At 40.6% G+C, this 53463-nt stretch overlaps 3 protein-coding genes across 4 annotated transcripts; 2 read left to right on the top strand and 1 right to left on the bottom strand.

Annotated features, from left to right (window-relative positions):
• The first annotated feature begins 17435 nt into the window (after positions 1 to 17435).
• blvrb (biliverdin reductase B) lies at positions 17436 to 22436 on the top strand. Its single transcript, XM_083914670.1, has 5 exons — positions 17436 to 17558; positions 19250 to 19411; positions 20763 to 20852; positions 21127 to 21258; positions 21896 to 22436. The coding sequence occupies exons 1-5, from the start codon at positions 17474 to 17476 to the stop codon at positions 22048 to 22050; spliced, it is 624 nt and encodes a 207-aa protein (XP_083770796.1). The 5' UTR covers positions 17436 to 17473; the 3' UTR covers positions 22051 to 22436.
• A 1771-nt stretch (positions 22437 to 24207) lies between these two features.
• sertad3 (SERTA domain containing 3) lies at positions 24208 to 27774 on the top strand. Of its 2 annotated transcripts, none has more exons than XM_083914396.1 (2): positions 24208 to 24335; positions 26318 to 27774. In XM_083914396.1, the coding sequence occupies exon 2, from the start codon at positions 26325 to 26327 to the stop codon at positions 27387 to 27389; it is 1065 nt and encodes a 354-aa protein (XP_083770522.1). In that variant the 5' UTR covers positions 24208 to 24335; positions 26318 to 26324; the 3' UTR covers positions 27390 to 27774. The 2 variants fall into 2 exon arrangements, with proteins under 2 accessions (XP_083770522.1, XP_083770523.1); XM_083914397.1 differs by lacking the exon at positions 24208 to 24335 and adding an exon at positions 25063 to 25168.
• A 2313-nt stretch (positions 27775 to 30087) lies between these two features.
• Positions 30088 to 47220, bottom strand: kcnk6 (potassium channel, subfamily K, member 6). The gene is made up of 3 exons (XM_083914429.1): positions 46843 to 47220; positions 41188 to 41580; positions 30088 to 31573 (listed from the first exon to the last, which is right to left on the bottom strand). Exons 1-3 carry the CDS (start codon positions 47156 to 47158, stop codon positions 31323 to 31325), a joined length of 960 nt encoding a protein of 319 aa, XP_083770555.1. The 5' UTR covers positions 47159 to 47220; the 3' UTR covers positions 30088 to 31322.
• Between the last annotated feature and the right edge of the window lie 6243 nt (positions 47221 to 53463).

Genomic DNA, 53463 nt, shown 5'->3' with positions numbered 1-53463 from the left:
GTCTCTGTCTGCGTGTCTCCCCCTTTCTCTCACCCCATTTCCTGTCTGTCCTATCTAATAAAGGCTTAAATGCTGTTTGAGTTCACACTGAAAAGTTTTGGGATTATCTGGCTCTTAATTGACCCACTTACACCACAGTGACCAACATGCACATGTAGGCAAAAGCCTTCACACGTGCACTGTACAGACACACACACACTCATCATGCAAAGGAAAGAGAGAACAGTGGTAGGGACAGGCAGCTAACATTATTAAACTCACCAACTTAACAGACAACTCATCTGACACCTTCTAACCCTTATTTAGCCACACAGGTTGACTGAAACAAATTCACATTTAAGTTCCAAATGAATTGGTGTTGTCCTGCGATAGACTGGTGTCCCGTCCAGGGTGTACCCCGCCTCACGCACAAGGTCAGCTGGGATCGGCTCCAGTCCCCCGTGACCCCATTAGGGACAGGCGGTTGCAGATGATGGATGGATGGATAATTTAGTGTGTTCAAAATGCACAAACAACATGGTTCACAGTAAAAAAAAAAAAAATACTCTGGAGCACATAAATAAAACAGCTCCGCCCCATTCATGCACCTGTCCTTGGTATCAGAGCATTTTACAAAAGAGAGGTTTAAAAATAAAACTCTCTGATGATGGGAGACAGAGAGTAAAAACTATTTGGTTCATCTCTCCTGTCTCTGACAGCTGAAAACCAGAGGATAAAAATAACTTCTAAACCTTACCAATAAATCACACAGATCAGGTTGAGAGGTAAGAAATGAAAATGTTCAAAACATCAAAATGATTACGAAAAGAATTACATTTCAGCCAGATATTCAGCCATTTCTGTCGCATTCTTTTGAAGCGCTGAGAGAACTGATTGACATCAATAACACATTTCTAGCCTATCATCTTTGCAAAAAGCACTAGATACTCACCTGGGACTGTACTGTGAGGTAGTTTGGAGACGCTCCTTAAATAAGGGGCATCTCAGTCCTAACTTAACTCCTAAAACTCATCATCATTTGCTTTTTTCGCTAGTTTTTCGATTGCCAGACACAACATAAGCTACTTTACTGCTCAATATTTCCTACTGGCTTTTATTAATTCTATATTCTACAATTTCATAACCTTTTTTCCTTACTAAAAGTTGCTTTTTGGAAAAACCCTCAAAAGAGAACTTCTAGTCAGGAACCCCTACTGCTGAGGTAAGATGGTTTAAACAATATGCTTAAAGCACTGTACGCTTCTGTTTGAGGTATCTGAAAATTCAGAGCAGACATAAAAATCAGCAGACTTGATGTAAAGTTAAACTCCTTGTCCTCTTGTGTGAGAAAAAAAACCTGGCTGTTTATACAAACTGTGCTTTCAAAGGACACTTTCTCACTCTTAGGCAGATATTTTACAGATTTTTCTCAGACTATAGCCAAGAGGAGCTGTTATGTGTCTGTATAAGCATTTTACGCTTCCTTCCTTATCCTAAAGAATTAAAAGAATCCACATATTTATATTTTCTCTTTTGTCTAGTCATTGAATGTCATGTAAACAGCAGAAGGTCGCTAAAGTGTACAAAGCAGTGTATTTAGCCACATACAGGCATTGTTTTTTGGGGAAATATGTGAGTGTTTGATTCTTTTTTCCCCACTGTGAAAGCTCATCTGACAAAAGACACCGTTCTAATGATGGGGGAACATTTTAACACCCGTCTTTCAGGCCACAATGAGTTTATGCTGAATAAAGGATAGATAAATGATCTTTTATGTGAGCCATGGTGAATGCTACACTATCACACTCATTTTTACTTGCTCCTCCCCCATTTTCTTACACGTGATGGATGGAAAACGCATGCAATGGTTTCTCCCGGTAAAGAGCAGATATGCCTACAAGACACAAGATGTGCCATTTGGTGCTCTTCTCCAATGCTGCTTGGGGGATCTAAGGATTTTTATGATTATGATTATGTGACTAATTGATTAATTAGGTGAAAGACTAAAGATGACAAACGTGATTGAGGATGATGTGCAGGGTTTTCGAGTTTTCTGTTGTTTACTGCCTCTCCCTCCCGCTCCACTGCAACAAAAGTCTGAGATCACAGTTGTCACTATATCTAAACCACTGAGGAAAAAAGTAGCCATATCGAGCAAATGTCAGCATGCAAGACAGAGAGAGGAGGGGTTGTTGTGCACATGCACTTAGCTGTTCTCCCCGGAGAGAATCACAGCAAAACAGTACTGTGCTGTGTATCTGGTGATGAAGCGGATATAGAACTGCACAAGAACCCAGCAGAGGTGAAGGAAAGAAAGTGAATAAAAAATGCAATAAGAGCTGCAATTAATGATAATAACGATTAATTGCTTTGTCTATAAATTTTCAGAAAATAGTAAGAAATGTCTATCAAACTGTCCAAGAGCAGAGACTGAACTATAAAAATAACAGTCCTCAACCAAAAAGAAGTTTTACAAAGTTGGAAGCAGTGAATGTTTGGCTTATTTTCTGTACATTTTGCTACTTATACATCCTAAACATAATAAAGCCAAATTTTTTGTGCTATTTTTATAGTACACATAGTTACTTAAGTGATTAAACTATCGACTGACCTGCAGTAGATTAATGGGTACCAAGAACTGCGAAGGACGCACTGATTGTGAACCATTATCTTCCACATTTAGTCTCATTTAGTCTCTGTTTGGTACATTACCCTCTTCTGTGTTTGACTTCTTCCTGTATGAATGTAGGAATTTGGGTCATGTCTTCTTTGAAGATGAGGGACTGAGAGCAAAACCCGACAAATTCATCTTATACATTACCGAAGCATCGCGTTCAATTAAACTCCCTAAATAAATCCCTGTACATCTTTCTCCCATAGCCTCTGTGAGGCAAGATCAAGGGTTGGTTGCACACAGTCCCATAATAGACTGAACTGACTGATATCTACTTGTTCATATCTACAAAGCAAGAAGCTAGCAAAGGTCCATATACCCGAACACAACTGCCAGAGGCGGGGGTATGTGGATAATAAAACAAGGGAAGCAAATCAGAGAAAGCTGGAGTGATATTTTTAACCATTTTGCTCCTTAAATAAAATATTGCTGAAAATACATGAAAATATTGCTGTCTCGGCTGTCACCAGACTGTAAGATGACTGTATTTATATGAGGTAGAAAGAGAAAGAGGTCAACAGTCTAAGAATAGACAATAGAAAACATGTAATATTGTGAGACATGCTAACATCAATAAACTGGAATATGTTTTAAAAAAACATCATTGGATTACAGAGGAGAGACACAAGCAAGTCTACTGACAAAACAAAATACTATGCGTGTATGTCTGTGTGTGTTTATGTCCTCTGCTCTCCTTGCCGTGATCCTTGCCTAACATCAGCCACCTGGTGTCTTTCAATCAATCAAACTCACAGGACTGCTCTGATGTGTGTGTTTGTGTGTGTGTGTGTGTGTGTGTGTGTGTGTGTGTGTGTGGTTATCACCTTATTTCTAATAACCAGACTCAGCTGTTGAGGAATCAGCCAGCCCCAGGCAAGAGTGTCGACACTTTGTCTGACACACACACGTGCATGCACGTATGCACGCACGTACACACGCATGTAAGCACGCACGCACGCACGCACACACACACACACACACACACACACACAAGCACACACACACTCCTGGCTATCCATTTTCTGCTCTAAAAGTAACAGCAGCAGTGAAACGCTTCATCATTTGCCTCCAGAGACTGAACACAGCCTGTGGGAAAACTCAGATGGTGGAGATAAAAAGAAAGAAAGAATTGACCATATATTGTACTTAAAATGATTTAATCTGCGTTAGTCTTTATGAATGGAGAACCTGCATATATCAAGAATCAAAATCATCCACAGTAAATTGATTCTACAAACGAAGTTGGAAAAATCTGTCTCACATAAGCAGCAACATCAATCCCCAAATGTAGGAGCTGATGCCAAAGTACCTTAAAGGTGTATTCCAGCGATTTTTGTGTTCGAACTTAACATTGAGGGACTCCTAAGAGACAGATTAAATAAAATAAATGATCATAATCGAAGGAGCAGAGGCTGAAATGTCCCTACTTTTAGTCTTGTATGGGTCAAGGTCCAAAGATGCTGGATCCTACCATTTCCATAAATAGTAACTTTCACACTCTATCCCAGTTTGTGTCCCTTTCTGTTACAAGTTTCAAGTCTAAAGCCCAACCCAGATTATACCTAATGACATTATAAGGGTTATTTTTTTCAGACTTTCAGAGCCAAACACAACCACAAGCAACCACAAGCTGATCAGTATTCCCTTGTGACGAGTAAATTGAACTTCATGTGTAAAAGTGGTGGAATGCTGCTTTAAGTTGCATTTCCTCATTCATCATCTGACTGTTTTTACACAAATGCACTGTAAGTAAAAAAGACAGGAAACATACAGTATTTTCTCCTGACTACAAATAAGTGCTGCGTAATGCTGCTGCTCTTGAAGCAGCCAGTTTGGGAAGTTTATCAGTAATCAACACCTAAAACCACAGAGTTATGGGAGTAAATCTGCTGATGTATACTTTCATTTCCCCATACTGCTCTTAAATATACACTTAAGAACGTTATCCTCAGTGAATTTCATCTGTGAATATTGTTCATTTAAAATGACGGCAGTGCAGTGAAATGTGTATGTTTTACACTGCATTCGTTCAATCTGCTGATTATTATTGAAACTCTGACAATTTAAAGGAAAACCAAAAAGAGAACCTTAGCGCTAAACAACTTTGTCAAACACAAAACCTTTTCTTGATGCAGAAAAGTAGGTGAATCAAAATCACAAACACAGAATCAGGATAAAGGTTGTTTTGCGCTGTTTGGTGCTTTCCCAGAGTGCGATCTAGTTCTGATCCTGAGGTTTGTCCCCTCCCCCCTCCACAGGGTTACTGTGTTCATATGTTTCAGTCAGTCCAGGATAGAGACTCTACTGTTCCAACACTGAAGGATCAAACGTTTAAACAGCAGCACACTCTCTGATCCCTCCATGGAGCTGGAAGAAAGAGGAGGAATCACCTCTGCGTTTGTCTGTGTGTGTGTGTGTACGTGTGTGTGTGTGTGTGTGTGTGTGTCTGTGTGTGTGTGTGTGTGTGTGTGTGTGTCTGTGTGTGTGTTGACTCACAACAATGAAAATAACAATGTTTTTATGTACAGTACAAATTGTGAACACTCCAGTCTTGTAGGTCTTTACTGGAAAAAAGTATAATTTGGTGCAGAATAAGGGATGAGTAAAGCTGAACAGATAATCAATTATTGATCTACAAAATTAATCTGCTACAGTTTTGATAATTTTTTAAGCATACATTTTCTGGTTTCAGGTTCTTTAGTGTTAAGATTTACTGTCTTTCGTTGTAATTTTGGACTATTCATCAAACAAAACAAGCAATTTAAATAAGGCACCTGGTAAACAGTAATTGGCAAGATTAAATAATCAGCAGATTCATGAAAAATTATTAGTTGCGACCCTGAAACAGATGATGAGCAGGATGGTCAATGTGAAGAAATGAGTTGTCATGTCTCACTCACACTATCTCATCGGCAATTTTACTGTTTTAATTACAATAATGGACATCAGAGATGTCTTCTCATCTCTCACTTTTAGGACAGAATCTAGATAAGCTGAGGCATCTCTGTTTTTCTCCTGGTGGACCAGAACCATTACCTCTCTCTCTGTGGTTTATAGGGCAGCATCTAAAAAGGAATGTTCTAAATTCTGTGTTCATCTTGGTTTCCCCCCCAGGTGGTTTGTGTGTTTGTGTCAGTCTACTTCAGCTCCGTCATGGCTTTTTCGGATATTGTTCTCTTTACTTTGAGGTCTCAGAAGGACTCTACTTGTCTGTCTTAGTGACAAAGTTGTAAGCTGTGATACTGCAACTCAGCCTTTCTTACATTACTGCGTATTCTGATAAATGTTTCCATGTGGTAGTTTCAATAGTCTTACAGCATAATCACAAATACACAAATATAAAACAACAATCAAATCTTTACATTTGAGAGGCAAGGATCAGATAATGTTGCTTGATAAACGATTAATTGATGATCACAATCATCACTTAATTTGCTATTGATTTACTATTGAATCAATGACCTAGTAGTGTCAGCACTATTGTACTGTATGTGTGTGTGTGTGTGTGTGTGTGTGTGTGTGTGAGTGTGAGAGAGAAAGAGAGAGAGAGAGAGAGAGAGAGAGAGAGAGAGAGAGAGAGAGAGAGAGAGAGTCTTTATGCTTTCTCCTCTAAAACACTCAGTATTATTATTGCCCTCTCTCCCCAGCTATGCTGTCACCGTTGGTAACCACAATAAATCACCATTACACCAATGGTGTAATGAAAGAGTCAACCCTGCCCCCCTGCTCTCGCCTTTTACTATCCTTCACACTTTTTCAACTGTCCTCTCCCTCTATTCCCACTCGTCCCTGTGTCCTAACCTCCAGTCCTGTCCATCTGGCCTACACAACTTGTGTTTGGGCATTTAGCATTTGGCATGGTGCCTCCATACTACCGAAGAGTGACAATACTCTAATCTTTTCAGAACATGAGATGCCAAACATCAGGTGCCCTTGAAACAAGCACTTAACCCCCAAATGCTGCAGTGAGGCTGCTGAGCTAACACCAGTGTGTTCAATAGCCAAAGACTGTTAGTCCTCAGCATCTAAGAGTTTATTTATGAAACCGTTTAGTTAATATTTAAACAATAGGTTGGTTTTTAGAGGTCCCATCATGTCATGTCAAACATTTCCAAATAGATGCACACTATAAGAACTGAATATTCTAAGAACTTAAACTATAAGCCCATTTCAGATTTCAGAAACCTCTGAGATTTGTATAATATTTAAAATATGATGTGATCCAGTCATATGATCATATGAATTCAGATGTGTTATTGTACTTTCTGCTCTTGTACTAACCTCTGAAGAGTAAACAAACTACAAACTTTACACATAATAACGATAAAGTCACAGTGGTCTGCCCCCCTCCCCCCTGATCATATTGCTGAACTAATGGTCCAAGAATATTCTAATGTGCATCATGGAAATCTGACTGTTGATCTCTTTTGAATTAGAGGTTCAATTTTAGAGACGAGGAGAGAGAGGGAGAGATTGAGTAAGGGAGAGAGGCAGACGTAATCAAGAGAGATAAAGAATAAGATATAGAGTGAGAAAAATAGAATTATAGAAGAGAGATGTTACAGACTGACACGGAAAAGGCAAGGTGAAATAGAGAATTAGGGAAAACGAGAGAAATCGAAGGATCAACAGAGAGACGGTAGAGCATAGAAAGATGAAGAAAGAGAGAGAAGGAAAGAGAGACAGCTGCCAGTGTTAATCAGTGAACGGCAACAGCTCTGTGTCTCTCTGAGGCTTAATGGGGACCAGACCCTTTTTACCAAACACACACACACACACACACACACACACACACACACACACACACACACACACACACACACACACACACACACACACAGACACACACACACACACACACACACACACACACACACACACACACACACACACACACACACACACACAGACACACACACACAAACACCAGTCCTCATCAATATTGTCACATGCAGAACAAAACATCTGCAGGACATTTATGATGACCGTCTGCCTATCGACAATTGTGTGAAGCATGCTCAGCTTCTGGGATTTCTATTGATTTAGATAATGATCGTGTATCAATTAAATTCACTTTGGAGCGTCTGAGGAAGGTTAACAGAACCTCATTCTTTCCCATTACAACATAGCAATACTGATAATCATCAAATGTTATGATAGAAGTTTAGGAATAGATTCAATTTATACTTAGACATAGATATTCTGTAAAGATCCACTGTATTGTCAAACACACACAATACAAAATGTCTTGCCCTGCCCAATATTACTGTGCATGGGACCCTGTTGTCCTTATATTGTGTATCAGTATGACCGGCAGGGTTCCCACACATTTTCATAGACAACACTTCTAAACTTTTCCATGACTTTTCAAGCACCCATAATAACATTCCCGTGGCCATTTATAATATATCACACCGACATAACTGTATACTTCACTCCAAATGTTAATTTTTGTTTGAAAATTAAACTGACTTCCAATACTCAAAACTATAAGCACAGTTACTTACATCAGTCTGGTACAGGCTTACAAGAATCATGTAAAACGGAACTCATTGTACTCTCAGTGTATTCTGAATGCATTTGATTAGTAACTAATTTCTGGAAGTATGTAGCCTACATTATATTTGATGGCTCTGTTGTTATTAGTGTTGTGTTATTAGTCAGTCAGTCTACGGTGGCTAGGCTAACGATATCCATGTTAGCTAAGGCTAGCCCTAATAATAACTTTGGGGACATCGGCAAGCAAGGACGGGAATTGAGAACTGGTTCTACTTGAGAACCAGTAACAAATTATAATCAGAATCATATGCCTCTGATTTTATCAGTTCCTTTTATCAATGCCGGCATGTTTTTCTGACAGTTGAGCATTTCAAAACAATGAGGTCAAACTTAAGGAGGAGTCATAATTGAGAGGAAGAAACGCTCCAATGTGTGGATCATTTCACAAAGAAAGATGACAACAGTGCAGCCTGTAATGTCTGTAAAATGATCATTTCAAGTAAGGGTGGAAACACCAGCAGTATGCTGACACATCTTCCCACCCAACATGGGTTTAAATTCCACAGATGCCATGTATTTGAGACTCTATGCCACAGCTTACCGACCAACCAGCACGTCTGTTGGTAAATACCTTGTTATAATAACATAAGTGCCACACAGGCAAGCTTAGCAGATTTCTTCTTTGACCAAGAAAACCTAAATTAGAACAAATCCCGTACAAATATTCTCTCATTTCATCTATCCTGAGTTCAAACTATAAAACAGATTTATTCTGAAAACCTGTGTAGGCCTACTTTTTTCCAACACAACTATCCAGGAATCAAAAAGGACAATGATAAAGAATCAAACCGAGAAGCAACATCGATAATGGCATTGCTTCACTTGAATCTTACCAATTCCAATCCTCATCGGCAAGGATATATAAACATTACTTGATTGTCATTGTCATTGGCCTACCTAACTCTTGAGTCAAGTGGAGCCTGCCATTAGGAAACCAGGGGGTCTTTTCAATCTTGGCACTACTGAGAAGATTCTTGTTCAAAATCATAAAACACAACAATATTCTGTGCTTTCTACAAAACTTTCAAGGATTTTACTAATTCCATGACTTTTCCAGGCCTGGAAATTTTGAAATCTTCAATTATTTCTGAATTCCAGGTTTTCCATGACTGAGGGAACCCTGAACTGGTGATCAACCAATGTCACTAAAATCCATCATTTATGGCCATAGAAATGAAATTGGACAGAAAGGCCATTGATCTGTTTGCCGTAGCTGCACAACAAAATGCCGATTTTTGTTAGTTAGTAACAGAACATGTTAGGCCGTAGAATGTGCTTCCGGCCGCTGGTCGGGAAACGTTCTCCAGAGTGGCAGCAAGTGAGGAGATGAGAACGTTGGATCCACTCATTTTCTGTCACCAATGCAGCATGAAAATCACAGCAGATCCTGCAAGCCTGGAGCCATGCAGCGGACGGCTGGCTAGTTATCTAGCTTGCTAACTCCGCAATGCCCCGACACCCTCCGTTCACAGAAAACGAAGTTGTCACTTATCTGGTTATTACTGCAAAGCCTCACCTCAGTGGTCTGCTGCCATAAACAGACATTTATACAGAAGTTGTTCCAACGTTTTACATAAAAATGGCCGTCCCTCTGGTATTTTTCAGTGTTGATTTGAATTGCGATGTCCTTTCTATTGAATTTAATTTTTATGTTTATGGCCTATACATTAATCTCAAACAACAGGCCACAACAAGTAAATACTGTGCATCCTCAGTTACAAAACAATGTGTTGTAGGGTTCAGAGACATATTCATATTGAAATAAATGTATCCTTTGGGATTCTGTTACCAAACAGCCAGCTAGTTTCTGAGGGTTATGGTGAAGGGAATAGTACTTATTAATGGTGGGTATTTGTACGCTGTATGCAGTAATGTTGATGTGTTTGTGAAAAACCACCTAGCATGATGGAGCACACTGTTGTTTACAGTTTTGCTGTGCTTCTTTGTTCCTGTTCTTCTATTTACCTAACTTTTTTTTTCTTCGTTGTTTTTTATCAGAGCAATGGTAAAGTGTGTTCCTTCTTTGCAATTTTTTGCTAATCTGCCACCAAAAGAGCATCAAAGGATGTCAAAAAAAAGACAACGAAAAGAAAGGAAAGGGACAATTAAATAACATGTTGAATTTGACACATTTTGGAATATTTTTATTCAACCCAAACATAACCTAAGGACTTATCCCAAACTTATCTGGAATGAACTCACTTTGCCAAAATATCTTGTTCTTCCAGGGATAGAAGCTCTCGCTCTCTCTCTCTCTCTCTCTCTCTCTCTCTCTCTCTCTCTCTCTCTCTCTCTCTCTCTCTCTCTCTCACACACACACACAGGCTGGCTGCTTCAGCGTGACGTCACACAGTACGCACTTTACACACTGCACTGAGTCACTTCCACTCACTTCACCTCAGCAAAGTGAAACAATATCTGTGAGCAAAAGCTGCAGCCGACGCCCAGTTCTGAGTCGACAGGACCACAAATCTTAATCAAAGCAGTCACCTTGTGGTCTGATAAACAACAGAGCAGCAGCAGAGAGTTTCAGTGTCCCAGAGAGGCTGTCTATCACCCAGACATGACAGGGATGACAACAGGGATGTCATAAAGAACTCTATGCTGTAATAGAGCTCAACAGTATATTGTAATGTGATACCAATAATAATTTTTGATATGTTGCTAAGATCATTATCCTCTTAAATTAGTACAGGATGTAGTAACGAACTTTAAGCTTTTTTTATGGTATAAAAGGTGCTACATAAATAAAGTTTATTATATAATACAGCAGTAATCTGAGAGTACTTCTAACAATTTTGAGGGGTCAAAATGTTGTAAACAACTGACTTTTCTTTTTGTGCTATATAAATATTAGGGATACTAGACAAGATGTAATACCATAGGTGTAATAAATCCACCACATACTACAGAACCACAGACACACTGCAACCTCTTGGTGTATAACAGAAGTTGATTAGTAGCACAACAGGGCTTTAACTTCCACAGAGTACAACAAGGTCAAAAATACTATTCTATTGTACCAATAGGCTACTGTGAACCCCCAGAGGAATATCAGTGAGAGGATTAAACTGCCTCAATAAATGTCACTAATGTTACCAATGATGAAATGACTGAAATACTGTGACTGCCTTTAAATAGAACACGTAAGCCTGTCTTACTCTTTTTTCCCCTGTCAACCCCCTCCATCACTACCATCCAACACACACCTTGCACCAACAAACCAAAGCTAACCACTAACCCACAACTGCCTACACCTCAATATTAGCTCCCTAATGTAACTCTAGATGTTTACCACAAACAGCGACCATATCAAACAGCTGATGATAGTCTCAATGCATAACTGAGGTTGTAGTCACTTTTCACTGCAGATGTGCTCAAACACACCACATTAAGACTTGGCAGGCTATGGTGCATCCGTTCTTGTATTGCGAAAGCATGCTATGCTTTTGTTGGCCATGCCTCACTAAAGCATAAGAATAATCTGAATTAATTCACATCCTATAGAACAGCAAAATCCCCTCAGGATTCAGGAATAACTGATACCACAAGGGGCAGAAATGCCAAAGTAATGTCAGGTCACACAGTGAACCAGATACACACTATAACTTCCTGCAGTAATACACAGTATAGTAGGCCTGTTAGGCTACTGCAGAAATGACCGAGGTTATGTTGCTGTTGGCATTGGGACATAGTTTACATAAATGCCCCAGAACCCAACGTGACAATATATAATTAAAAGTTATGGGTTATAAATAAACCTCAAATGATCCGGTATAACATGTAACAACATAGCCCATACACTAGGCCGCTATTCAGCTTCCGAACCCCTTTATGCTTTCAAGTTAGACAACCGGCTCTGGCAGGCATCATAGACACCTTTCCAGGCGTGCACCATGAAACACATGTTGTTGAAAAAAGACACGAAACAGCGCGTCCCCCCTCCGGATCACTGCGGTACCCTGCACCCAAATGCAGGCCGGCGTCCCTGCAAAAAAAAGGGAAAAACACCGTGCACCTCGACTCCTTGTTCACACACAGGGGATGACAAAATAAAACGGCATGCCACGGAGAAAGGAAGCATCCTGTCGTGCTTCTTTCGACCTTACCTTCAGCTTCAGTGTCAGCTTTTCGGATTGGTTTCGTCCTCTTATACCAAGACGTCTTTGGGCTGAATCGGTGTGGAGAGCGGCTCATCAATGGAGGAAACTGACGCTCTGCTTTTATTCCAGCAGGGTCTTCCCTCGATAAGTCCTTATTACAGGAGGAAGCGGTTTGTCAGTTTGGCAATCGTGCTACAGAAGAAGTCTCTAACGTGGAAATGCAACGCCTTGGCGCATAAACAGGGCGCTGTGTGCGTGCATCGGTGACCGCCGGCCGGGAGCTGCTGTCGGTGCTGAGGATGCGAGCCGGTGGAGGGTGATGATGATATCCATAGAGGTCCCCGTTTCCACCTGACACAACCTCTCCTTCCTCCTCCTCCTCCTCCTCTTCCTCTCCGCTGGTGATGCCAGAGAGAAATATCAGCATTAGTGCGGCGAGCAGAGAGAGAGAGAGAGAGAGAGAGAGAGAGAGAGAGAGAGAGAGAGAGTGGGAGAGAGAGATGGAGAGAGAGAGAGAGGGAGAGAGAGCAGGGGGGAGAGAGAGAGAGAGAGAGAGAGAGCAGGGGGAGAGAGAGAGAGAGAGAGAGAGAGTGAGAGAGAGAAAGAAGGGGGGGAGAGATAGGGAGAGAGAGAGTATGGGGGGAGAGAGAGAGAGAGATAGAGGAGGGGGGAGAGATAGGGAGAGAGAGAGAGAGAGTAGGGGGGAGAGAGGGGGATAGAAAAGAGAGAGAGAGGGAGGGATAGAGAGGAGGGGGGAGAGAGGGGGAGTAGAAAAGAGAGAGAGAGGGAGGGATAGAGAGGAGGGAGGGATAGAGAGAGGGGGGTAGAAAAGAGAGAGAGGGAGGGAGAGAGAGGGGGCAGAGAGGGAGGGGGGAGGGAGAGAGACAGTTCACGTTGAGTTTTAGCAAGAAGCCACAAGAGGCCGTATTTTCGTTTTTTACGTAATTTATAAAAAGAAAAAAAAGACAAATCGTGGGCGGGGTTATAATCTCAAAGCCTGTTGTTGAATAAAAGATTACCTGTTTTAATCACTTTCCAATGTAACTGTGTTCTATTCATAATCATAAATATCAGAAACGTAATGCTAGCTTAGTTTGTCATGTACAAAGTGTTTATGTGCTGACCCACTACTGCTGTTACAAAATCATTTCCCAGTCTGGGATCATTCAAGTCATTCTATTCTATTCAAAACAACTATGCTAGTTAGCTTAAGCGTTAGCCTAGAACCGAAGTTTCAGCGGCTATTCTTGTTATGACAAAAGTTTAACATACCTCAGGCATTGTCATTAAAGTGGTGTATCGATTACCAGTTAGCTAATTAACTAGTTAATTAACTAATTAATAGTTCTGAGTCCTTAAAGTGAATCTTTTTCATGACCTAACAACCATGGTAACCTAAATCCAGACATTTTTAAGCTTCTGTTCCAGGAGAAGCAGTGGGCGGGGCTCCGACTGTCAAGCCAATCAAAAACTAGAAGGACCTCATTTCCATCAAAAGAACTTTTGATTATTAACAGAAACATTTTTATAGGCTACTATTCAAGACCTCTAACAATCAACAGAATAACATACAAAAAATAATTGATTCAACATTTTCCTTCTACAGTTATTTTATTCTGTTTTTGTTCCACAGTTTTCTTAACTTTGCCGTTTTGAAGGGCTAACATTGAGATGAAAAGTGGGACAGTGGGGGGAGGGGTCCACCCCCAGAGAAAGAAATCAAAACTTTAATACATTTTCTGCATTTTAACATACACTGACGCGAACAAGGTATAGAAAGCCAGAGCCATATTGAAATTATGTTGGTTTTAGGGTACAGGGCGCAAAACTAACTGTTAAAAGCGGTTGCCAGGCCGGCAAGCAGACATCAGCTTTTAGTTGCCAAAACTGAAGATATGGTTGCCATTTTTAGTCACTTTATAGCCTATTTCAACCCGTTCTCATCCCAACTCTTCACATGCAGCCTCTTTATCAGGACCATAGACTGTATAAAAAAATGGATGTAGCCTCTCCACGTCAGCCATACGTCCATCTGGCTGACGTATACTTACAAGGAGAAGTGAGGGTCAGCGGCTAACTGTTACTCAAGACCCAGCGCCCCAAATTATTCATAAACTTTAACCTCCAATAAAATAAAAACTAGCCTGGTACAAACAAATTCACCCTCCTCAGTGTTGTCATGGAGATATGACCTAAACATACAGACTAGACTTTTTTTTGTACTAGGTTATAAATACGTTTAATGATGCTGTGAAAACAGCCTGTTTAACATGGGGCTCAATGAGAAACTGCTCTATTGTGCAAACTACTCCTAGTGGCCACTCAAAGAACTGCCGTTTTTGGCACTTCCTTATTGGATCAACAAGGAAGTCGCTGTGGTGGGGCTTGGTTAGGACCCTTTCGAGTCAACACACTGGGCAGCTCTGCACATCCAACTAGGCTCCACTCCACTATGGTTGCTGTTTTAAACACGAGGGACACCTGGTTGATGTTGTGAATTCAAACAAAATCACTTGGGTTAGGAAAAGATCTTGAGTAACCATTTGTAACATAACTACAGTGATGCACAGGACACACAGGACATGAACAGGACACGCACCGGGTTTACTGTGGAAAGCTGGTGTGTTTTTAACAGATGCTACAGGATGCCATGTGCTTCAGTAATACCAAGGACCGTGACAAAACAGTGGTATCTGATGCCCTGGAAATGAGAACAAGCTGTATATTTTGAGTATTTGAGATATTATGGAGTTAAATGTCAGCTTTATAATGAAAATTAGACATGAAAGATCTCAAAATTTACAATCTCTTTATGTTCCTATGTTTTTCATTCAGATTCATCGGGTTCTTCGTCAGTTGAATCTATTTATACATTCGTTTGTGATGTTAATAAGTCAAACTTTCACACCAAAAACGACTGACCGTAAATGGCTTTGTCATCATCTTTAAAATAAATGCTGGTAAACACACCAACACACATCAGTGTTGGAATATTTAAATATCAGTAATGCAACAAACATTTATACTGGGGTGCATGTTTTGCTTTTTGCTGTCGATGTTTTTATGTTTAGAAGTAAGGCCAATAATTGGTTCCCAATTTCTCAAAATGGTTTGCCAATGGACATGGCAACTTATCATGCTCACTCTCTACCCTCATTATCAACCAATCAAAATCAACTAACCCTTTATACAGCACATGTGGATTTCCATGACATGATTGCCATGATTTGCTTTTTATTTTTCTGTTTTTTGGTGGAATGAAAATACATCTACTCAAGTAACTTCTGTACTTACTTTGGACGTCCTACTTTTTTATTTGAGTATTTCCATTATAAGCAACTTTATTCTTTACCACACCAAATCTAGTGTACTTTTAACCCAATGCGTTTGGCAGCTTTAGTTACTTTCCAGACAACAGTTTTCCTTCTCCCCCTGTCCATTGAAAACCATCCCCAGATGTGTTGATTTTGAATGTTTCTGATAAAGTGAGGGGTTGCTCTTCTGCCTCTTGGATCAGCTGGAAAATGCATCGTCACAAAATTGACATTTCAATTATGAGCTGGGAATCAACAGTTGTACAAGTCCAATTTTCTACATTAGAAACACAGAATCATTTTATTCGAAGAATAGTCTTTATTTGGTAAAAACAAAACAAAAACAACAACAATAAAGTGATGGATTCTGGTGAAAAACTGACAAACCTTCTGGCAAAAGAGAGACCGCAGCCCTGTTCCAGTGTAGAAAGGTAAGAAGAAGAGTTATGTGCAATTTCCTCTCAAAGTGAATCTGTTCTGGAAGCCCTGAAGAGGAAAAAGCAGGTGGGCCTGACATGTATTCACCATGCTATAAGCACAACTTGTGTATATCAAAGGATGGTTTTGACCTTTTCCCTACATTCGTCTCTCAAAAGACCTCTCCGGTCCTACCACTGCGTCATCTCATATCCTTGAACATTTAGCATTCATATTAATGTCTGGACAAATATTCCCAGTTATTCAAACCTTGCATAGCGAGTTTTTTTTTTTTTGCAGTAACTAAGTTTAAACACATTTAGTAGCTGAGCACATTTAGTAGCTCAGTCAATAGGTGACTGGGCTGGGAACTGGAGGGTTGCTGGTTCTAGTCCCTGTGTGGACCATGAATGGAGTGTGGACTGGTGGCTGGAGAGGTGCCAGTTCATCTCCTGGGCACTGCCGAGGTGCTGTTGAGCAAGGCACCGAACCCCCAATTGCTCGGGGCGCCGGTCACTGGCAGCCCCCTCGCTCTAACATCTCTCCATTGGTTGCATGTATATAGGTCCTGTTTGTGCTTGTGTGTGTATTCCGGGCCTGTGTGTGTAACATTAAAAATAATAGAGTGAAAATTGAATTTCCCTATTTGTGGGACTTATAAAGGAATTCTTCTTCTTCTTCTAAAGTGAAAAAGTGGAAACACGACTTAAATCTCATATTTTGATTAAAAATTAATTGCACACTTTTCAGGAAGACCTGGTGTGAGTTATACAAACCTTCAAAGACTTTAAAGGAATACCAAGACTGGTAGAAATCAACAAATAATCTACAGGGAGCAGTGTTAAAAGTAAGTATTCATTCGGCTATTTCCATTTTATGCTGCTTTTTTTCTACATCACTGCATTTAGGGAGCAAATATTCCCTTTTAGTCCATATGTATTTCACAACATCACTTAAGATTGACTACTTTCTAGTCCAGATTATTGCTAAAACCACCCACCAGTATAAAAAGTAGTTGAAATTAGTTCCACATTTACCAGATGCAACCTTAAAGTGATACAGCCATAACCCAGTGATAGAACAGGCTATACATGCATCTGAAAAGGGCCATTCTGCATGAGCATCCTACTTTTACTTTTGGCAGCCCACCTTGAGTAGGTCCTATGTTGATGCAAATAGACTGTAACTTGTTACAGAGTATTTTTTTTAAATAGTGATAGACGTGCAGCAGGAGTATCTGAGCAGCAGGGCTCCTTTAAGGCTCTGTGTGCTGGAGGAGGAGTCTGAGCTCCGGAAGCGCCTCTGTCACTCCACAGAGGCGTGTCTACATGTCAAATGGGACTTTTTAACTGAAATTATCTTCTGCATCGGACACAGTTTGAACGGAGAAGTTGTTGCTGTGTCGTGGAACTCGCTTAATACAAAAAATGTCAGACTCCATCAAAAACGTCGCGATATTTGGAGCCACGGGAATGACCGGGCTGGCGACCCTCCCACAAGCGGTGGCTGCAGGTGAGGAACAGGATATTGGATGTATATAACAGAGAGTGTATTCAATTGGTGCGTGCAACACAGGGAACAGAAGTAGCTAGTGTCTGTTATGGTCAAAGTCTCCACCACGAGTCAGACTTTTTTACATAGTATGACCCTGGATCAACTCATCTGCCCTGTGTGGAGGTCTAACAATCAATAAGGTGTTCAGCTGAGTCCACGGGGCTGGTTAATGACGTCACATCACGTGATTGATAACAGAAAGTATCCATGAAATAAAAAAAAGGTTTAGGCTTCACAGTATCAAGTTTTCCACATGATATGGTGAGCTGGGCAATCAATCAATATAATATCAATAACATGATATGAGACTGTGATAGTGCTTATTGTAAAGTTCTTACATAGCTTTACTTATGGTTTTTCATATTTTATGATTCATTCTCAAACTTTCCTGTGTGTAAATATCTTTTATAAACAGTATTATCATGAATCCATGTCACTACATTTGATCGAAACTATGGTGATATTTGATTTGGTCAAAATCCACCAGCCCTATTTCAATTAAATATTGAAGATCCTGATCTCATGTCAACCTAAATTTAGTAGTCTATGATTAAATAAATAGTATTCTTTCTTTCCGTATAACTTCACAGTGGAATAAGGCTTAAACAGCCCGTCCCTTCTTTAATTTGCTCCATTTCTGGTTGTGATTCTTCAAGGATGTACATAAAACAGTAGACATCCACTCGCACAAAACAGGTACACAAACACGTTACGATGTATGATAAATTTGATCAGCATTTTAATTTCCTTTCTCCCGCCTCACCATGGGGCAAAAATGTTGAGTCATGATTCGTTACAGGGCAGCGTTTTGCAGAGTCACTCCCAAGTAGGCTGTGACACATGAGCTGATAGCAGGAGCTGTTCACTATCTCGTCTGCACAGGGAGGGTGGGATCACCTCCATGTAGCTGGTGGAAATATCACTGGAGCTTCGAGAAAAGACTTTAAAATTCTAGCTTCAGTTTCAAGAATTGTTGTAATCATGTCGTCCTGTTGAAATCAGACTAACCAACCTATCAGGTGAAAGTGACAGTTAAAGTGTGAGGGGTTGCCAGGTTACCAGGCGAAATAGTCAGCTGTCAGTGTGTCACCCACATTAATCTCTTTATGATATACAATATATAATGTATATGTATTATATATTGTAGTCGCTAGATTAAAGTGATTCTCGTTTTATTGGGGGGCAGGAGCTCAGTCAATAGGTGACTCGGCTGGGAACCGTAGGGTCCACGGTTCGAGTCCCTGTGTGGACCATGAATGGAGTGGGGACTGGTGGCTGGAGTGGTGCCAGTTCAACCTCTAGGCACTGCCAAGGTGCTGTTGAGCAAGGCACCGAAACCCCAACTGATCGGGGCGCTGAGGCATTGGCAGCCCCCTCGTTTTGACATCTCTCCATTAATTGCATGTATATAGGTCCTGTTTGTGCATGTGTGTGTATTATGGGCCTGTGTGTGTGTAACCTGTATAATAATAACAGAGTGAAAACATTGAATTTTTTTTTAAATAAAAGGAATTCTTCTTCTTCTTATCACAAGATCCTGCAAGATAAAAAAAAAAAAAACAATGTGTAGGAATATCATGGTGATCTTGGTGTAAGTTTTTCTGCTTCATCCCTGTCGGTGTGTTTAATTTCTATATGTCCTCCACCAGGATACAATGTGACGGTGCTGGTGCGGGACCCTGCCAAGCTGCCTGCTGACCACAAGGCGTCAAGAGTGGTGGTAGGAGACGTGCTTAATAAAGAGGACGTGAAGAAGAGCATGGAAGGCCAGGACGCTGTTATCATCATCCTGGGCACCAGAAACAACCTCAGTAAGGCTCCACAGTTTGATACACAACCAAGCAAATATTATAAGAGAAGAACACTCAATGCAAAACTGACATTTGGTATTTTTCTGTCTGTCTCAAAAAGGTTTATCCCAGGTGTAGGCATGCACTAATAGTATTGCATTTATTGCATAGTATTAAGTTAAGTTGCTGTTCTTTTTGCTTGCTGGTATTCTTTTATTTTCATACACACTTTGGATTTGTCTGTGTAGTTTTGAATCTACTGTCCTTAAGTTGCTCTCACTGTTGTTGCTCTGGGCTCTAATCACATGTTTACACCTCTGAACCATTTGTCCTGCCTTGTTAAAGTTCATATTGCCTTACATAACTGACCATGTTCACCTTACACAAGGAGGATTGTGGTTTTTAATGGTGTAATAATGTATATTATCCACTAGAGGTCGCAATATGACTGTTACATCATATACCCCAATGTGACATAAGGTGTATCAAGGTGACACTGACATCTGAAACGCACAGTATATAAAAAGGTGGACTCTATTTTTCAAAAACACTATAAAAGGAAGTGTTTTAATTTACATTCAAAGTTCAGTAACAGAACTTTTCAGTTTTACATTACTGGTGCATTAAATAAGTTTTTCAATGTTGGTCTTCTAAATACAACACTTTTTAATCTTATGTCGTCATGTACGTACTGATGTATTTTTGCAGGCTGACCTGAATTAGCATCTCTCAGGTTGGCTCGACAAAACGTAAATGAAATTTTTCATTGGATTTCGGATTATTGCGGAAAATAAGCTCTGTTGTGAACAAAGGTTTATGATATTCCCGCATTTTGTCCATCAAGAAAATCTTTACAAATGAACACCACTTTTATGATTACTAAGGTGTAAATGCAATCGCCAGATTTCAAAATCTAATGTTAGACGATGAACAAACTACGCTACCAACTAGCTTCCATCTGATTTGACTTGTACACTGTGATAGCGTCTGTAGTCTCATTTAGCCACTTTTAGACACAACCGCCTTTAAAGACACGTGCTTGACTGACATATTCTATCTCGTAGAACAAAGGGTTAACATTTTTTAAGCCTGTGTTAACCACATACATTATTTATAGACATCCAAACCCCAAAACATAAAAAACCCGCTGACTTTGAGACGGGGGGAACCAGGAGTGCAAAAATACTAACTCACTTCAGGGTTTTGGGACTCATCCAGCAGTTCTCTATAGTCCTCTGAAATACAGGGTATCAAATAGTAATGTCACCCAGTTGAAAGGGCCAGGGTCTCAAACTCTACTCAAGAACAGGCTTTAACTATTTAGTTACTTTCCGCCTCAGTATCATTCTACAGTCTGATCTGTGCTCCTCAGGCCCGACCACCATGATGTCCGAAGGCACCAAGAACATCATTGAAGCCATGAAGGCTCGTGGGATCAGCAAAGTGGTCGGCTGCATGTCAGGTACAACTCACTCTTCATAACAATTCTAACAGAGTGGATGAGGTGGTCAAAGTCTGTGTTATGTTGCTGATCTGGGTTCAGAAAAAGTATCTTGAAATATATTTAGGTCTTCCTTGTTTAAGCCTCTGTGGGCTTCAGATGAGCAGTGCCTTAAGACAATTAAGTGAAGTGCATTTGACACTTAATTTGACGTGACATTTAATTGCCCTTTCTTTCTGGGAGCGATGATAATGATAATGGTAATTTTCTTCATCTTTATTCTTAACCCTCCCAGCCTTCCTGCTGTGGGATCGCTCCAAAGTCCCTCCCCGTCTCGTTCCTGTGACGGAGGACCATGACAGGATGTGCACCGTGCTGAAAACATCGGGGCTAGACTACGTGGCCGTCATGCCTCCTCACATTGCTGGTCAGTGGGAAATAGAAACTAAGAGATTTATCCAAACAGTGCTGCAGTTAACCAATCAAATGGCATTTATTTGGGAATAATGGATTGCAAGTTACACCTTTCTAAGATCTATACAACGTTTTGTTATTAAAACCTGGTGATGGTTATGTAGAATAAAAAACATTTGAGACTGTAAGACCCTCTGTCCGTTCAATATCTCAGAAACCCCTGGAGACGTTTTTGGCCAAAACTCAGGAATTCCTACTTATGGCAACATGTCATATAAAAGTCTAATGGGAAAAAAATATGGAAGTGATGACATTTCATATCCAACCTCATTGTCACATCCTAGTGTTTCTGTCCATTATTAAACGTCATAACTCAGGGACAGACGGGGAGACATGTGGTCAGATACTGAATTGGTGACCCTAATCTTGAAGCTGTGCTGATTGTGTATATCTTTATTATGAATGGACACTTTGGATGTACTGGTCGGTGGAGGCATACAACCAGCCGTGGCAAAAACTTTCTCATAGTCAAATTTCCTTTTTTACTTCCACGACACATAATAGCCGACTCTGCAACTGCAGATGAAGAGAGCGTTATTGTGTGTTGTAATATTGTATGTAAGTCCTTGTTTCTGTCTCGCTCCCTCCAGACGACCTTCCTCTGACAGAGAGTTACATGGTGGCGGAGAACATGCTCAAAGGAAGAGCCATCTCTAAACATGACCTGGGACACTTCTTCGTCAAGTGTCTGTCCACCTCTGAGTGGGACAGCAAGACTGTCGGGTTGTGGGGAGAGTATAAATAATCCTGAGCAACACACGGCTGATGCCCTCCACATGGCAATTCTTATTTACACCAAAACGCACTGAAGAGAAAGTATTTGACGTGGAGATAAATGAAGAAATAATGTCTGTGAAGATTCAAACTAACATTGTGTTGTTATGATAAACCCCTAATGCTTCCCTGTGTCACCTTTATCATCTTGACTGAGCAGCTTTTGCCCTGCATTGTTATTTTTTGATACTTATTTTAATAGTATAATCAACTGCACAGAGGCTTCATTTTATTCCAAATGTGTCCTGCAGCTTTAGCTGAAGCTGTTTACATCAGTTGTGTCTTTTCACATTAACAGTCTTGACGTACATACTGAATGTGTTGTTTCCTATCGCTGAACATTTCCTCATGTGATGCCCCCTGGCACTGAAGTGCAGTGGGTCTGTTTTTAAAAGCTGTTTAAAATAAAAGACTTTATTGTACAAAAGGCTGTGGAGTGACTGAGCAGAGCTGCAGGATATTTGTTGTGACAAAACAACAACAATTCTACATTTTATACTGTAATTCAATACTGTTCTATCCACTTTATGACATTACGCTTTTTAAAACAATAAGAGGACACGAGTAATAGATCAGAGATGGAGAGTGGACTCAGATATCCTACTCAAAGATGTCCGATTAAATGCAGCTCTGACACAGACAAGATGTGATCACTGTTATCCTGCAGGAAACATTTCACTGTGTACCTGTGGGCTATCTACTGTATATGGATTACCGTTTGCACAATTGCAGTAGGCATACATACTGAACAGTTGTGTTAAGTTTGAGTCTATAATGATGTGGGGTTTTTTCTTTCAGGATAAACGTTTCTTTTCGTGACTGGGTTGAATTTTTGAAAATACTTGCAGGACCACTCATCTAGTGTCTCCTATACTTCACCTCATGAGAGTCTATCCTTTCAAAAAGCCAACCAGTCAGTCAGATGAGTGGCATGTGTTGCTGTTGTGCAACTCCCGCTCACAAACTCTGTTAAGTGGCCCAAGGGCAGGTAGCACAATCCCGGAAACATGTAGATAATACTCTTCAAAGTAAAACACGTTTAAAAAAGGCTATACCACATGTGTGGGTGGGAAAACTTTTAAAGTATGCTGCTGGCATAAAAGTGCAGCAGTTAACCAATCAAATGACCTTTTTTGGGAATAATTGTTAGCTAGTTACACCTTTTTATGATCTACACAACGTTTTGTAAAAATATTTGAGACTGTAAGACCCTCTGTCCGTCCAATATCTCAGAAACCCCCTGAAGACGTTTTTGGCCAAAACTCAGGAATTCCTACTCTGATTATGGCAACATGTCATATAAAAGTCTAATGGGATAAAAAATATGGAAGTGATGACATATCATCATAAGTTACAAATACTGTATGTCATCGCCGCTGAAGGAGGAAAGTTTACCTGTGCCTTAAATCTGAGGTGGAGGTGGAAACTTGAAGCACAACTAAGGATGGTTTCACAGTTATGTAGAAGACACTTTAGGTCAAATGGTTAAACTTTTGAAGTAAGAAATTTTGAATATGCATAGATTCTGGCAATTTGAATGAGTGTGAAGTAGATGTAAGTAAAGCAACTGAACTTTTTGTGGAATAAAAAACAAAAGATAAGATAAGAGGGGAAATCCAGGTGTCAACACAAAGACAGAAATAAGGTACTAAGGTAAAAACAAGAAAAACAAAAAATAACAGTTATACAACTAGAATACGAACAGAAGTAAAAGCACAAATTATATAAGAGCAATTAAAGACAATGTTACAAGGTAAAGTGACAAGGATGTGGTTAATAGGCCTAACAGTGAATCAGAACTGATATTATAATGTAAACAGGGCGTGCCAGAATAATATCATGTGATTAAGTAATACTTGTCTGTATATCGCAACATTAGGCTATACAAATAAAAATATGCAAATGTGGCTATATTTAGCCTGTCATTACAGATATTTTAATATATTATATATCCAAGCCTATATTAGAGAGGCTCATGTGGACTTTTATTTTGAAAGAGTACAGGAAGCTGTTTGTTTGTTGCGCTAGCTTCTTGTTTGTCTCCGCCGTCCATACAGAGGCCGAGGAGGAGCCAGAGCTGTTTTTCAAAGTTGACTCACTGGTTCTTCGTGCGGCGTTAAGTGGACCAGTGGAATTTAAATCGAAACTGTGAACTTTGACGGGTGGTTTACTTCAATAAAAGCGCACTTTACTTCCGTAGAGGTTGTGTCTATTCATCCGCTGACCGTTCTCCTCCCTGACGACTGCTGCTCCCAGGTAAATGACTGTCAAATAAGAAAAAACTGCAACTTGTAGAGTTCAAATCGCCCTGTTGCCTACATGTGCAGCTTTTGATCCTGCTTTTGTTTTTGTCAGTGACACGTCTAATACGGTTTAACCCCCTCTGACTATATTGATCTATGATATTTAGCCTAGCCTAATATCCTCTCAGAAGTTTAGTATTTCCTTGCAGCACCTAAACATAAAAATTAAATAATTAGCATACATGCTGACTTGAACCCCCATTGGGTAATTATTTTCTTAGTGTTTTTTACACACACCGTACTTTGTGTTTAAAGGTAATATACGGATGGGAAACCCTCCGTCGGTGATGTCATCATTTAGGAATGACTGCTATGCAATTACATAATCAAAAGTGTGGGAATCCGGCCTGGGCGGAAATTAATCAACTGAGTGCATTTACAGGTTTACGTATTATATGCATTGGGATAGCATTATTATATTTTCCACATGTCTAGTTTAAAGTGCCATTTGTAACGTGAAATGATTCCTGTTGTAGTCCATATAACGAGCTTAAACTCCACTACCCACAATGCCTGTCGGTACATCCAGCCCCCAACTGTAAACCTTCACCCGTGAAACTCAAATCACGGGCGGGAGAAGACGGAGGCAGCCGGGCAGCGAAGTTGTAGCGTTTAGAAGTTGAAACCGAGCCTTTAAATTTGTTTTTTTATATCCGAATGAGTTGAGTAAACCAATAAAACGTTTTTTTGGGTCGAAGAGGAAGCGGTGTAACGAAAACCAACCGAGCCGGTATCGACTAACGTGAAGTTAAAGTTACCGAGGAGAGACGGGAAGTGATTCAACAGGTCTGTTTGCTTCAACATGGCTTATTTATTTGAAATGTGTGGAAAGTTTATCATCTGACTTACGTTAGGGGTTTAACTATCACTATTTTTCGTCTCGTTAACGTAGGGAATTCGGTTCATTTACGTTTCAATGTTTTTCCACCCTCGGTCGAGAAGTTGTCCGTTTCCCTCCTAAGTTGAAGCTAACGTTACAACCCCCACATTTAACTTGGCTCACTGTTCCCTGTTCACGGAGAACCTCGAAGAACACAGTACAACTTTACGTTTAGGTAACGCTAACGCTGATCAGATTCAGCTTTTCCACTCTAAGGTAAACTTAACTTTTAACTAAATACTATTATATGCCATATCATTCGAATCAACACAAAGCACTAACGTTCAGTTGAATCTTTGAACACTTTCAACACTTATTACTTATCGCTCCATCTCACTTATTTACTTTGTACTTGTTTTATTTCAATATGCCACTCAACTGCACAGTGTGTATTGTTGTATATTGTATACCTACGTTTAACCCCAACGTCCGTTGCACTCTGTCACATTTAGTTATTGTTTGATTTATTTGACGTTCGCTTTATTTTGATTTGATTTGTTAGCTTATTATCACTCTGATCCTTTCCCATCTTTGCATTGAAACTGTTGCACAATAATTTCCCTCGGGATAAATAAAGCTTCTTGAATTGAATCTTGAATCAATTAAAACACAATAAGGATTTCATCGTAGTTTTTTTTAAATACCTGATTCCCAGAGCCAGGTTCAGGTTTGACATGTTTACTGCTCCCCTCACCGTCTACCGTCTAAGTCTATGGCTGCAAATTGCATCATTTCTTTATTACTGATTACAGGGCTTTACATTAACGTTAGAACATGACAAATGTTTACCACCTTTCAATGCCCAAAGTGATTAAAAACGTATTTGTACCACATTCAACTTTCATTGATTAATTTTCTGTTGAGTAACTGCCTGATTATTTTATAATTCAGCACAGATGTTATTAAATGTAGGTGTTGCTTATCTCATCAGGCTTTAGTTGTTTTTTTCCATTTTTCTTCTCCATGAGTTTTTGAATTTCAAGACACTGAAAAACTGTAACAGCAGATGGATTTTAGCTGCGGTACAAGTTAACGGTTTGTGCCTTCCTCCGCAGTTCAAAGATGATCATGAAGGGCCAGAAGCGTAAACACCCACCGGAGGATTTGGAGGTTTCAGAATGGAGCAGCCCCGCCTGGGAGAGCCAGCGCCAGTTTGTGTTCTCAGTTTCCCTGAACAAGTATCAGAGAGGCCAGGAGCTACCTGAACCCAGCCTGAGGAGGTCCGTTCTGATAGCCAACACACTGAGGCAGGTCAGCGTGGAAGCTTCTACGGCGCCCTCTGTAGACATGGAGGTGTCAGAACCAATTTGTAGCTCTTCATCTGCGCTCCAGGAGAATATTTTTACTGGAGTCGCTGCAGCAAAACACCACTCCGCAGTGATGTTTTCTAACAACCACTCAGCTCTTGTCGGCTGCCCTCTAGTTTCTTTAAATTGCTTTTCAAGTTGTGCTACAAGTAGGTCTCCTGCAAACTGCCACTTAAGTACATCAGATGTCCCTTTGTCTGTAAAAGACGAAGATGAGGACTGGGGATCAATGTCCACAGATTCTGATTTCTCCCTTTCAGCTGCCATCTCCTCCATTCTCACTGCACTGGACTCTACCATTGATGGGAGCCCACAGGCAGCTCCACGTACACCTCTCAGGTCCTTGGAGAACCTGTCGGGGCCCTCTGATGGAGGCGTGGCATGGGTGAAACAGGGAGTCAGAGGTTATGGGGGAAGCTGGGAGCAGCAGGAAGAGTGTAGAGCACGGGAGAGCAGCATGGAGGCGATGAGGTCCAGCTACCTCAGTGAGCTCACCGTGGAGGATCTGTTCCAGGATATAGACACATCCCTGTTGGAGAGGGACATGGGTGTGCTTGGGCTCAGGGGCAGTGGCGGGGGATACCCGTCTGGGGATGACCTATTACGGTATCTGCCGCCTTTCTCGTCCTCCCCCTTGCACCCCTTCTCCCTTACTCTCAACCAGAATCTGAAGTGCCTGCCTTCCTTCTCCTCATTCAGCCCATTGTCTTCCTCGTCCTCTTCTTCACCTTCCTTTTCATCACCACCCTTCTCTAGTCCGAATCATGGGAGAGAAGGGCTTGAGCTGGAGCATCTGATGGAGATCCTGGTGGAGTCCTGATTGCCTCGCTGTCATCATTAGCTGAACAGCATTCACTAATTAAGTGGACACAAACTGACTTGTCAAGGCAAAGGGAAAGATTGTCTAAGACATTAAATATTCACTTTGTTGTTTTTATATATTGCTCAAACAATAGTGTACAATGGGCTTTAGAAAGTAGTAAGAAGGCTCTAGAAATGTAGAAATGGTTGATGTCTAAGACAGGAAATGCCCCATAGGTGGCATGAGGAGTAGTTTTGACGCATCTGGCAACTTTTTGTGCAACGAGAAGGGTTTGTATTTCCTGTCTCTAGTCACAGTGGAAACTATGTGGGCAGTAAGCCAGATAGGGCTGCTTTTTTTTCTTAATAACTAAGCAATGAGTCAGCGCATATTGAACTGCTGAAACGCCTTTTTCTACAGTTTCGAGTGTGACTCAGCTCATTTGATCTGGAGAAGGAAGGTGTGATAGGATTTATTCTGCAGGTGATCGCGCCTGCAGAGAAAATGACTCCAGTAGGGTTGCCCTTAAATGTGTCAAATGCATCACAGGCTCAATTAATCCTGCATTCACATTGAGCATGCCACTTTGGCGACACAGGATAAATCACTTTAAAAAAAGAACAAATGTAATTGTGAGTTCTGAGAGAATGTGGTGTTTGAGGAGAATGGTTGGAACACTAATGTTAGGTCAAACTTCTGTGAAGAAATCCCTTTAACCTCATATGTATCACGGGGCATGGTATCAGGTGCTAAGAGATCCGGTCAGGGTTTCAAACCGTAGGAGCAGGATAATGTGCTCGTCTTGTTACAAGCAAAAGATACATTTCAAGTGTCTTTAATTGTTGTTATTGTAACTGGAAGATTTTCCTTTTACAGATTTTCATCAGTGATATTTCAGTAATAAATTGGAGGTACATTAAGATTTTAGATGTATCCCGCATTAGCAGTAAGGACAGTTGAATTTGAACTCTTAATGCCCCTCAGCCAGCTGACTGTTAAGCCATGTCCCATCTGAAGGCGGAAAAGTGTGAAACAAAAATGTGTTTTGTTAGAAACATTTCAGAGTGCAGCTGTAGCTCAGGAAACGCAGGAACACGTGACTGTTCTGTAATGGCTACACACAAAGTCCATCTCAGAAAAAAAAGTATTTCATGTCTTTTAATAGATGCTGTTATTCAAAGAGCCTTTACAGTACTGTGATTGTATACAACACATCCACGTGGGCTTTAATTTGACTACAGAGCCCATGGTGTCACATGAAGTCACCGCCTCAACAATTTCTGTTGTACAGATCGTAAGACAGAAATCCAATCGATCCGTCCTGGTGGCTGTTTAGCATAATGTTGTTAGCCACATTTGGCTGATGGAGTCCAGATGGTGCTGACTTCCACCGTGTTAACAGTTGTTCACTCATCAGTAGGTGAGCTTCTGCTCGTTTCAGTGGGGTTTACATGTTTTATCTGGTTCACATCTGAATTCTTGCACTTTTGTTAATATGATATAAGATTTCTAAGTCATGTGAACATGTGCTTTGTCTTAAACATTGTAACATTACAGGAAAGACGAAATGATCCCCTTTGAACCCATAAAGTGTCGTCCTATTTCATGTTGTGTTAATATTATCTAAAAGAAAAACATGTAAGGAAAGGTGTTTTTACTGTACCCTAACAAGCATATTTGCTGCTCCAGCATTTAAACCAACACCGCTGAAACGTTGAGATAAATTGTTTGAGGAAGCACATGATGCCTGTATGTCAGGTTTTTGTACTTTTATCCTGTTTATGGATCAAAGTTGCTTTCTATGCAACGGTCCTTTGTGAATAGTGAGGCTGCAGTCTCAAACTATTTATAAATGTCATTTTGTTAACAAGATGAGTAATTTAATGTTATACCATATTTGACAATTCTCTAATGGTATATTAATGTAACTTCATGGCAGTTATTTTATTTACTTTTATTTTCTCTATAAATATTTCAATGGTTATGTTTGGCACATGTCTGTTTCACTATACTGATTTTTTTTTAAATAAAATTTGAAAATTAAATGTATTTTCATTGTTTGACATGGTTTTAATTTTGAGTTGAAAAGCATCATGACTGAATGTAGACTGACACAGCTTTAATAATACCAGATACAGATACCAGTGTGAACCAGCCCACACCTGCTTCAGAAACATACACATATATATTGATGTGAGGATGAGTTATCGATTACATAAATCTGAATGCAATAGCCGGACAATCTAGTCTCATTCCAGCCAGATGCCTAATATACTGACTGCACCTTTAATGCACTCAACAGATTACTGGAGGCAGCTTGGCTTTGTCACAACACTATTTAAATCAGAAACCAATCACTGAGTCATCTTTTTGTGTCACTGTGAAAGGCACACTTTAATGCTCTGACGCATGACACATTTGAGGTGGATATCCACCTCATAACACACTGTTTCTTGAAGGATTTGGAAATATACTCATATATAAACTCACACTGGTAAGTCCGTCACAATGCTCAAGCAGGGCCGCGTTCAATTTGCGGATGAATTTGTGTCAGAAACCATCTCACTGAGGACAAGGGTAACATGGTTATTGGGACAAACACGACAACAAAGATACAGGGAAAAGTTCTGTTTAATTTATGATTACACAATGTGAATACATGTTAAACTAATATTACTAAACTACAAACAACATAAACACCAAAATGAACAGAGAACTTATTTTACAGTATCAGGATATAATTAGCCTACTCATTCAACAACAACTTTGATGGTAAAAGAAACAGCTGAACATTAAAGTGCATTTCAAGTGTTCATGATCTAACACACAACATGTTGTGTTTGATGAGTAACATTTGGTTTTCAACTGAAATTAATCACTTCCTCAGTCACCACAATGAAACCCTTTATTTTCTGTCCTTTTCATCGTTTTCTTTTCCTCAATCCCTCTATTCCGACCCTTTGACCCTATTTATTACTGCTCTGGAGGTGTAGTAACATGCTGCGCTACGTACGTGTGGACACCTGGGGGCAGCACCATAAAGGAGGACAGTCCATGTCTTGAGCTGAACAGAGCTCTTCTGTCGTTTCTGACTTTTCAAGGCTGACCCAGGACACAGGGAAGGCATTCAAATCTGATTAAACACATTCCAGTTAACATCCCCAGTGTTTTAAATAATCAGCGTGGGTACACTTTTGACCTTTTATTTGAGCTTTGGCAGATTCACTTGTCATTTCTCTGCAGCTGTGATCATCAAGTGTCAGAAAAGTGAGGAAACGCCAATTATGTCTACGACTGGACGGTGTGATCGATAGTCTGGAGGTGTTTTGGCCGTGACGTCCATGAAATATGTGTAAAAATAAAAATACATGTGAAATATAAAGAGAAGGAGCTGAACAAAGCACCCAAATAAAAGCTAATGCAGTTAAAGGTGTAAAATGATGTACATTTGAAATGGCAAGTGAATCCACAGTGTATTCGGCACCAAGATTTAGTTTAAAAAAGTCATGAACCACATTTGTTGATCAAACCCAACACATAAAGCAACGTGACAAAAGTGAATCTGAAAATAGTTCTTCCTCGGAGCCCTTCATGTGCTATCCTGAGGCCGTAGACGCAGCAGCCAACAGCTACACCAGTGTTGAGGAGGAAAAGGAACATCTGTGTTCACATCTTTTAGCCTAGACGGGTTGCCGTAGTCAAGTTAGGAAAGTCTTGTGCGAAAAGCGGCGTGTAACCACTCTCAAACTGTTTGGCGGTCCTCTCACAAAAGCCGAATCTTAAAACTCATCTCAATTCCTCATTATGATTATTATTATTATGTTCTCTCCTTTGGATGTTTTTAACAAGGAGACAAAATTTAAAAAAATTAAGACAAGAATTCAGATTCAGCCCAGCAGTCTGAGCACCAGAGGTAGAGCTTCTTCTTTCTTCTCTCTGCCCCCCCACAGCTCATCCTGTGTTGATGGTGTTGTACGAGGGCTGTGATCCCGGCTCTAGGGGCTTGCTGGCTTCTTTTTCTGTCGGGTAAGGGGACGTCTGCTCTTCGTGTTTGTCCTCCACAATGGGCTCCCTGTCTTCTTCCAGGTCGGACTCCTCGCAGCGCGGCAGCTGCAGGAAGGTGGTCAGGCCGTGCAGGTCGGCCATCTTGTGGAAAGTGCGCAGCAGGAGGAACATCATCATCAGACCCACGAACAGGTAGACTGGGGGGATGGACAGAGAGGCAGGGGTCACAGGAGGTCATTTAATTAACAGAACAATATGGTAATCTTTTTCTTTGCCATAAAAAGTATGTCTAACCAGTCTATTTCTGAAATATTGGAGGTTTCAGAAGGTTTGGAAAGAATGGAGATGCAATAAGACTTAAAGCCATTCTAACCTTTCTGGCATTTTTACACTTACTTACTAATTTTTACACGTAATCCTAAAATGCTTGGCGTCAGCGCTAACGTCACCGGTAACAAACAAGCCGCTTCACTTGCGCTGCTCACTTTCTCACGAACGCGTCAGGGGAGGAGGGAGCGTCAGAGGTCAGGCAGGGACAAGGGCAGGGTGGGACTTTGGAGGGACGTGGAGTTGTTCATGGTCAAATTTTTGTGAGTGCTGAGCAACATGCCAGAAAGGTAAGAGTCGCTTTAAGACTGAAGACTGCATCATCATACCATAAATGTGGCTGTTGGATGACATGACACACCTCAGACAGCTGAACCTCAACCAGAACATTTGAAAAGACCTGTAAACCTTTTCTACTCCATTTCTTCTACTCTACTTTCTCCTACTTCTAAACCATAAATGTGTAGGCCCACGGGACCACCAGTGATTTTAGTTGTTAACAGCTGTTGTTAAGAGGCTGGAGCGAGAATCCATCGGACCCAAACATGACCTGCTAGCTTGTCAGGAAGAGGGCTTAATAGCAACCATTTTAACCTTTTAAGTGTTCGAGACCTTTACCACTTGGATTCATCCACAAAAAGCCATGTGATAAATGTGTTTATTTCGTCTAAATTGGTTTCTATGCTGCTGGTGCATGGGGTGTTTTCTTTACGTGCTGCACAGAGCAGTCACTTCAAGTCAGCATAAACGCCATGTGCCGTTTCCTGTACCATGTAGAAATGGAGTAGGACAGGTCAGGTTTTAGAGCGCAGCCACAGAGCACCCTGTGACCACACCCAGCTGTGATGTGAAGGTTTCACCAGAGGAGTCCGGAGAAGCTATCAGCTTCAGCTCATCAGCTTACTGTTAGTTGCCTTTTTTTTTATGACTAAACCAGAATTATAAAACAGAAAAGAAAATAAGATAATCAAATGTGAAATACTGTTCTTTACGGTTGATTTACTGTGACGATAATAGTAAAAAGATAGACAGAGGAAACTACCATGTTATCAGATCAAGCTCTAAGTCTTGTTTTTAACAGTCTGCTCCATTGATGACTGCATAAACTCTGAAAATGTGGACAGTGCTGAGGAATTAAATAATACTCTGGGCAAAGAAAAAACTTTTTTTAGTAAATGTGTCTCATAAAAAAGGAGGACAAAAGTGCCCTCAGGTAGGTGGCAAAGGTGAAAATTAAATCTGCTCCACATTTGTTATTCCTGCTCTGATTCTTGGGTTCACCTTAAAAGAACCCCGTGTGGTTTTCTTCTGTCACATGTACACGCTGAACTGGCCCACATAACCACAGAGTTCAGGTCCTGGACAATAGTCTCACTACATGAGTAGGTCAACTCTTCAAGAAAAACAGTGTAGGATTACAGAGGCCTCAACTCCACAACTTACTGTGGGAAGTTTACAGTAAGTGGTGCAGGGGAAATGTCTCATAAGCTTTGCTCCTTAATGGTTTTCTGTCTACATGTGTCAGGAAACCACATTCAGGACTTTAAAAATATATATTTGATGCACCCTACCCAACCAGGGATTAGATTTAACAAACAACCACCTGCTTATTATCACCTTTAATGGATTTCTGTGTTTAGTTTGAACCCGCCAGCTTTGGATTGATTGTTCTACTGCTCTTTTGTTACTTGTCCCCCTGTGAAGCACTCCTCATGGTGAAAAACAGAACACGGTGAGTTAAAGGACTTTGACTGTCCAAACTTCAAACTGGCATTTCTAAATATTTGCTGAGCTATCGTGGAAAGGCCTTGAAACAGCAGTTTTGAATGTTACACGGTTAATATGTTGAGGGAGTTTCAACACCTTTGCATTGCATCACTTCAGAAACATAACTTGTTTTATATGATGCCAATGTCATTGTGCCAATGATATGAAATAAAGAGTTCCATTGATAAATACGTTTTGAAAGCACCACTGTCTCCTCTAACAAAATGATGACTGGTACTAAGTAAATTGTACTGTGCAACAATACTGACTTAAATAATATTAAAACACTTAGAAGTTGGCCCTCACGTTCATTAGCCACTACAGGGAGTGTGTATTTGCATGAACACAGTCACATAAGGTCAGTTTGAGCACTTCAGATGGGGAAACAACACCAGTTTCAGGAGACGTTACATCAGGCAAAAATCTTACAGTCAGTCACTAATCCTCCTCAGAAACCTGTAGAGACCGCGTTGGATAATCTGACTCGACCTACATCATCATTATATAAAACAGCCTGAAGGATAAGGAAATGACACGGCTGCTGAACTGCTGGGCCTCCTTCCAAAGTGAAGTCAGGGATAAGCTGGGACCAGGATACAGAGCAAAATACAGCAACTAACAGGGAGTCAACGTGAGTCCCTCTGACTATTAAATCAAATATGAAACACTCCTTATTTAAAGCTGGGGTAGGACGTTTTCAAGAAAAGGCAAAAAAATAAACAATAACCCAAACAAAAAACAACAACCTATCCCCCCAAAGTTTACACCCGGTTCTACAGATCAATCACCGAGAGTATCCTCCCCTCCTCCATCACAGTGTGGTACTCTGTATTCTCTGCCCACACCAAACACACACTGGAACACATCGTGCAAACAGCCAAGCTGCTCACAAGCCAGGAACAGGTGCCTGTGAGTGTTCTACCAGAGCGAGAAAGCGGGCGAGTAGATTAGTGGCTGACCCATTAGACTCGACTCACTGCCTCTTCAGAATGCTCCAATCAGGCCACAGGTTCGGCTCCATCAGCACCAGGACCACAAGACACCTGAACAGCTTTTTTTCCCTAAAGCCATTACTCCCCTTAACCACCCATCCCAGTTCCCTCCTTCTTTTGCCTTTTAAATGCCATGTTTTACTGCACTGTATCGCCAAGTTTAATTCCTGTGTACACTATGCATTTGGTAAATAAAGTGATTCTGGGCCACCCCAAAAACTGCCTATGACTTTATCAACAGAAAGATACTTAGTGAAACAAATTCCTAAATAGCCACAGAAACCAAATGTTCACTAGAAGCCGTCTTTCTATAGAAAAAAAGAAAGAAATATTTTAGGGTGGAATTTTCTTGCTCGTTAGTCAAATCACTGCAGAGGAATGAGCCAAACTGAAAGCAAATTCACTCATTTTTATTCAAGTCCTGAATATATCAGAGCGCATTTATCTCAATGGGCTGTTCTGAGTGTTTGTCAGATATTCACTGTAGAGCTCTCTGACTGAGACCACAGAGGAACAAAACAACAGCATGGCTGCTTTTGGACAAAAAGGTCATTCCGACCCGATTCAATTACAGAGAAAACACAGAGGCTGAATAACAAGAGCACGGCTATGGAAATAACCTCCATCATGTGACAGTGAAGTCTCAATCTAAAACAAGAACCACTGGGATACAGTGTAAGGTTTTACAAAACAGTGCAGTTACATTTAACATCTGAATCATATTGGGAATGCACCCAAATAGTTTCCACACTAAGAAATTATATTTTCCAGTCAATCCTATTAAGCACTAAGTACCAAAACTGTCAAAATACAGGTACAATGTTCTTTAACATAATACCACAACATGTTTATACCACAGCTTGATCCTAAAAATACAAATATCCGTTCCATAGTTACCCAAAAATATGGCATTTTAAAGCTGACACTGGCTGCCAATAGTTTAAAATAGCAGGCAGACACTTTGCATGTCTAGATGTAGCTCTGCATTTGGGATAAAAATTAAGTAAATTAACATCATGAATCACTGGGTAAAAGAGTTGAACGATGACTCACAAGATGTTGTTGCCAACATTATGACAAAACCAGCTTTTCATGTGGGAAATACATTTAAAAATATCATGGAACTGTTTCACTAACACGATCAAATGTCTACAGCCACAATAGCAGCTCTGTGAGGCAGTACTTGGACACAGGGCTAAAATGTTCATAATGATAATGTTTATATGCTAAAGTTAAGTGAAGTGGTTAAATAAAGGCTTAGGTGGTATGTGCTATGGGGTATGACACGTGCAACGTACGCTCAGGTGCTCTGCCTGACAGAACTTTTGGGGTAAATTACAATGGAAGGTGTTCAATATTAGGGGTCGACATATTATCGGCCTGGGCGATTATCCAGGCCGATATTCGGCATTTGGACGGTTATCTGTATCTGCGTTTTATCTTACGGATCACCAGTAAAAAACAATTATTTCAAACGTTTTCTACTTTGGCTCTGCTGCTTCCCACAGCACTATCTGATTGGCTAGATGTCAACCCATCACCGACATGATAGACCGACACTGACATGCAGAGACATGGCAGCTGCAGCAAGGAGGGAGAGGAGCGTCTCCGGTTGATTCAGCGGTGCTGAGTTTTTAAAGTAAGGCAGCAGGTATTTCCAAAATTTAAAACATTACAGTCCTTTACAGGAGATGGTGTTTTCACATGTTATGTAACGTGAGCTGATATTTACGTCAAGTCTCTTACAGCTAATTCGAATCCATTAGCCAACGTCCATTAATTTATTTGCTGGTTCATTATTTAGTCAGATGACTAGAAAAAAACCCAAAAGACTGATGTCATTCCTTGCACATATACGTATATACGCATAAGAGCTGGTCATAATCTCAGTCTCATCCCATGACAGACTGAGTGACCTGTTAATAGCAGCACTGCTGAAATGTCCAAAGCTGTTTCTTGTAATGTTATAGAGATGAGGGAAATAGACTTTAGACATAATAACAGAACTGTATCTGAGGTCTCCGTTATTCCAAGTGGGGGAATAACCAAGTATATTTACTCCAGTACTGTCCAGAACATTTGAGGCTCTTGACTAGTACTTAATACATATTCTTAGAACGTTACCCCACCTGATTCTGGAGGCAAACATACTACCTTTAACAGTTGAAATGTATTTGACTCCGATGACTTAGTTAGAAGTTAGCTGGCAGATTCAGTATAAAAGGAATTAAAATGAGCACATTAATGCATCACTAATTATAATCCAGTAGGGCAATATATAATTCACTTTTATTGTTGTAACATTGAGTATATTTAGTTTGTCATAATAACATTAACATAAGTAAGATTCTGAATGCATGACATTCATATCAACTGTAATTGCATATCAGTTCCAAACAGTGGTTGTCGCTCTCATTAACTGCTAATAATCGGTATAAGTATCGGCACTGAAAAAAAAATATGAATTGGTCAACCCTTAGTCGATATACACCATATTTAATTTAAAATATATTACAGCCCAAGGCCTCAGATAAAGGCAGAAACTACCACCATTTTCTATGATCGGGCATCAGCTGTTGAGCCTTTTGGCAAGTGCAGATCAGATTTTACTGCACGCGTTGTACCCAGAAACTGTTTATAAAGAGAGATGGCCTGACAGCTCCTTCAAAGTGAAGCCAAAAACATCTTGATTGGCCCCCGGTGACTGGCTGTAATTTAAGTCATACATCCCTCTGCCTCCATGTGCGCAGAGGAGACACGGGCCAAAGTAAAAAGAAAAAGAAAATCTAAATACGCGTCAAATACATTTTTACCAAACATGGTTTCCGTCGTTTTAGAGCAAATGCAAATGTACACAATTTCATGGCAATCCATCTAGTTACTTTGAAGCTGATAAGTCAATTAGTCAATCCATTAAAAACTAATCATCATATTCTCTTGTTCAAGGTTGACATTTGCTGCCTTTTTTTAATTTGTCCTAATCATTTCAAACTGAATCTCTGAGTTTTTTGACTGCTGGTAGAACAAAATGTAAACACAGACAGCGTGTCATTTTGGATTTTTTTACACTAGGTTTTGACATTTTATAGACGCAGATTAATCCATAATGAAAATAATGGTTAGTTGCAGCCCTACAGTAGTTGTTATTTTATATATTTCCGTCTGGCTCAAAGTGGTGGACTGATCAACTAACAGACTGGCAGAGCCACCCATAGAGACACGCCACACATTTCAGTCAGAGTGCAGCTGCACTGACTCTCTCCGGGTATTAAAATCTTATTAAAAAAAACTAACTTTTGTCAAAAGCCACGAATGCTTCTGAGATAATTTCACTTCTGTTCCATGCAATCTCTGCAAAGCACAAACTTAGGAGCGACACAGGAGACTTTACTTCTATTTCCAGACAACTAACAGATAACTCTGAGAGCTGTTTAATTTCTGAGGAACCCACTTCTCATCCTCTGACTTGCTACAGAGAAAAGAGAAGTGCTGAGAGGTGTTACTTCTCACATCAGAGGGGAGAATGAAGACCACATGCTCCAGTGCCAAGGTCAGCTTCTCCCCTCACAGCAGGACGACAAGCAATGATCCTTCCCAATACTTTGGTTATATTCTCTCAAGACATACTTTTAAAACAGTTCCTCCTCCGGTGTCCTTTGTGAAAAACATGTTACACATCATCACAACACAATCTTGGTTGCTCTTCTTGCATTACAGGAAACATCCTCAAAACCTCTGCGCCTCTGCAGGTACATGCTCGCATTATTGCTCTGCAGGCATGTAGCAGCTCTGTGTGACCCTTACTGCGCAAGACCACACCAGACTTATGTGAACCCTGTTAGTTTTCATTTTAACATACCAACAAGTGGCTTTTATATTCTTAGCCATCATTCAAGTGAAATAACAATAACAGGGTAGAAATCAAACATCCTGATGACCTTGTGTCTGCGGAAACTGGCTTATCCTGTTTGGATGTTTGAGAGTGCAGAAACATGACGTGGTCATAATGATAGGCTAATAATAATAATAATAATAAAGATTATGACTTTATTTTAATAAACTATCTGAATAAGTTATAATTTCCACAGGATGAAGTGGATGCTGTCATGACCGAAAGAACGAGGTCGCGGGTACAAGCAGCTGAAATGTGTTTCCTCAGGAGGGTGGCTGGAGTCTCCCTTAGAGATAGGGTGAGAAGTTCAGCCATTCGTGAGGAACTCGGAGTAGAGCCGCTGCTTCTTTGAGTTGAAAGGAGTCAGTTGAGGTGGTTCGGGATCATCTAGTAAGGATGAACCCTGGGCGCCTCCCTTGGGAGGTGTTCCAGGCACGCCCAGCTGGGAGGAGGCCTCGGGGAAGACCCAGGACCAGGTGGAGAGATTATATCTCCACACTGGCCCGGGAACGCCTCAGGATCCCCCAGTTAGTGCTGGTTAATGTGGCCCGGGAAAGGGAAGTGTGGGGTCCCCTGCTAAAGCTGCTGCCCCCGTGACCCGACCCCGGACAAGCAGTTGAAGATGAGATGAAGTGGATGCTGCCAAAATGTTCACCTCAGCCAAGTGCAAACCAGTTGTAATATTTAGCTGTTTTTTAATTAGGTAATTTCGCTTATTGCATCATAAAAAAAGGTACAGATTTATTGCTCATCTGTGTGCTAATTAAGGTAACAAGTCTTTAGTTTAGTTACAGGTTTGGTCTGATTAAAAATCAGGTTAACTTCTGGATGTTTGCTTAACTGATAAGATTTAAATCTACTACTACTACTACTTAAAGTTGCCCTGTGGCGTATCCTTGTAAACAAGTAAAGGTGATGTTTACTTTCGGTGTTACTCACCAGGACTCAGGCCTAACAGATGAGTTAAATACATTTCCTTCCTCATAAAACAGCAGAAAAACTGTCACGCAAAGCGCGTCGACATGTGGACAAAATTACTGGGATCAATAGAGGACTCACTGCCACCCGCGGACAACTGCTTTATGCTGTTGTCCGCAGCTGATTGTTCCTCAGTATTGTCACTATTATGCAGCATCGGTCTGCGAGCTGGGTCTGTCTGACGTTCCTGTCTGTCATAGGGAAGGTTTTCGTTGCCACCGTACTCTACAGAGGAATTGTTGGGTCTATGTAAATCATAAATAAGTCATTGAGTGTGGTCTTTACCTACTCTGTAAAGTGTCCTGAGATAACTTTTGTTATGATTCGACACTATAAATAAAATTGAATTGAATTGAATTGAGCATCGGGCTAGGTGACCGAGATGACAAACCAAATAGGAGGAGAGCAGGACTGACACAGGGCACTTTACGATTTAACACAAGCAGCTATTACGAAATCATCAGACCTCAAAGGTTTGTTTACAGGCACACACGTACATGTATTTTAATTTTTAACATCCAAGTGTGTACTGTATCATAAATGGGAAGGTAGTGAGAGTGAGTCTGGTATTTGTCAACATGTCTACTGTGAATTTCATACGTGAGTAACAAGTGGCTGAAAAGTAAAAGTGCAAAATTCCTCAAACGTCCACTTGAGGCTGGCTCCAAAAGGCAGTCAATCGCCATGGAGCCCCATGTTAAAATGCCAAACTTTAGAGCAGAAATAAACTTGTTTGCAGCGTGGTACAAATCAAATCACATTGGTGTCTATAACTACTTTCACTATTCATGACAAGTGTATGGGGGGATTTTTTATTTATTTAACTCACACGTTGAAATTTTTATAGCTTAAAGTTTTGCATAATTAAAGGTGCGCAGCTTTGAGTGACAGAAGGCTGCCGTCACAGGTGGCAAGCACAGACCGTAGGCTTCATTTAACTGCCTCAGCTCCATCCACACTCCACCTCTTTGCCCATTTTTGGGTTAGCCGGGAGTTAGGCAGCGCTAGGAACTGCCAAGGTGGCTACAGCTAGAGCCGCCCACAGATGCCCTGCGTTGTTGTTATTATTATATTATTCTTTTTATTATTATTATCTATTGTTTTTATTTTGTTGTAATGTAATTTGGTTGTGCTTTTACTTTGCCTGCCCTTTCTAACTCCGTTTTGAAAGGTGCTACACAAATAAAAATGACAAATAATGCGATTTGGAACTGAGCTTCACATTGGCTCCTCAGAAAGCCTTTGTCCATATTTTATGCAGTCTATGATGAGCACTAGTTCAACTGCATTAACTTAACATAGGTATGCACACAACAACAGGTGCCGATATGTACGTCATTATGTCCTTGTTCATGATGAAACAACACCTTCTTATCAAACATATATTGCAGATGGCCAAGCCTTTAAAAGGAGGAAGTGTGTTAGTGTACACTTGACTGAACAAGTTAAACATCAGAAGCAACTGTGACCAAAAAAAAAAAAGGCAAAATAAGTTGTGAAACTGAAGCAGAAAACAAGTGTTTGCCTTAAATAAATGACCCTTGTAGGATCAGAAAAAATGGCTGCAGTTTGTGCTTTAAAATACATAAAAAAGACTCTAGACACAATTAAACAGATTCAGCGAGTATGAGAATACTGATGTGCTGATAAGAGCCTGTGAGTTTCAATGGAATTCATTTTAAAAGAATTAGTGCTTAAATAAACTTTAAAAGGACAAACGTGACAAAATAGTGTGGAGGTTCTGGGCTTCAGTCTGATGTTTCTGGACTTTGTCATAATAAGTATAGTTTGGCGGCCGTAGAGTTGGGCGACTGGACAGATTTACTTCTGACCAATGACAAAAAACTGCACTCACCCATGACAGAGACCTGGTACAGCGACCTGTACTTCTGCCCAGGCTGTGTCGCCGGCACGAAATCTCCCAGTCCGATGGTGCACAGCGAGATGAAACAGAAGTAGATCCCATCCAAGAATGACCAGGACAGCTCCAACGTGCTGAACACGGCCGCCGGCGCCATGAAGAAGCACAGCACCACCACAACCAGCAGCAACACAAAGTGGACGACGGTGGCCGGCCGAGGCTCCATACCCGAGCGCTGCAGGAGGCTGACGGGGGCGAAGACCAGAGGGTACATGATCCTCTGGACGCAGGCGGTGAGCACCAGCATGGTGAAGGGGACTCCTATCAGAGCGTAGAGGATGGAGAAAGCTTTTCCGGTATCAGACAGAGGAGTGGTATGACCATAACCTGGAGATAAGGAAGAGGGGAGGCACAGGAGACAAGACAAACAGGAGGACTGTTAAAGTGGTGAGGCATTGGGCAGCAGGCACTATTAACACTATTTCCTGCATTTGTCCATACATTTAGAATTATTATCAAGCCATTCTGGGTAAACTCACTCTGTCATACATTTGTGCTTTGACTGCATTGACTACTCATCAGAAATAGTGAACAAAACCAGGCTGTAAACATGTTTATTTCTGCTGTAAAGTTGGTTATATTTCACACTGGGGTCTATGGGGACTGACTTGCTTTTGGAGTCAGCCTCAAGTGACCATTTGAAGAACTGCAAATTTTGGCACTTCAGTGTTGGCTTCATTTTTCGGCCTCAGTTTAATGAAGTCCTGGCTAGATTTGGTGTTTTGCGTGGATGTGTTTAAATGGTGCCGTGCCGGCCGACAGTAACCCGTGCCCGAGAAGAGAAGGAAATCATGCGATCACTACAAGTCCCGTTTTGACAGTAAAGTAAGCCTGCAGTTTATTATGCATCCAGGGAGCTGAGACAAACACAAACATGGTAACTTGGATGTGACATGGCCTAGAGACTAGTGTCTGGTCGGATAGCACAGTCTCTTTTTTGTGGGGTTGACGCAGATATTTATAGATATCTGGCCCGGCATCCAAATTCACGAGGTCACTTTGATCGCAGAAAGACTCGGATAGTGATGTCCTCCATTTAAAAAAATAATAGATTTTAAAGTGGTACCTTCAGGGGTTTAGCACTCACTAACACAGAATTTAGTGTGAGTCCTCTGCCAAAAGAAGCACAAGTTCAGCTAAAGTGGATGACTGAATGACTGTGAAGTTTAGCCACTCAGAAATGCAGAGGAATGCCACACAAGGATGCTCTGTGCCCTCACTCAGTTGGCTCTCATCACCTATGGTTTGATTGGATTTAACAGTTTATTATTTCGCTAATTTCCAAGGAAGTCTGGTTTGTGGTGACAGACATGGTATCATTTGCAAGTTAGTTTCACTTTTAATTCTCACTAACTAATAGCCCGTAAACAGTCAAGACAATGTGAACATTGTTTGTTAGCTTGGTTCTAACTTTATACTAATTAGGTTCTTAAAAAATTAACGAGATGTGGTTTAGTGGAGGTTTCTATCTGGAGGCTAATTTAGAGACATGAAATCTTTCAGATTAGACACACCAAGTAAACATTGCTGAGTTCCGTAGATTTTTTTTATGGACACTTGTTGAAGTGGGATTTTCTGTGGATGCAGGCATCTCAAATATGTTTGACCACCAGTGATGTTTTTGAGCACATCTCAGTTAATGCAGGCTTTAAAATATTGAATAATATAAGTTGCTTTTAAAATGTTTTATTAAAAGGGAGGAAATGCATTGACTCTTGCATTGACTGAGACACAAAACTAACGTCCCCGTCTCTGTTTGGTCATCGTGAGTCTCACCTGTGAGATGATCAGGAGGTTGTAGAAGTAAAGAACTGACTTCCTATTTCTTTCATAGTAAACTTCCACAATCCGATTTAACAGAACTTTATGGTTCCACTTTAACACATATCTATTGTTGTTGAGCACAATAGGGATTATAACATGACATTTAAATGACATTGTGTGTGTTCACTTCTGGTTTTACCTCTAGATTAAAGGTTAAACCATATCATCTGACTACTTGTGTTCTTTCTCTCGTTGGCAACTAAACTAAACATATAACGTGTTTTAACTAACAATTAAGGAAGTGACACGTAAGGAAACACACGCACTATTGTGAAAGAAAGTCATGCATCACAAAAAAGACACAAAGGTCATTTCTGTTCTGCTTCATACATGAGTTTGCATGTGCCTGGGAATGTGACCATTTTCGTCTTCATAGTAGTTTGCTTAAATAGTACAGAGAGGTGCAATAAAAGCCTCGAGGAGCTTCTCTGTGTGATGTTGCTACGGTGATGCTGCAGAATTTTGGTACCAAGTGGGGGGTAAAGAAGACAAATAACATAAGTTTGGTTTGTTTACTAAAGGGACAAAGTATAGAGATGTTCTATAGGAAAGGGATCCTTAAATAACTTCTGTTGGGATTTGACACTATTCAGAAAATACAATTGCATCAAATTTATCAAAATTACAATTAATTTCTTCCCTGAATGCTGACCATTAAAATAACGTAGCACTTAAGACAAACACTGCAAAGACAAATAAATCTATATTAAAAAGGAATATATGCTTGTTTGCCCTGCACTTATCAGTTTCCTCTTAACATAAATGTAATTTCCTTCACGGTTTGAAGTTTCCATATTCTTTTTTTCTAGTCATAGATGCATGGATATAATTTATGTAACCATAGTGACGGTTAAATTACATTGGATCAGATCGGTGCATACACTCACATACTCACCGATACCAGCACTTTAGGCAGTGTGGGAGGCATTTCCAACTCTAATGTGTTTTTTATAAATTCACGGCACTACTGTACACGGCAGAAGAAGAATACAAAGGCCATGTTTCACTCGGTACAACTGCTGGTAAATCACGACTGTAATTGATTTTTTCTGACGTCTTGTGAGACAATGGTGCATTTGTATTTTCCATGTATTTTCCCTCCAGAAACTGAATGTAGGTGTTTATGTAAAAAGAAAACCCACCTTTGGTAAGACATTTATTAACTTTGTGTCTGGCTTGTTTTTGTAGACAACACACTGCTGTATTTTTATTTTGAAGGGGATTTCTTCTTCTTGCCCAGCAGTTTCAATCATGCTGCACTGGTAGCCCCTCTCTGTACAACTCACATCTTTTCCCCTGCATCCTGTTTCAACAGGAAATACATCAAATTAAAGTCACGGGATATTGGTTCCTTGGGACTTTTAAGATGACAAATAAAGCCACAGACTCAATTTTTGACATAACATCAACTGCATAACCAGCTGGGAAATTCTGCAAAGGAATGTGACCCTCAACTACCAACTGCTCTGTGGCTATACTGCCGTTGTTGCACTGGGCAGTTCCTAAAAATGACTGTTTGTTGTTAAACGTGAAGCAGGGTTTTAAGACAGTGTTTATGCACAGCAAACTTTTCTCAGGGTTAGAATATATGAGAAGTTAAGTTGCCAATTAGGTACAGATAATATTTGGAAACATAACTTACACTAATATGACATGAGAGAAAATTAAATTAATTAAAGTCCTGTTGGTTTCTTTCTAAAAAATAAACTCATCTTATGGCCATGCCACTGACCCTCAGATCTTAAGCTGGAAAGATATTGAACATCTCTAGTTGAAATCACATCTAATACCAAAGACAACAGATCACAAGGTGGGTTGGTTTATAATGACCGGCCTGTTGTTCTATACCCCGTACTAATGAAGTCAACCACAATGCAACTAAGGTCGCACTCACACTGTCCTTCCATACCGTGCCCAAGCAGGTTTCACAGCTAGTGAAACTAGTTCGTTTGACCAGTGTGAGTGCAACCATACCGCGCCTAGGAGCGAAAAATATTCAAAAACAGTCGACAAGACACACAAAAACTCTATCTATGGAAAGATTTGTAAACAAAGCGACTTATCGTGATGACGTCATCAATGCGTGTGACGTGTTACGGCGTGATGACGTATAGACAGGCAAGAAGCATTGGCCGAGGCCCAGGCAGTGTGAGTACAAACGGGCCTGGGCTGGCCAGCGGGGGGAGAGGGAGGGGGGGACAAGTACCCTAAAGCACAGGGCACGGTACAGATGGACAGTGTGAGTGCGCCCTTAAAAGGGTGATTTCATAAAGTTAGAGGGGTCTGAGAGAAACAGGGAGAAACACTTGATCCTCCATTCCCATGATAGCATCTTTCATTACACTGTATCTGCCTGATACACACCCACATATTTCACACTCCACTCGCCTGTTTGTAAAGCAAACTAAAATGAAAGTCTCCAAGCCCAAGGTGAGATAACCCTGGGTTTTTTCTCATACTTTAGAAAGCTCCCTCCACAGCCAAGACAGACTGAGCAGTGCTACTCAATCAGTGAACATAGCTCTTATTCCTCTGTGGGACTTTTAAACTTCACCTCTACAAGTTAAGATGAGATGAGGTTGTGTTGGGCTCAGCATCACTGCGTTACAGAACATCGCCTCCAGACACACTAGGCAGCGCCCTCACAATCATTCTACACATTGCATCAGAATATTGCATGACAGTAATATCAATGAGTTACAATACTATATAAAAAGGGACCATGCGAACATGTTTATTTTCACTAATACAGCATTTAACTGTTGCTATTTCAAATCTAAACAGAATATGAGTCAAATTACTTTTTAATAAAGGTTCAGTCAACATTTTGGAACTTTGAACCTAAAGAAGACGTGGGTGTATACATGTGTGTGGCTGTGCAGGTGTGAATAGTTCAGGAACACATCAACATCACTGATGTAGATAAGCGGAGTGGCCACAAAACCCTCTGATGTATGACAGCCCTGCTCATGCAGCTGCACCCTGTACTCGCTGCCACATCCAGGTCTGGCCTGTATATGTACAGTGGGAGTTCACACCCCAGTGTCTCAGAAAACAGAACTGAATCAGACCATGTAGTATTCTGGTGACTGGAAGAGAAATTATAATTGTCTCAATATCAATAATACGTCCACAATAAAAGGCCAGAGACATTTCCTCTGATCAAGAGAAATAACTTAAAGCTTCCAAACAGAAGTTACAGTCTATTCTGTGCAAACTTAGGCGTTTCAGAGCTTGTTAAGGCTGGAAATCACATCTCATGTGTGAATAAGCCATAGAAAAGTGAATTCAAACACATATTCTTCATATTTATGCTACTTTACACATACATTACTGTGAAATGTGTATTTTAAAGCTTCCAAACAGAAGTTATGCTAAACAGTCGTCCTTCACATTTGAATACACAGGAAATGATCTGTTCATTTAGATGTGGAGAGGAACCTCTCTTCCCTCGGCTGTGGTATCTGTTTAGATGTTTTAGGCCACAGTTTGCCACCTCTGTCACATCCACGACACGTGGCAAAATAACGCCATAAAAGTGAATACCACTAATTGTCTGTTGTGTTGTTTTATATGCACAAATAAAGTCCCTCTATAGGACTTGCGCTTGTTTTGTTTTGTCCATACATATGGCACTTAAACGTGTGATATTAAACTGTGACATCTTCATGTTTTTAATGAGCTTAGTTTTGCGTCATGCGCAAAAACGCCACCGGTTCACTGTTGTCGCTAAAAACTTCCCTCGGTAGTTTGGTGTGAACTCACCGACGGTGGTGACCAGAGTGTTGGCGAAGAACATGGAGGATGCCAGGTCCCAGTTGGAGGTAACGGAGGAGTTTCTGAGGACAGAGACGCCGTACTTGTTGGCCGTCAGCACTTTGACCAGAAAGAGCTCGAGCGACGTGGAGTTGACGCAGCTCTGGTTCAGAAACTCCTGCTTCAGGACTTCCATGTCGTGTCGGAGCTCGTCCTCCACCGGCCGCTCGATGCTGGAGAAAACCAGGGCCCCAAAGAGCAGGTAGATGATATAAAACAGTATGAAGCCTGTAAGCAGCAGCCACGACCTGCCTACAGAATGCATCTCTCCGTCTTTTTGTTTTACTTCGAGACGAACATGAGTGGAGCTGTTAGACGGAGCTTCCCTCGGACTCTGTGGCTGCTCTCCTTTCTTCTGCTCTCTGTATGGGAACTGTTTTTGGGGGCTGTCCTAATTGAACTTGAACCCCTCCTGTTCAACGCATCCTCCTCCCACAGTGGAGACAGCAGGGTGTGTCCAGCTCAGAGTCCTGGAAGTGCATCCTGGATCCTGGAAAAGTGTCCTAGAGCGTGGCCTCAGGTATCACAAGCTGCAGGGAGATTGTTCTGCTTGTTCTTTCAATGGCTGCATCTGTTCTTTCTCAATTATAAATCAAAGTAAAAGTTTAATACAGTTGTTTGACAAAGAAGATTCCTTGAACAGACTTTGTGTTTGGCCAAAGATAACCAGGAAGAGACATATCTCCTTGGTTGTCAACCCATTTGTGCCTCAGGGCTATATTTAATTAGTATGATAAGGGAAAAGGCCACAACGTTTGTTCTGATTGGTCTAAAGTCTAAAGGGAAATCTGGTATGGACACACTTTGGGAAAGTATCTAAAGTACAACTTTGACATCTTAGATAACATTAAAAATCACTCTTTTCATTACTGTTTTCCATATGAAATATAAAAAACACTTCCCATGTGCCCAAAGACTAGATAAAGTATGAGAAGAAAAACTCACGTTTCAGATTTGTGGTTATCTCAGAGAAAAGAAAAGTTAATTATCAGGTTAATTTATCTTTATATTAATGGTATTTGACATTATTTTGTATTTCAGCAAAGCTCTTATTTTCTTGGCTTCATCCAAAACGAGGAAGGAGAAGTGTCACTTCTGGCTTTGTTTGGCTTAAACTAACAACAGAAACTGTATATAATGTACTTCCCTTACTTCCCACATATAAGTGCATATGTGACTGTGTATATGTATGTTGTAATAACACGGTTGCTGCTTTTAGCCCTTAGAGGATTTTTAGGTTTCCTGATCCAGAAGTGGCCCACACCCTTTCTGTGATGTGGTCCTCATCTGACTCTGTTGTGTCCAAGTTCTGCATCGTTCTGCACGCTATCTGCGCCTGTGTTCCTTGTGAATCCATTTCTGTATGCCCTGGTGTACATGAAAACCTGCTCAATCATTTCACTTCTCTATGTGTATTCAATAGTGTTTTTTAAGTTAGTAAGTTAAGTCCCAGCGTTTGCCAGAGTGTCTACTATAATCACCACCCAGCCCTGGTCAGTTCCCATGATGTCCACGATGGCCTAAATGATTTTCCACGGCTGTTAGTGCCACTGACAAGGATACAGTTCTGTAGCACAGACAGAGCTATTGCATTATTTGGTATGAAAATGGCTAAATGTATAGATGTTAAGTACCGGGGTGATTGGTTATCCAGGGTCATCAGTTGGAGCTGTTGAGGAGAGTCCTGGGTTGGGATCTCAGTCCTGGTTCTTTAAGTGTGCAATTTGCTCGTTTGCATGAGTTTCCTCCTCCAAATATGAAAATCAAGCGTATAGTTTTGTGACTGTATATTGATGGAACTGATGTTTATTTCACAAGGGTTGTTAATAAGTTAATAATCCATGTGTGAAATCTACATTTAATTTAAATATTTGATACGTGAAGTAATAAGTAGGCTACACTAGATAATTAAGAGGCTACAGTAGGGGAGAGCGGGGTCAGTTGGGACTTTGCGGCAGTTGGGGCAGTGCCTTTTTGCAAATTAGATAGCAACTATGCCATTCACTGTGTTCATACTCAGCCACACCCCTTTACGTTTAACTTCAAAGGAGAGACCTTCTGACTATTCCTCACATTATATTCAGTTTTTAAAGAGTGTGTACAGTATGTACGTACATGTTTGGCTCTTTCGTTATTCTTCTCTTGTTATGTCACATACAAAAAACATACTGTTCAAAAGCTTAATATCTATTTTGTCAATCGATGCTAGTGTTAGCTGTCAGATTTTTTGTTGGTAGCTAGCACAGATGTCCAAAGTGTGTCTGCTCTCCCTGGGCCAGTTGGGCCAGTATTGTTTATAACCTACCTTTTTCAGTGTTTCCTAGACACACACGCGCACGCACACACACACACACACACACACACACACACACACACACACACACACACACACACACACACACACACACACTCACTCACTCACTCACTCACTCACTCACTCACTCACTCACTCACTCACTCACTCACTCACTCACTCACTCACTCACTCACTCACTCACTCACTCACTCACTCACTCACTCACACACACACACACACACACACTAACTGCTGTTTTCTTAATTAGCTACTTAAGGGGAATATTAATATTAATAATATAATACAACGTCGACTGACATCTGGCTGCTTCTTGATCTTGTGCGTTGACCATTGGTGAACAGTGTCGCACTCTCATCTCATTTACCATGCTTTGTGGGTGTAACTACTGAACAAATGAAGCCTCATGAACCATTAGTTGTATTTGTTGAGCCCACCAGATTTAGCTAGTGGTTTAAAGAAAAGGGCTCAGTGACTGGTGATTCAGGGTTTTTTCAACAAGCCCCCACCACTGCGACTTCCTGGTTGATCCAATGTGGAAGTGCCAAAACCTGCAGTTCTCTGAGTGTCCACTAGGAGTAGTTTGCACAATAGAGCAGTTTCTCATTGACCCACATGTTAAACAGGCTGTTTTCACAGCATCATTAAACCTGTTTAAGGCCTGGTACAAAAAACATTCTAGTCTATGTTTAGCTCATATCTCCATGACAACATTGAGGAGGGTGACATTTTTTGTACTAGGCTAGTTTTTATTTTATTGGAGGTTAAAGTTTATGAATAGTTAGGGGCGTGGCCTCTTGAGTGACAGCTAGCCCCTGGCTCTCACTTCTCCTCTGAGGTATACGTCAGCCAGATGGACGTATCTCCCTCCCCCTAACGTCACATACATGCCCTTGAAATGAGGCGTAGTCAAAGTCTGACAAGATTGGATCAAGTTGAGAGAACGGACGCAGACAGGTATGCTACGTCCATTTTTTATACAGTCTATGGTTTTCAACCCTTTGTTGGTTGAGAGCTCCATCAAATGGACTCAGGAAGTAATGAAAATGGTTCATGAAGCTTCATTTGGACATCACTAGGTGTAACCTTTTTGCTCTGTCACTCACATGAATGTATTAATAGAACTGCCACTCAGCCTTGCAGTCAATTTTGTATCCAGTGGCTACTATGTGGTACTGCAACAAAAAATACCTGTGCACCTGTGTAAAAACAACATGTTGTAGTCCTACAAGGTTCATGTGCCAGACGAACAATGACTTAATAAAAGGTTTTTCCTGTGAAGTAGCCAGACACCCTTGACACCTAACCCTAAGTGGCAGACATCAGAGTGGTATTGAATTTCTCACCAAACCCTCAGCAAGAAAATGAATAAGCTTATTCCCCAAAATATTAAACTTTTCCTTTAAATTGAGCTTAATTAAATTTAAACTTATTCTAGTTCACAGGTTGCTCAGGCTGTGTGACCTGCCACCTATTTTCATAGGCAGAGGTTGCTAGGCACAATAAATCACCCTCAGTATGCTCTGTTAGTTTCCCCTGGAAGTAATCGCTTCTTTGTCCGTGGTGTTTATGTAAAAGGCCCGTAAGTGTGCAGTGTAAACGGTGTGGCCAGGGCGGTCTGCTGCCTATAGGCCTGTTTTCTACCACACAGTTAAAAGCTCTGTTATCATGGTGCGGCAGGCAGGCAGCTGCTCTGACTCAGCAAATACAGTGCTTAACTCTCTCTGGACCACAGGGGACAGATGTTGGCTTTGGTTTTAAAAGTGAACCAGATGTTGTCAGACTTAGATACAATTTCCTGAGCAATGTTGCAGACAAATTCTATCCAACCTAGAAATGAATACATGTATTAAAAAAAAAAAAAAAACAACAACTGCTAAGCTTGGTAACTGTACATATAGTCAGCTTTTTTTTAAATGACATGTTAAGATAGGAATAGGAACTTCTCATCACCTGCACAAACATGCATGAATTAATACATGTAAACAAACAACAGGTTACATAACATGTTGTTTTGAACAGCTAAAGATGTCACAATGTGTGCTATTTTATCTTGTTTACCTCAGTGTATTGATAGTCAGGGAGGGTTGGTGCTGGTTTGCCTACAAGCTAAATGTTTAACTAACTTGTGACCAGCTACAAGCTCAGCAGCAGTTTTGAACCTCTTCTCTTACACAATGCATCCAATTCGTTATTGCATGATTCATTTTGATTCATTTGCATTTTAGTAGTAAAAGCAACAAATCAGAGGATGTAAGTGTGATAAATGTCCATAACCCTTTGCTCAGGAGTCTGACTAACTTTTGCATAAACAATTCTTATACAAAGTCTAAATACTCCGGGACAGAATTGACACATTCTATAAAAATCAGCATGATTGTATACGACTAGATGTATTGTAATGCAGATCTGAATCCAGATGCAGACTTAAAACATCAGACTGAATTCAACAAATGTAGAGAAATGTTCAGCCTTGGCCATGGGTCTTGAGCAAGGCACTGAACCCCTTAACCCGGACATCTCTCCAATGCATGTGTGTATTACCTGTGTGTTTAATACAAAAACAGACAAAAAAATTAATTTCCCTAAGAGGGATTAATTAAGAACACGTTATTATTATAATTATCAATAAACACATCTCTTATTTCTGAGCATAACAAGGAAGCGATGAGCCATCACACAGTATCATTTTATTACGTCAGTTAACAAGGCGACAACTCCTTTCTCATTTTGACAGATCAGAAAATATTCTTCTTTTTCTTTTTCAGCAATTTATAGTGTGTACAAATGAGACACACACCCACACACGCACACACACACACACACATACACAAATGATTGTTTCTGGATATGGATTGAGTTGACAAGCGAAATAAACCTTCTGAGGTGATAATAGTTTGTCTAAATTAAAAATGTACAGTGCATCATTGACATAATATGAACAATATTCTCATGAAAACATTGTTTTGATCGGCAGCTTGATTCAAGTTTTGCCCGTGAAGTGGAATCAACTGTGAGTGTTTTGAAAGAGAGAGAGGCAGGCAAGAAGCCAGACAGATGGAGAAATAAAAAAAGAGAAACATCACATGCCAACATTTGTGTTTGAGTCCACTCCAGTGTCTGTGAAACAAGAGGTGAGTTCCCCCTGAATGCTTCGCTCCTGTAACCTCGTTAACATTGGCACTTTCATTGGTGTTCCTGTTGGCACTAACTGGAAGACAAACTTGTTTCTCTGAGGAACCAAAATCCTTTTAAGATGCATTTCTGTCATTGGCCTTTCCGTAACAAATACACAATGAAACTACATGCATCACTTTGCAAAATGTAAAGGAACAATTTGAGACTCATCCCATCTGGACCCGTCTTCAGCATCGTGTAACAATAATGCTTTACTTTGCCCTTCAGTGGGATCACATGATTTTCTGTTATACTTCAATCATTCACAATCAAGAAAGGGAGGGAAATGAGCTTTGACATTTGCATGAATCCCGCTGACATCTGTAGAGATATGTTGGCTTCCTTACAGCTGTTTACACTGCAGGTTTCCTTTGTAGAAAGTTGAGATGTTACAGCATGTCTAAATAAAGATTTGCTGCAGTAACGAGGTCAAGCCACCATAATAATGGAGTTACAGCAAAAAGGGAGCATTATGTCATTGCCTGTTAGCCTGTCAGACCTTTCAGGTTTTCTGGGACATGTCTGCTTTCTGCCCCCAGAGTCTAAACTAAACATGTGGACGCAGCGTTTAGTTTTTATTGACCACATATCTGGAACAAAACTGCAGGTCTGCCGCAACTCTGTTTTTTTCCATAGACACTTAAGACTTTTCTGTTTGCTGCTGCCTTTTATTAAATCAAATAATCATTCATTTTTTAACACTGCACTGCAACTTTTCTTCTTGTAATTTATACCTGTCTTACACTCTTTTGGCACATTTTTATTTTCCGACTGCTTTAAAATTGAATATGAATATCCTTTTGTAGTGTGTCCTTTTGCACCTTGTCTCCATGTTTTTAATGTTTGACAAGAAGCACTTTGGATGACCTTGTTGGAATGTTGATTTGTTTTTCCCCAACAAATCAAAATTTCTGGGAGCCAGAAAGAAACTTAATAAAACTCAAATGTAGTTTTTTAGAAAGCTCCAATAAATGTGGCACTGAATGCTACAGAATTGCTTAAAAAGCAAACATTAAATGCCTCCTTCACAGTGACTAAATCAATGCTAATGCGGGAAATTAAAATGCTTATTTCTTTTC

The sequence above is a fragment of the Echiichthys vipera genome (genome assembly GCF_963691815.1).
Source record: "Echiichthys vipera genome assembly, chromosome: 5".
NCBI classification, from domain to species: Eukaryota; Metazoa; Chordata; class Actinopteri; order Perciformes; family Trachinidae; genus Echiichthys; species Echiichthys vipera.
The sequence above is the reverse complement of the archived record's forward strand: the minus strand, read 5'-3'. Positions and strand labels throughout refer to the sequence as shown.

Coding starts and splice junctions, on each gene's coding strand:
- sertad3 (XM_083914396.1), top strand. CDS start 26,325: ATGATCATGAAGGGCCAGAAGCGTAAACACCCACCGGAGGATTTGGAG.
- kcnk6 (XM_083914429.1), bottom strand. CDS start 47,158: ATGCATTCTGTAGGCAGGTCGTGGCTGCTGCTTACAGGCTTCATACTG. Junction 41,581..46,842: donor CACTCTGGTCACCACCGTCG/GTGAGTTCACAC, acceptor CCTTATCTCCAG/GTTATGGTCATACCACTCCT. Junction 31,574..41,187: donor GTACCAGGTCTCTGTCATGG/GTGAGTGCAGTT, acceptor CCATCCCCCCAG/TCTACCTGTTCGTGGGTCTG.
- blvrb (XM_083914670.1), top strand. CDS start 17,474: ATGTCAGACTCCATCAAAAACGTCGCGATATTTGGAGCCACGGGAATG. Junction 17,559..19,249: donor CCCACAAGCGGTGGCTGCAG/GTGAGGAACAGG, acceptor GTCCTCCACCAG/GATACAATGTGACGGTGCTG. Junction 19,412..20,762: donor GGGCACCAGAAACAACCTCA/GTAAGGCTCCAC, acceptor TGTGCTCCTCAG/GCCCGACCACCATGATGTCC.